Below are 72,089 nucleotides of genomic sequence, written 5' to 3'. Positions count from 1 at the left end.
ACATTGTTTTATTGTAGTTGAGTCCCTTCAGGTCTTTATAGATATTGGATATTAACCCTTTATCAGTTATATAGAGTACATCTATATTCTTCTGTTCTGTACGTTCAATTTGCTGCTGAGTGTTTTCTTTGCAACACAAAAGCTTTTTTGCTTTTGCCTCTTTCTTCTTTCATTGCCTGTGCTTCTGGGGTCTTTTCCAAGACATCTTTGCCTATGCCAATATCTTGCAGAGTTTCCCCAATGTTTTCCTCTAGTAATTTGATAGTATCAGGTCATAGATGTAGATCCTTGATCAATTGTGAGTTGATTTTGTAAATGGGTGTTAATATAGGTCTTATTTCACACTTCTGAATGCAGAGGTCCAAATTCTCCAGCACCATTTGTTAAAGAGACAGTCCTTTCTTCAGGGATTGATTTTCAGCTTGTTAATTTATTGTGGATGTATAGATTAACTTCTGTGGTTCATATTTTGTTCCTTTGGTGTACATGTCTATTTTTGTGCCACTTCTAGGCTGTTTTGTTTATAACCACCCTGTAGTACATCTTGAAATCTAGTATTGTGATGACTTTGACTTTATTTTTGTTGTTTAAAATTGCTTTAGCTATTTGGTTTCTCTAGTGTTTCCATACAAATCTAAGAACAATGTCCTTGGTATGTTGACTGGGATCTCATTGAATCTATAAATTGCTTTGGCTAGTTTGAACATTTTGATGATATTAATTCTTCCAATCCAGAAACATGGAAGATTTTTCCATTTTTTTGTGTTATACTTTTTTTTTCTTTAATGTTTTTTAATTTCACATCTTTAGTTAAATTTTTCCAAGGTATTTAATTTTTTGGTAAACATGTTTTTATCATCAACTTCGCAAGGGTTTCAAGGATTAATTTTTTGATACATTGAAATTATAAAAAGCATTGTTAAATACCCATCCCAGATAATTTCTGTCAAATCATGTGTAAGTAGATATAATTATAGATGTGTACTTTAATTAGAAATGTAGATATTGATGAATCCCTCAAAATTTACTATGGTTTTTTTATTTATATTTTGAATCATTCCTGAATATAAACTCATGAGTATCATAAAATTTGTGGCAGTGAAGAGTGTTCATAACTTACATTCCTATTTTCTCTGCATTCTGAATGATTCAAAACTAGACATGGAAGGAAACGTGAGCTTTATAGCCTACAGAGTTATTAGTCTTGGTGCTTAGCAAAAAAGACTCTCTTCTGTTGCTGCAGTACCTTATATCCTTACCCAGTCACTTGCAGTGCACAGATTATGTTCTAAATTTACAGTATAAATGAGGGCAGACAAGAACTCATGTTCATTTGTAGGCATCCTAAAAACATCCTAAGTACAACACAAGGAAGTATGGTAGCTCATTTACTCCTTCCCATATCTCTAATCATGTAAGTCATTAATAAATCCCATATAGAGGAACAACTGAGGAGAGGTCAGGAGCAATGCTCTAATATTTAGGCATTTTTCTTTGTGGAGTGGACTGAATCCTTGTCAGTCTAAATTCAAGCACTCTGCCCCCCCAAAACAAGAAGGCTAGAAAAGTGATCATACCCAAATTGCTTCTTTTAATTGTAGAAAATCACTTGTGTGGGGCCAGCATTGTGGCGCAGCAGGTAAAGCTGTTGCCTGCAGTGCTGGCATCCCACATGGGTGGTGGTTTGAGACCTGGCTGCTCCCCTTCCAATCCAACTCTCTGCTATGGCCTGGGAAAGCAGTAGAAAATGGCCCAAATCCTTGGGCCCCTGCACCCATGTGGGAGACCAGGAAGAAACTCCTGGCTACTGGCTTCAGGTGAGTGCATCTCCCGCCATTGCAGCCACCTGGGGAGTGTACCAGCAGATAGAAGACCTCTCCCCCACCACTTCCACCTCTGCCTCTCTGTAACTCTGCCTTTCAAATAAGTCAATAAATCATAAAAAAGAGAATTTCTTGTGTCCAGCTACAGTCACTGTATTAAAGTGAATGATGAGAAGAATGTGAAAATTTTGAATTTGAGCAAAGAATTCCTCTCATATGACATGGGTATGAATCTATTGTAAGAACAATATGTATGAGTACATGTTTATAGAATATTTCTGCTGTGGCTTTAGAGTTCTTACGGACTTTAATTTTGTAATTTTTTTAAAATGATGCCAAGTTATTTTATTCACTTGTTTCCTCAAGAGATATAATCAATTATTTTTATTTGAAGTGAAGAAATAAATTGTAAGTGGTTGGGAAGTAATTAATTCTGGTAGGTGGTAATTTGCAATAACCAGTAAGGATGGAAGAAAATATTTATATATAGATCATGTTGCAATTTTAAAATGCAAAGAAGTGAAAAGTGTGTTTCAAAATGAACATTATAAATGGTTCAAAAATGAACATTATAAAGTCTCTCCTTAAAATGTATTTCACTTTATATACTCTCATTATTCTGAAAACATTAAACTGTGACACATTTTTACTGGGGAGGAAAGAATAATGTTCTATTTCAGAATATGAAAAACATACAATTTTAAGTTTTGTTTAACAGTTTGTAATAGTTTAACTTGTATTTTTAGGCAAAAATATATTTTCTTCATGATGTACTATTACATGTATTATTATTTAAAGGTAGTGGACTATATGGAGTAAATGATCAAACAGATTTGTTGCCATTAAAGCTATGCGTGGTAAATCTCTCTCTTTTTATTTATTTATTTATTTTATTTATTCAGGGGGTAAGTCCAACATATTTATACCAAAGATCATACCATCTATCACAGAAGTAAAATACGCATGTCTGGGGGATGATGTTCTCATACAGTGGATTAAGCCACAAATGGCTTAATCAAACATCGTGATGCCTGGTAGAAGTACAATCTATTCTGCATTACTCTTCCAGCTTTCTGCTAATGTACTTTGGAGGCATAAGATTATGGCATAAATAATCCTTTTCTTGCCATCCACATCAAAGCCTCAGATGGAGGTTCTGGCTCCTCGCTTAGGCCTGGCTCAGTCCCAGTTTCTGTGGCAATTAGATGGGTGCACAAATACATGAAATTTCCCACCCCCACCATGCTTCTTTTCCACACTGCCCTTAAAATAAATCTTTGAAAAAACTAAAATCCTTGACTATATAGGAGTATGTCATTTTCAAAAATAAAAGGTACATTTAGATCCCCCAAAATATCAACAAAATTTTCAAAATGTTACCTATAAAGAGTTAATAGCCAGGTATTGCATTACATTTATCTGAAAAATGTGTACATAAAGTTGTGAGGTAAAGTTAAACTTTCAAAGGGTTGATAACATCTCAATGAACAAGATAACATGGAAGGCTCTGGCTTCAAGATACTGTGGACACACAAAGGTGACAGGTACAATGCAAAGGCAGAAACACAAAATACTATGGGGATGAAAATGCAATAAAATACATATTGTGATCATTGTGAGAAAAATAAACAATTTGTTAAGTAACAGTTGGGGCTGAACTTATGGATTAATAGGTCAAGACACTACCTGTGATGTCAGCATCCAATATGGGCACTGGATGCTCCACATCTGATTTAACTCTCTGCTAATGACTTGAGAAAAGCAATGGAAGGTGGCCTAAGGGTTTAGAACCTTGACACCCTTGTGGGAGAACCATATGAAATTCATAGCCTTCAGCCTGGATCAGACTCAGTTGTTGCAGCCATCTGAGAAATAAAACAGCAGATAGAAGAGCTCTTTCTTTCTCTCTCTCCCTTTTTTTTTTTTTTTGACAGGTAGAGTTATAGACAGTGAGAGAGAAAGACAGAAAGAAAGTTCTTCCTTCTATTGGTTCACTCCCCAAATGGCCGCTACAGCCGGCACTGCACCAATCTGAAGCCAGGAGCCAGGTGCTTCCTCCTGGTCTCCCATGTGGGTGCAGGATCCCAAGCACTTGGGCCATCCTCTGCTGCCTTCCTGGACCACAGCAGAGAGCTGGACTGGAAGAGGAGCAACCAAGACTAGAACAGTGCCTGCCCCCTTCCTCCCTCTCTTTCTTTTCTTTTCTTTTACTTTCTTTTCCTTTCATTTTTCTTTTCCTTTCTTTCTCTCCCTCTCTCTCTTTCTACCTTTCTCCCTCTCCTCTTTCTCCCTCCTTCCTTCCCTTCCTCCCTCCCATCTGTGATGCTCTGATTTTCAAATAAATACAACATTAAAAAAAGGAATGAGGTATGAAAACCAATGTCAGATAAGGTGCTAAAAATAGTCCATCACAATTGCAATAAAAGGGGAAAACAAATTAAATCTTTTCCAAGAAACATTAATCAATGATATATGTCACCATTTATCTGAATAACAATAAAGAAAATGTGACATGAATACTCTATTGTAACTCTTAGAAAACAAAGGAAAAATCTCATAAATATTGAGACCAAGCAAAAATATATTACTGAAAAGAATGAATTATCAGGAGGCTTAAAATTATTCTGAAAATATGTGTGCATGTAAACTTAAGAATCGGGGGCAAGATGGCAGAGTAGGGAGGGAGCACACCAATGGTCCGGGAAGGGAAGGTTCAAGGAGGGGTGAGAATCTGTAGTTTCAGGAAAGGGTAGAGAGAATATACTCCAGAGAAAACTCTTCTGAAACTGGGGAGACAGGGTGGACCTTTGAGGAGGACGTGGATGCCTGAAGTGCAGAACACCAGCAGGGGAGTCTACGCAACAGCGCTGGAAGCCGAGGTGAGACAGGGCACCTGGCACCACTGCAGCAGCTGCAGCCACCCCTCCCCCAACCCACCCTGGGATGGACAGTGAGACACGCACAACTGAGTGGGGGAGGAAATAAAAAACAGAACAGAGTGAGTAGTGCCTGTGGAAGGAGTGCATGATCCAAGGGGATGAACTGAGGCACTGAACACGCCAGGATCCCTTGGTGCCTCCGCCCTCCCCCAAATTAGAGCTGCAGTGGGTGGAAAGCAGCCATCTTGTTTGTTTACATTTGGGCTTAAAGATGAACAGCCTCTGCCTGCGCACTATGAAGAAGGAGGAAACTTCAGAGGTGGAGTCCAAAGGTGGAGTGGAGTGACTCAACACTACTTGTGCAGGGGTGCAATGAGGGAGGGCAGCTGACCAACAACTCAAGCCAAACAAAGGATAGGGAAACTGGCCCTGAGGGGTGGAGCTTGACATCTCAAAGCCCTGACACCAGCCTACTCAAGTTACCAGACAAAAAAAAAATGAATAGCACCCAAGGGAAGAGGGCACAATACAAGGGGCAAACTGAGGGATTAAAAATGCTAGGATCCTTCGGAGCCTCTGTTGGGCACCAAAAAATATGTTGTGCCCAGATCATTAGATCCCCACAGAGACCCCCAGAGAGTCGATCACACTGAAATGCAAAAGCAAGATTTATTAGGGAGTACAAGCCACGACAGGGACCCCATCCAACCAACCAGCACAGCGGAGGAAGGAGTGAGGCCCCGGTCTTTGTGTGGGAGAGTTTTTAAAGGAAAAAAGGGCTACATCAGCAGGAAAAAAAGAGTTACATACAGCATGGAAGCTTTGGGTACAGGGAGTTACAGCGGGGGCTTACAGCACGGAAGCTTTGGGTACAGGGAGTTACTTTGTTTAGCAATCTCTACTGTGCTGTCCTTGGTCTACTGAGCTAGCTATCCCTGGTAAGCTTTGATACCTCCAGGATGCCTGAATGCCTGCTTTTACAAGGACTTGGGTCTGCTATGGGAAATGGAGGCTGCTTTTTTTATTGTCTTAAAATAGAGTCACTTTGGTTCTTCACCTCTGCACTCCCCACAATCAGAGCTGCAGTGGGCAGAGAGCAGCCATCCTGTTTGTTTACATTTGGGCTTAAAGGAGGCTGGCCTCTGCTCTGAAGGAGGAAGCAGCAGGGGCAGAGTCCAAAGGTGGTCTGGAGCTACTCAACACTCCTCATGCAGGAGGCACAGCGAGGGAGAGTGGCTGACCAACAAACCCTAGGCACAGACACGTAAGGGCGAACAAAGGAACAGAGAAACCGGCCCCCAAGGGGTGGAGATTGGCACCTCAAAGCCCTGACACCAGCCCACTCAACTTATAAATAAATAAACAAACTCTAGAAAGTAGAGCAGCCTGCTTATGCTTACACTGGATATTGGTAAAGACCCACAGCAGCCTATAGCAGAGGGAAATCGACCTGAAAAACAAGGCAGACGGAATGCTGAAAAACAAAGGAAAAACCCAGAATAAGAATATAGAAGAACATATAAACTCGCCAATGGAGCAGGCTAAACCAACCATAACAGAGGCTGAAGAAGAAGAATTTGAAACCATGCCAGAAAAAGAATTCAGAAAATTAATAATCAGATTACTTAGAAATAATGAGAAACAGATTCGAGAGCTGAACAAAAAACAAGCCCAAGGATTAGAGATCCTAAAGAGAAGCCAGAATGAAATACTGGAAATGAAAAACTCAATTGACCATATAAAAAACACCGTGGAATCCCTCGGAAATTGAACAGATGAAATAGAAGAGCAAATATCAGAATTCGAAGACAAACTTCCAGAAATAATACAGTCAGTTCAAACGCAGGAAGAAGAAAATAAAAAATTAAAAAATACAGTCAGAGACCTACAGGATTCACTCAATCCAAACTTCTATAACCAACTCATATTCAACAAAGGACCTAAAACCAACCCCTGGAACAAGGGCAGCCTCTTCAACAAATGGTGCTGGGAAAACTGGATGTCCACATGTTGAAGTATGAAGCAAGACTCCTACCTTACACCTTATACAAAAATCCACTCAACATGGATCAAAGAACTAGAGATACGCCACGACACCATGAAACTAATTGAGAGCATAGGGGAAACCCTTCAAGACATTGGAACAGGTGAAGAAGTCCTGGAGAAGACCTCAGAGGCATAGGTAATCAAAGATAAACAAATGGGATTACCTCAAATTGAAAGTTTCGTTACAGCAAAGGAAACAGTCAGTAAAGTGAAGAGGCAACCAATAGAATGGGAGATGTTATTCACAAACTACACAACACATAAAGGATTAACAACTAGAATCTATAAAATGAACAAGAAACACCACAGAAACAAAACAAACAACCCAATGAAAAGATGGGCCAAGGACCTTAACAGACATTTTTCAAAAGAGGAAATACAAATGGCCAACACACATGAAAAAATGCTCAGGTTCCCTAGCCATCAGGGACATGCAGATCAAAACCACAATGAGGTTTCTCCTCACCTGTGGGGAGCAGCTCGGACTAGACTAAGTTACTGGAATTAAGACTTATTCTATGCATCTGCTCTCCTCTGTGGGGAGCAGCTCGGACTAGACTAAGTTACTGGAATTAAGACTTATTCTATGCATCTGCTCTCCTCTGTGGGGAGCAGCTCGGACTAGACTAAGTTACTGGAATTAAGACTTATTCTATGCATCTGCTCTCCTACAATATGGCGCTGGGAGAGGAGAAAACAGCTTCTACCCAGCTGCCTCCAGTTCAACCAATAAACTGTAGGACTTGCTCCTGATTGGAGAGCAGCGTACTCGGCGTGTGGGCAGCCGAGTTAGGATTGGCGGAGGAGGACTATAAAGGAGGAGAGAGACGGCATGCACCAGGAACATCTATGGGGAACATCTAAGGGAACCCGTGCAGCCCCCGAGAGAGCCGGCCGGCGGTGTGCCGCTCCCCTGCGGAAGTGGGGAATGTGGCCAGGGGGAACTGCCCTTCCACGGAGATGGAAGGGATAGTAGCCAACCCGGGAAGAACCAGCAGCAAACCCGGGGAGGGCCGAGCAGACGAAAGAACAGCGCAGGGTCCTGTGTTGCTCCTCCATGAAGACGGGGAGCGACATAATGGGGCCGTGACTCGGATATGAAGCCTAGGCAGGGTCCTGTGTCGTTCCTCCGCGAAGAGGGGGAGCGACATAATGGTGCCGTGACTCGGATATGAAGCCTAGGCAGGGCTTAGTGTTGCTCCTCCACGAAGAGGGGGAGCGACACTCACCCTGGTTAGATTGCCTTACATATAGAAATCAACCAACGACAGATGCTGGTGAGGATGTGGGGAAAAAGGGACACTAATCCACTGTTGGTGGGAATGCAAACTGGTAAAGCCACTATGGAAGACAGTTTGGAGAGTCCTCAGAAACCTGAATATAGCCCTACCACAGGACCAAGCCATCCCATTCCTTGGAATTTATCCAAATGGAATTAAAGGGGAGAAAAAAAGAGCCACTTGCACCTCAATATTTGTTGCAGCTCAATTCACAATAGCAAAGACATGGAATCCACCTAAATGCCCATCAACAGAAGACTGGATAAAGAAATTATGGGATATGTACTCTATGGAACACTATACAGCAGTAAAAATCAATGAAATCTGGTCATTTACAACAAAATGGAGGAATCTGGAAAATATGTTGAGTGAAATAAGCCAGTCCCAAAGGGACAAATATCATATGTTCTACCTGATCGATGGCAACTAAATGAGCATCTAAAAGGAAACCCATTGAAGTGAAATGGACACTATGAGAGACAGTGACATGATCAGCCCTTGTCTAGACTGTTGAGGAACAACTTACTATTTTATTCCTTTCAGTATTTGTTGTTGTTGTTGCTTTGTTCTACTTAATACCACTGGTTGCACTTTGTAATCAATACACAATCATTCTTACACATTTAAAATTAATAGAAAAGTGATCTCTGTTAAATATAGGAGTGAGAATAAGAGAGGGAGGAGATATATAGGTCAGCACATGCTCATTCGGACTTCCCTCCAATGGTAGAGCTAGAAATGTGCCAGGGGATTTCAACTCAATCTTATCAAGGAGGCATGTACCAATGCCAGCTCACTTGGTAAAGTGATAAATATAAGTACATAACTGATCAAAAAGATAGGGTAAGTTTTGAAGAGATTTCACAAATAAGACCAGTGTAGGCAAATAATGAAGGATAGAATTAAAAGGGAGAGAATGATCCTGTGGGGGAAGCAGGAAACACAGCAGACTTATAGAATGGCAAATACCCCAAACAGCACTCCTGCCTCAGAATCAACCCTTGGGACATTTGGATCTGGCTAAAAGGCCCATGAGAGCCTCACAGGCATGGAAAGCCATGACACGGTGGCAAAAACAACCTAAAGGAAAGATCCTGATGAACAAGACCCCAGCAGAAGGAACAGGCCATCAAGGAGGGAGGCACCTTTCTCTGAAGGGAGGAAGGAACCTCCACTGTGATATGGCCTTGACTAAACAAGTTCAGAGTTGGTGAACTCAAGGGGCTTCCATAGCCTAGATAGCTCATGGCAAGAGCCTCGGGTGATTGCTGACATCATAAATAAGAGTGCCAATTGTTAAATCAAGAACAGGAGTCCCTGGGTACATGCTCCCTGTCGCTCCCTGTCTTCGTGGGGGAAACGACACAGGACCCTGTGCTGTTCTTTTGTCTGCTCGGCCCTCCCCAGGTTTGCTGCTGGTTCTTCCCGGGTTGGCTACCGTCCCTTCCACCTCCGTGGAAGGGCGGTTCCCCCTAGCTACTTTCCCCACTTCTGCGGGGGAGTGGCACACCGCCGGCCGGCTCTCTCGGGGGCTGCACAGGTGTTCCTTCAGATAGATGTTCCCCTTAGATGTTCCTGGTGCATGTTGTCTCTCTCCTCCTTTATAGTCCTCTTCCACCAATCCCAACTCTGCTACCCACACGCCGAGTACGCTGCTCTCCTCCAATCAGGAGCAGGTCCTGCTGCTTATTGGTTGAACTGGAGGCAGCTGTGTAGAAGCTATTTTTACTCCTCTCCCAGGGCCATATTGTGGGAGAGCAGATGCATAGAATAAGTCTTAATTCCAGTAACTTAGTCTAGTCCGAGTTGCTCCCCACAGCTCCCCACATAGGATCTCTGTCCTTAATGTGTTTTACTATGGAACTTAAAGACAACACTACTAGTCGAACAATACCCTATACCTTGTGCGGTTGTGTGAGTGCAGCCTATTGAAATCCTTGCTTAGCATATACTAAGTTGATCTTCTGTATATGAAGGTAATTGAAAATGAAACTTGATGAAGGGTGGGATGGGAGAGGGAGTGGGAGAGGGGAGGGCCACGGGAGGGAGGGAGGTTGGCGGGGGAAGCCACAACAATACAAAAGTTGCACTTTGTAAATTCACATTTATTAAATTAAAAATAAAGAAAACAGAACTCTTAAGAATCATTACTTTGTGAAGAAATGACTAATCTGGTAAGATTAATAATAGAAAGACAAACAATTGTAAAGGCAGTTGCTAAAAATAAATCAAAATTATATTTAAAATGGGAAAATAGGGCCGGCGCCGCGGCTCACTAGGCTAATCCTCCGCCTAGCGGCGCCGGCACACCGGGTTCTAGTCCCGGTCGGGGCGCCGGATTCTGTCCCGGTTGCCCCTCTTCCAGGCCAGCCCTCTGCTGTGGCCCGGGAGTGCAGTGGAGGATGGCCCAGGTGCTTGGGCCCTGCACCCCATGGGAGACCAGGAAAAGCACCTGGCTCCTGGCTCCTGCCATCGGATCAGCGCGGTGCGCCGGCCGCAGCGCGCCGGCCGCGGCGGCCATTGGAGGGTGAACCAACGGCAAAAGGAAGACCTTTCTCTCTGTCTCTCTCTCTCACTGTCCACTCTGCCTGTCAAAAAAAAAATAAATAAATAAAATGGGAAAATAAAGTGATGGTAAAAAATTCCCATGTCCATGAGAATAATCATAAATGAAAGATGATGGTACATGGAACTACTCGATTGGGTATTTTAAAAATAACAAGAAAATTCAAAGTTAACCCAATAATTGAGAAAAGATTTTCAAAAATTGTCATCAAGAAAAGGCGAATAACTGGTGGGACCTAAGATGGCTCTAAGATTTGTGTAAATGAAGATTGCAGGGACAACTTACAGTTTTGATGTAAATGATGACCTCATATTGAAAAAGGATAATAGTTATATATAGATAAAACAAATAATGTCAAAGACAAAACTAAAGAATTAGAAATATTATGAGGTGGCAGTGCTGTGGCACAGCACGCCACCTTCAGTGTTGGTATCCATATGGGTGCTGGTTTGAGTCCCAGGTGCTCCACTTCCAATCCAGCTCTCTGCAATGACCTGGGAAAGCAGCGGAAAATGGCCCAAGTCCTTGGGCCCCTACACCCATGTTGGAGACATGGAAGAATCTCATTGGCACAGCTCCAGCAATTGTGGCCATCTAGGGAATGAAGCAGTGGATGGAAGACTTCTCTCTCTCTCTGCCTCTGCCTCTTTGTAATTCTGCCTTTCAAATAAATAAATATTTTTTTTTTGACAGGCAAAGTGGACAGTGATAGAGATAGAGAAAGGTCTTCCTTTTGCCATTGGTTCACCCTCCAATGGCCGCCACGGCTGGTGCACTGCAGCCGGCACACCATGCTGATCCAAAGGCAGGAGCCAGGTGCTTCTCCTGGTCTCCCATGGGGTGCAGGGCCCAAGCACTTGGGCCATCCTCCACTGCCTTCCTGGGCCACAGCAGAGAGCTGGCATGGAAGAGGGGCAACCAGGAAAGAATCTGGCACCCTGACTGGGACTAGAACCTGGTGTACCAGCACCGCAAGGCAGAGGATTAGCCTAGTGAGCCGCAGCACCGGCCATAAATAAATAAATCTTTAAGAAAAAGAAATAGTATTAAATAAAATATGGGATATATACACAATGGAATACTACTCAGTCATAAAAAAAGAATGTAACCCCATCATTTACAACAAACTAGATGCAACTAGAGTCCATTATGCTTAGTGAAATAAGCCAGTGACAAAAATGGTAATATGTGTTTTAGGCTATTGGTCTCAAGTGCTATAAATCCTCACATTTCTAGCCAAGTTGTATTTCAGATTTAGGATACTGAAACCTGTGGCATTTATCCAATTACAGAATTCAAATTTAAACAAATTAATATCCATAAAACTTGCTGTGATTTAGTATTAGTTGACTATTCTGCTTTAAAAGAAACCATCCTAAAATAAAATTTATATAGCATATTGAGATTATCAAATTAACAAAGTAAACTTTCAACTCCATCTAGAAGAAAAGATTGGGAGCATTTTCCATTTTCAGTTGGGCTCAGAAAGTTGCTTGGGACACCCTTAGGAACCAGAAGTTAAAACAAATGTTTTAAGGTTTGCAGTACTCTTAGAACCTCATTTCTTAAATGAAAAATATTTGAAAGATTAACCAGATTAACCAATTCAGTTATGTGCCATAATCATACTTTTTTCAGGAATCACTCAGGAAAGCTTTATAGAACTTAATGTTTAAGAGGTTTTTTTTTTTTTTTTTTTTTTTTTTTTTTTTTTTTTTTTAGTTTTTGGTTGGTTGGTTTGTTTCCTATTCATACTGTTACTTTTCTCAGTCTGCCGTAACAAAATACCATAGAAACATAGAATGGTGGTTAAATTATTTTCTTATACTCCTGTGCAGACTATAGACTAAACAGAAAGCAAAATATTTTGTGATTTTAGAAGTTTTGTACTGTTCTAGTCACAACGGTACATATTAAGAGACCATGAGTTGATCAGCCAAAAACTGTCTCTCTAATATAATAAAAGAAAAAGAAGATTCTGAGTTGTTGTTTTTTGGCTTTTGATAGCACATTACATTTATCTAGTACTATATACAAGTCTTTTAAAAACTCATTTTAGATACTTACAAGAGGATTTCAAAAAGTTCATGGAAAATAGAATTAAGAGATAAAATTATTCTGGAGCAAAACAGTTAAGCCCATGCCTAGTTATAAAATGTATTTTCCTTGAACTTTTTTTTTAAGATTTATTTATTGATTTGGAAGGCAGAATTGTAAAGAGAGAGAGAGGCAGAGGCAAAAAGAGAGAAGTCTTCCATCAGCTGGTTCACTCCCCAGGTGGCTGGGCCAGATGGAAGCCGAGCCAGGAGGTTCCTCCAGGTCTCCTGCATGGGTACAGGGGCCCAAGCACATGAAACATCTCCTACCGCTTTCCCAGGCACATTGGCAGGGAGCTGGATCGGAAGTAGAACAGCCCAGACACGAACCAGTCCCCATTTACTCTTTTTGCTGTCTCCTTTGTTTTGCCTTATCCAGAATGTAATATAGTTGGAACCATGTAACTGAGTCAGAAAAACAAACCATGTTTCCCTCTGCTCTCAGATCACAACAGTCAACATAGAAGAATTCTATGACCTCAAAAGGTGTAAGGATTTCTCTCCACCAGTAAGCAAGCAATCAGTTTTGCAGTGGACATCAATTGGGCATCCTCTTCCCCAGTTCAGTTCCAGCACTATCTGCCTGAGATAGTGTCAAATCCCATGTGTCGAGGGCTCAGTCCCCAAGGTTTCCCTCCCTTTTAGATGCCATTTACAAGCCCCGGTTTGTTTTACCTGTGCTTCCGACCAATAGACTACAAATCACGGTTCCTACAGCTGCCTGTTTGGTTTTAATTTGCTCAAGTGGTTTGTGAAGTCAGCAAAATTCCTACACTTAGTGGTTTTCTATAAAAGACATTAAGAAGGGGCTGGCACTGTGGCGCAGTGGGTTGATCCCCTGCCTGTGGCACCAGCATCCCATATGGGTGCTGGTTCTAGTCTCGGCTGTTCCTCTTCCAGTCCAGCTCTCTGCTGTGGTCTGGGAGAGCAGTAGAAGATGGCCCAGGTCCTTGGGCCCCTGCACCCACGTGGGAGACCCAGAGGAAGAGTCTGGTTCCTGGCTCCTGGATTTGGAGTTCTGGCCATTGTGGCCATTTGCGGAATGAGCCAGCAGATGATAGACACCTCTCTCTCTCTGTCTCTGTCTCTGTCTTTATCTCTCTGTCTCTCTGTCTCTGTCTCCCTCTCATTGTAACTCTACCTCTCAAATAAATAAATAAAACCTTTAAAAATAAGACATTGAAAGGATCAGATGCAGAGATCCACAGATCTTACAAGCCCTGTCCAGGTCCACCACCCTTCAGGAACCTTCATGTGCTCAGATTATCTAGAAGCTTCCTGAACTTCATGCTTTCAGGTTTTTTTGAAGTTTTCAGTATAATGTGCATAACTGATTAAATCTTAAGTCATTAGTGATCAACTTAAACTTCAGTTCCTTCCCCTTCCTCTTAGGATGGTGGATAGGACTAAAAGTCCCAGCACTCTAAGCACACCTTGGTCCTTGCCCCTATCCTGAAGCTACCAAGAGGCTGCCAGCCAAAGGTCAACTCATTGCCATCCAAAAACATAATTATCACTTTAGAGATTCCAGTGATTTTAAGAGTTACAGGTAGGGAAGTGGAGGTGAAGACCAAATACATATTTCACAATGTCACAGTAACTTTTCAGACTGGCTTCTTTTTTTAAGTTTCATCCATGTCTTCTCATGGTTTGATAGCTCATTTGTTATTACAGCATTATCCGTTGTCTGGATGTACCATAGTTTATCCATTCACCTACTGAAAGGTATCTTGGTAGGTTCCTATAGCTGCCTCCAAGGGTCCACATGAGCAGGAAGCCCAAGTCAGGAGAGGGAGCCAGATATCAACCCCTGGTATTCCAAACATGGGCATAGGAGCCCTAACTGGCTTCTTTTTTTTAAGATTTGTTTATTTCTTTGAAAGGCAAAGTTGTTACAGAGAGGCAGAGGCAGAAAGAGAGAGATAGAGAGGTCTTCCATCCACTGGTTCACTCCCCAGATGGCCACAATGGCTGGAGGTGTGCCAATCCAAAGCCAGGAACCAGGAGCTTCTTCCAGATCTCCCACGTAGGTGCAGGGGCCCAAGGATTTGGGCTGTCTTCTACTACTTTCTCAGGCCATAGCAGAGAGCTGGATGGGACGTGGAGCAGCTGGGACTTGAACTACTACCGCCCATATGGGAAGCCGGCACTGCAAGCGGTAACTTTATCCACTATGCCATAGCACCGGTCCTCCAACTGGCTTCTTAACCATTAAACTAAACACCCCAGCCCAGTAGTATTTTGCTTTTAATTTTAAATTCTACTTTTTCATTGCTGATACATAGGAAAAAGATTGATTTTTTGCATATTAACTTGGCATCCTGCAATCTTGGTATAATTGCTTGGTAGGTCCAGAAGGGTATTTTTGTTGATTCTTTCAGGTTTTCTGCATAGACAATTATGTCACCTGTGAACAAGAACAGTTTCTTCTCTGTATTTATTTATTTTACTTATTTATTTGAAAGTCAGAGTTACACAGAGAGAGAAGGAGAGGCAGAGAGAGAGAGAGAGAGAGGTCTTCCATCTGCTAGTTCACTCCCCAGTTAGCCGCAATGACTGAAGCTTCGCCAATCAGTAGCCAGGAGCCAGAAGCCTTATTCGGGTCTCCCACATGGGTGCAGGGGCCCAAGGAGTTGGGCCATCTTCACTGCTTTCCCAGGCCACAGCAGAGAGCTGGATCGAAAGTGAAGCAGCCAGGACTTGATCCAGCACCCAAAGGGATGCTGGCACTTCAGGCAGCAGCTTTACCTGCTATGTCACAGCGTGGCCCCAACAGTTTCTTCTTAAATAGTATGACTTTTATTTCCTTTTCTTGTTTTACAGCATTAGCTAGGACTTCCAGTATGATGCTGGAAATCAATAATGAGAGGGAACATTCTTACCTTGTTCTTGATCTTAGAAAGCTTTAACTCTTACCATTAAGTATAATGCTAGCTGAAGGCATTTTGTAACTATTCTTTATTAAGCAGAAGTTCCTAGTTTTCTGAGAGTTTTTATGAGAAATGTGTATTGAATTTGTCAGATGCTTTTCCTGCATCTATTGATACAATTCTGAGTTTTCAGGGCCAGCGCTATGGCCCAGTGGGTTAACACCCTGGCCTGAAGTGCAGCCATCCCATATAGGTGCAGGTTTGAGACCCGGCTGCTCCACTTCTGATCCAGCTCTCTGCTATGGCCTGGGATAGCAGTGGAGGATGGCCCAAGTCCTTGGGCCCCTGCACCCATGTGAGAGACCCGGATAAGCTCCTGGCTTCTGGCTTTGGATCGGTGCAGCTCTGGCTGTTGCAGCCATCTGGGGAGTGAACCATAGGATGGAAGACCTCTCTCTCTCTCTGGCTCTCCTCTCTCTGTGTAAATCTGACTTTCAAATAAATAAATATATCTTTAAAAAAAAACAATTCTGAGTTTTCTTTTTTAGCCTGGTGATATGATTTTTAAAATTTGAACTCTCTTGTCTACTCAGATAAAACCTGCTTGGTCATGTTGTATCATCCTTTTTATACACTGTTAGTATTTTTCCACTTTTTAATTTTGATTCCCTATTTTACAAATGAGGAAACAGTGGCTCAGGATTTCCCCAACATTGCAGAACTGGTAGAAGCAATAGTCAAACCTTAATTTTCTAACTAAATTCAGTGTTTTATCCATTATACAGGATATTACCTTACAATTCTATTTGAATAGGTGTCATTGTCCTCTTTTGTCAAGTGGACATGATACTAATTTATTTGGAAAATTAATTAAGGTTATAGCAATCCCAGTGGGACAAATGAAAGTTATGACTGTATTTGGACCTACTTCTAGAGACATTTGCTTAGTCACACATTAATCCACAGTGAGGTTAGCAGGGACTGATACACTGTTTGCCTTAGGGCACATCCTCTTGATCATTTGTGTTTCTTCCTCAGTCGGTGGTTGGTGCAGTGGAGATGCCATTTCCAGTGTTGAAAGATACGATCCACAGACAAATGAATGGCGCATGGTAGTTTCAATGAGCAAAAGGCGATGTGGAGTTGGGGTCAGTGTCCTTGATGACCTGTTATATGCAGTGGGAGGCCATGATGGATCCTCTTATCTCAATAGTGTTGAAAGGTGAGTAAAGAGAGCTTGAAATGTTTTCTCTATTGTACGTGCAGTGTCATTTGAGATACTAATTAGGAAACAGATGTGACTTGAGTCTGTGGCACTGGTTGGCAGCCTAATCCTTGTAGCATGATGTACAAGTCCTCTATGATCTGTTCTCCACCTGTTTTTCCACTTTGCATTGGATTCCACCATTCCCTAAACATGCAACTACGGACCCAACAAATTGCTCACAGTTCCTGGCACAACTGTCTTTTTTTTTTAAGATTTGATTTATTTATTTGAAAGTGAGAATTACATAGAAAGAGGAGAGGCAGAGAGGATACCGCCGGTTCACTCCCCATACGGCTGCAACAGCCGGAGTTGCGCTGATCGGAAGCCGGGAGCCAGGTGCTTCTTACTGGTCTCCCACATGGATACGGGGCCCAAGGACTTGGGCCATCCTCCACTGCTTTCCCAGGCCATAGCAGAGAGCTGGATCAGAAGCGGAGCAGCCGGGACTTGAACCAGTGCTCAAATGGGAAGCCGGCACTGCAGGCGGCGGCTTTACCTGCTGCGCCACAGTGCCAGCCCCAATACACCATCGTCTTTTATGTCTGTTTCCCTATGTGTATGCTTGCTTCTCTTTCTTCCCTGGAATATTTGCCCTTTTAAGACTTACATATCCTTCAAGAATCAAATGTTAATCATTACATAAAATTCTCTGATGGTCATGCAAATAAATTAGTTTCTCACGCCTTTATTCTTTATGTATCTTTAACAAGCTTGTTCCTAATCCATTGTACTATAATTGTTTGTTGAGCTGCCTTTACCCATAATATCTATCACACAGGGCACAATGGAAACGTTACGGTAACTGATGTTTTAAAAGCTTCTTGCTCTCATGCACCCTTTTCCTTTCCACGATGTTGATTTAAGGTGATCCTTGGTATTTCCACAACACGCCTCTGAAACCATGCAGCAACTCAGTTCCCAGTGTGGCTGGAAAAACACCGAGGAATCAGTTCCATTAAAGGGGAGTGGTTGGGGGAGTGCACTTAAATATACCAAGGGAATGCTAACTGTATTTTATAAAATAAAGTATTGTCAATTCTAGAATCATGAAATAAAACTAAGATATTTTTTAAAATAAATAAGTAAACAAATATAAGCAAAATAATTAAATATCTATATCTCAGTTACATTGAAGCCTGTAGATATCAAAATATAGATTTTGGGAGCCAGCACTGTGGCATAGTGGGTAAAGCCATCACCTACAGTGCCAGCATCCCACATGGGCACCAGTTCGAGTCCCAGCTGCTCCACTTCAATCCAGCTCTCTTCCTGGGAAAGCCCTTGGGCCCCTGCACATACATCCGAGGCCTAGAAGAAGCTGCAGGCTCCAGCCATCCCACTGTTGTGGCCATTTTTGAAGTGAACCAATGGATGGCAGCCCTTTCTCTGTGTCTCTCCCTCTCCCTGTAACTCATCTTCTCAAATAAATAAATTAAATCTTAAAAAATAAAAGTAAAAATGAATATATTCTTTGCCCCAACGATTCTAGTCTTTATCCATTTTCTAGTCTTTATCCATTTGCACAGGCAGAAAGATACAAGAATAATCACTGTTTTTAATAGCAAAATATTGGAAATAGTCAAAGGATATATGGATAGGAATATGAGTAAGTGACGTGGCATATACAGTGTTTTAAAATAGTTCAAAAGGAATCTCTTGTGCTGTATTTCTATAAATAGATCTCAAATATCTTGAAGAGAAAAACAGTGCCTAATGTGGACATATTTATGTAAACAAACAAGTTCACAGATGAATATGCATATGGATACATGTATACTTATTTGAAAACATTTTACTGAAAAGTATTAAAGCGTATATGCCAATCATAATGGGAAGAGACCAGAGTTCAAGTGGAACTCAAAGGGAAAATTAGTTTTGTTGATACTGTTTTTATTTTTTATTTTTTGACAGACAGAGTGGATAGTGAGAGAGAGAGACAGAGAGAAAGGTCTTCCTTTGCCGTTGGTTCACCCTCCAATGGCTGCCGCGGCTAGCGCACTGTGGCCAGCGCACCACGCTGATCCAATGGCAGGAGCCAGGTACTTATCCTGGTCTCCCATGGGGTGCAGGGCCCAAGTACTTGGGCCATCCTCCACTGCACTCCCTGGCCACAGCAGAGAGCTGGCCTGGAAGAGGGGCAACCGGGACAGAATCCGGCCCCCCGACCAGGACTAGAACCCGGTGTGCCGGCGCCGCAAGGTGGAGGATTAGCCTATTGAGCCGCGGCGCCGGCCGCTGTTTTGATTTTTTAAAATATATATTCATATACAGCTTGTTATATACAAATGAATTTCAAAGATCAAAATAGGTTTCCATGTATTTTAGTTATTAATCTGCCCTTATTTAAGGGAGATAACATATATCAATCATTTGATTTGTGGAATAACAACTCTGCTCTTGATGTGTTCTTTACAGGTATGACCCCAAAACAAACCAGTGGAGCAGTGATGTGGCCCCTACAAGCACCTGCAGGATGAGTGTTGGTGTGGCAGTACTTGGAGGCTTTCTGTATGCCATGGGTGGGCAGGATGGTGTGTCTTGCTTCAACATTGTTGAGAGGTGATTTTTTTTTAAATACTTTTCAGTTTTTTTAAGGACACCTAGGACAGTTTTAAGGAAACAGTTACAGCCGTCTTAGAGCATTAGAGGATTCACAATTCAGTGAGTTTACCATAGGCTTTCTGGAAAAAGTTTTCAGTTTCACTAGGCTAATCCTCTGCCTTGCAGCGCCCGCACACCAGGTTCTAGTCCTGGTCAGGGTGCCAGATTCTGTCCCGTTGCCCCTCTTCCAGGCCAGCTCTCTGCTGTGGCCAGGGAGTGCAGTGGAGGATGGCCCAAATAATTGGGCCCTGCACCCCATGGGAGACCAGGAGAAGCACCTGGCTCCTGCCATCAGATCAGCGCGGTGCGCCGGCCACAGCACACCGGCCACGGCAGCCATTGGAGGGTGAACCAACGGCAAAGGAAGACCTTTTTCTCTGTCTCTCTCTCTCACTGTCTACTCTGCCTGTCAAAAAATTAAAAAAAAAAATTTAAGCATTTTTAAATTGATTTTTAATCGAATGCAAATACTTATTGATGGTGAACAGCATGTTTTGCAGTAGGCACACATCGTAGGATGACTGGATCAAGCTAACTAACAGGCTTTTCATTTTTTTGTGATGAGGACACCAAAAATATACTCCGACACTTTTCAAGTATACAATACACTTACAGTCATGGTGTTGTACATTATATCTTCGAACTTATTCCTCCTGTATAAAGTCAGAGTTACTCAGAGAGAAGGAGAGGCAGAGAGAGAGAGAGAGAGAGAGAGAGAGAGAGGTCTTCCATCCACTGGTTCACTCCCCAGTTGGCCACAACAGCTGGACTGGAGCTGCGCTGATGCAGAGCTGTGCCAAACTGAAACCAGGAGCCAGGAGCTTCTTCTGGGTCTCCCATGCAGGTGGAGAGGCCCAAGGATTTGGGTCTTTTTTTTTTTCAAGATTTTATTTTTATTTACTTGAGAGAGAGAGTTACGGACAGTGAGAGGGAGAGACAGAGAAAAAGGTCTTCCTTCCGTTGGTTCACTCCCCAAATGGCTGCAATGGCCAGAGCTGCACTGATCCGAAGCCAGGAGCCAGGAGCCTTATCCTGGTCTCTCATGTGGGTGCAGGGGCCCAAGGTCTTGGTCCATCTTCTGCTGCTTTCCCTGACCATAGCAGAGAACTGGATCAGAAGAAGAGCAGCCAGGACTAGAACTGGCACCCATATGGGATGTGCCACTGCGGGCAGCAGCTTTGTCCACTACACCGCAGCGCCGGTCCCTCTCATCATCTTTTTAAGACTTTATGTGTGCATGTTATCAGGCAGTCCTTGGCTTTCTGTGCTTAGCTTATTTTGTTTAATGTAATGACTTCTAGTTCCATCTATGTTGTTGCAAACGACAACCTTTCATCCTTTTATGGCAAAGCAGTATTCCTTTGTGTACTTGTACCACACTTTCTTCATTTATTAGTTGATATTAAACATTTAGGTTGTTTCCATTTCTTAGCTCTTGCGAACAATACAGCATTAAACATGGGAGTGCAGATGCCTCCTCAGCAGCTTGATTTCATTTCCCTTGGATATATACCTAGTACAATTCCTAGATCATTCGGTAGGTAGTTCTGTTTTTAGTTTTTTCAGGGGCCTGCATACTGTTTGCCACAATATTTATACTAATTTGCATTCCTACCAACAGCATATAAGGGTTCCCTCTTCTCCACATCCTCACCAGTATTTGTTTTTTTTTTAACTTTTATTTAATGAATATAAATTTCCAAAGTATGATTTATGGATTACAATGGCTTCCCCCACATACCGTCCCTCCCACCCACTACCCTCCCCTTTCCCACTCCCTCTCCCCTTCCATTCACATCAAGATTCATTTTCGATTATCTTAATATACAGAAGATCAGCTTAGTATACATTAAGTAAGGATTTCAACAGTTTGCTCCCACACCGAAACATAAAGTAAAAATAATAGATGATTTTTTTTAAATGATGATGAAATCAGATCAGACCTATTGTCATGTTTAATCCCAGTGAGAGTCAAGTTGGGAGTTGATAATTTTTTTTTAACAGAGGATCTGTTTAGTATACATTAAGTAAAGATTTCAACAGTTTGCACCCCCATAGAAACACAAAGTGAAATATATTGTTTGAGTACTCGTTATAGCATTAAATCTCAATACACAGCACATTAAGGACAGAGATCCTACATGAGGAGTAAGTGCACAGTGACTCCTGTTGTCGACTTTACCAATTGACACTCCTGTCTATGGCATCAGTAGTCTCCCTATGCTCCAGTCATGAGTTTCCAAGGCTATGGAAGCCCCTTGAGTTCTCCGACTCTTATCTTGTTTAGACATGGTCATAGTCAAAGTGGAGGTTCTCTCCTCCCTTCAGAGAAAGGCACCTCCCTCTTTGAAGACCTGTTCTTTCCACTGGGATCTCACTCACAGAGATCTTCTTGCCAGAGTGTCTTGGCTTTCCATGCCTGAAATACTCTCATGGGCTTTTCAGCCAGATCCGAATGCCTTTAGGGCTGATTCTGAGGCCAGAGTGCTATTTAGGACATCTGCCATTCTATGAGTCTGCTGAGTATCTCACTTCCTATGTTGGATCACTCTCCCCTTTATTTATTCTATCGGTTAGTGTTAGCAGGTACTAGACTTGTTTATGTGCTCCCTTTGACTCTTAGTCCTTTCATTATGATCAATTGTGAACTGAAATTGATCACTTGGAATAGCCTCACCCGTATTTGTTATCCTTGCGTTTTTTTTATGGTGGCCACCTCACTCTAAGTGAAGCAATATCATTGCATTTTCCTGATGATTAACCATATTGAGCATTTTTTTTGCGTGTACCTGATAGCCATTTGTGCATCTTTCTTTGAGAAAGGTCTGTTTAGATTTACTCCCATTTTTTAATGGGATTTTCTATGCAATTTGTTTGGATCCTTATTATTCGGGAGACTGAGCCTTTGTCAGAAGTATAACTTGGAACTGTTTTCTTCCATTCTGTCTCTTCACTGTGCTGATCGTTTCCTTTGGTGCACAGAAGCTCTTCAGTTGGATGAAGTCCCATTGGTCAATTTTGCTTCTGGGGTCTGATCCAAAAGAGTCCTTTCCAACCCAACTTTCTGAAGTGTTTCCCCTGTATTTTCTTAAAAAAAAAAAGATTTATTCATTTATTTGAAAGAGTTACACAGAGAAGGAGAGGCAGAGAGAGAGAGAGGTCTTCCATCCCATGGTTCACTACCCAAATGGCTGAAATGGCCAGAGCTGGGCTGATCTGAAGCCAGGAGCCAGGAGCTTCTTCCAGGTCTCTCATGTGGGTGCAGGGGCCCAAGGTCTTGGGCCATCATCTACTGCTTTCCCAGGCCACAGCAGAGAGCTGGATCAGAAGTGGAGCAGCTGGATCTTGAACTGGCACCCATATGGGATGCTGGTGCTTCAGGAACAGGGCATTAACCTGCTTTACCACAGCACGGGCCCCACCATATTTTCTTTTTTAATAGTTTCAAGGTTTCAGTTCTTGTGTATAGGTCTTTAATTTGCTTTGAGTCTGTTTTTGTACATAATAAGAGACAGGGATCTGGTGTCACTCTTCCTCATGTGGATATCATTTTCCTAGTACCATTCATTGAAAAGACTGTTTATTTTCTTTTTTTAATTTAAGATTTATTTATGGGGCCGGCGCTGTGGCACAGTAGGTTAAAGCCCTTGGCCTGAAGCACCGGCATCCCATACGGGTGCCGGCCAGTACTAATCCTGGCTGCTCCACTTCTGATCCAGCTCTCTGCTATGGCCTGGGAAAGCAGTAGAAGATGGTCCAAGTCCTTGGGCCCCTGCTTCCATGTGGGAGACCCAGAAGAGGATTCTGGCTCCTGCCTTCAGATCGGTGCAGCTCCAGCCATTGCAGCCATCTGGGGAGTGAACCAGCAGATAGAAGACCTCTCTCTCTGTCTCTACCTCTCTCTGTAACTCTATCTTTTAAAAGATAGATATCTTTTAAAAAGATATCTTTTTAAAGATTTATTTTATTTATTTGAAAAGGAGAATTAGAGAAAGTCAGGTGGTATAAGGCTTCTACATTTTTCTTTTTACTTAAGGTTGCTTTGGCTATTCCAGGTCTTTTTTTGTCTCCATACAAATTCTTTATAGTCTACTTCTGAGAAAAATGTCATTTGTGTTTTGTTAGGGATCATATTGAATCTGTAAATAGCTTTAGGTAGTATGGACATTTTAACAATATTTATTCTCCCAATTCATTAACACATAATGTGTTTCCATTTCTCATGTCATCAATTTCTTTCATAAATGTTTTATAGTTTTTGTTATAGCGATCTTTCACTTCTTTGATTAAATTTATTTTTAGATTTTTTTCCCCAAAGAAACCTTTTATTTAAGGAATACAAAATTCATGCATTTCATAAATAAAACTTTAGGAACATAGTGATTGTTTCCACCATATCCACCTTCCCACCCACACTCCCACCCCTCTTCCTCCTCCCTCTCTTATTCCCAGTTTTATTTTTAAATAAGATCTATTTTGGATCAACTATATGCACAGAAGATTAACTCTATACTAAGTAAAGAGTTCAACAAATAGTATGGGGGAAAAAAAAAACTGTTCCTCAACAGCTGAGACAAGGGCTGTTCAAAATCATTGCATATTGAAGTTAATTTCACTTCCTTTTTTTTAAGCATTCTTCTTTTTTAGAAACTTAATTAACTTTAATGAGGAACCCAAGAATGATACATCTTTTGCAAGCACTTAGACATAACTATAACTTATGAGACATAAAAATATCCTCCATTTAATACATTAAAACAAAGTAAATCTTTGAGAACAAGTTTTACTATTAACTCTCATAATGCAACTCTTTGAGGACAGAGGTCCTGCATGGGAAGTTAGTGCACAGTGACTCCTGTTAATTTAACAGTTAACACTCTTATGTCTGACATCAGTGATCATCTGAGGCTCTTCACATGAGCTTCCTAGGCTATAGAAACCTTTGGAATCCACAAACTCCTTCAGTATTTAGCCAAGGCCATAAGCAAAGTAGAAGCTCTCTCCTCCCTTCAGGGAAAAGTACATCCTTCTTTGATGACCACTTCTTTCCACGGGGATCTCACCCACAGAGGTGCTTCATGTAGGACACTTTTTGCCACAGTGTCTTGGCAGAAATATTATCTTTAAGATTTTTTAAAAGATTTATTTATTTATTGGAAAGACAGAGACAGAGAGACCTTCCATCCTCTGGTTCATTCCCCAAATGGCCACAACAGCCAGGGCTTAGCTAGGCTGATGCTAGAAGCCAGGAATCCATCCTGGTCTCCTCCATGGGTAGCAATGGCCCAAGTACTTGGACCATCATCTAACTGCCTCCCAAGGTGCATCATCAGGAAGGTGGATTGGAAGCAGAGCAGCTGGGACTTGAACTAGCACTCTAGTATGGGATGCCAGCTTGCAAGGAGCAGAAGTTCCAAGAACCAGGAACTCAGTCAAGGTCTCCCATGAGGGTAGCACGAACCCAGTTACTTGAGCCATTACCACTGCTTCCCAGGGTGCACATTAGCAATGGAGTCAGGTACTCTGATGTGGGATGATGAATGTTTTAGCTAATGTCTTCATCTCCCCCCTCTAGGCCAGATGCCTATCCCTGTTCTGCTTTTTTGATGTTGGCATTGATTGCTATAAAATTCCTTCTTAGTACTTCTTTTGCTTTACACAATTTTGTTATGTTACGTTTCCATTTTCATTTGTTTCAAGACTCTTTTTTTAAAGATTTATTTTATTGATTTGAAAGAGTTACAGAGAAAGGTAGAGACAAAGATCTTCCATCCGCTGGTTCACTCCCCAGATGGCCACAACGGCCAGAGCTGCGCTGATCCAAAGTTAGGAGCCAGGAGCTTCCTCCGGGTCTCCACACGGGTGCAAGGGCCCAAGCACTTGGGCCATCCTCTACTGCTATCCCAGGCCATAACAGAGAGCTGGATCAGAAGAGCAGCAGCTGGAACTAGAACCGGCGCCCATATGGGATGCAGGCACTCAGGCCAGGGCTTTAACCCACTGCGCCATAGCGCCAGCCCCTCAAGACTCTTTAATTTCTTCCTTGACCCATTGTTTGTTCAGCAGTAACTAGTTTCCATGTGTTTATGTAGTTTCCAAAGTTCTTTTGTTAGTGACTACTAGTTTTACTTCATTCAGATCAGGATAGACATTTGCAAGTTGGACATCTGACCTAGCAGTTGAGACTGCTGAAGATGACCATATCACATATCAGTACCAGGGTCTGAGTCCCAGCTCTGCTCCTGATTCTGACTTCTTGCTATCTTGAAATTGGGGCAGCTGCAGGTGGATGGCTCAAGTGCTTAGGTCTCTGCCACCCACATGGGAGACCATGATTTCCTGGCTTCCAGTTTTGGCCTAGCCCATCCCTGGTCATTTTAGGTATTTGGAGTTCTGTCTCTCTTTTTGCTCTTCTAAGTGTAAAATATAAATAAATTGAAAAGGAAAAGATACTCAATATGATTTCAATCTTTTTAAATTTTTTGAGATTTGCTTTTTGACCAACCATATGATCTGTTCTGAAGACTGTTCCATGTCCTATTGAGAACACTGTGTATTCTGTAGTCGTAGTATGCAGTGTTCTGTGGATGTCTATGATATCCAGCTGATCTAGGGTATAGTTTAATTTCGCTGTTTCTTTGCTAATTTTCTGTTTGGATGATTTGTCTATTTCTCAAAGTGAGGTGTGAAATTTCCTTACTATTCTTGTATTAGAATATATATTTTCCTTTAACTCGTTAATATTTGCTTTATGTATTTGGGTGCTCTGATGTTGGGTATAACTATATATATTATAAATATATAATATATAATAACAGCTCTCTCTTTATATATATATATATATATAGAGAGAGAGAGAGAGAGAGAGAGAGAGAGAGAAAGCTGTTATTTCCTCTTGCTAGATGGAACCATTTGTCATTATATAATGACTTTTCTTATCTCTTTTTAGTACTTTTGATTTAAAATCTATTTTATCTGTTATAAAAATGGCTACTCTGGCTTTCTTTTGGGTTCCATTTGCATGGACTGTCTTATTCCATCATTTCACTTTCAATTTTTTGCATCCTTAGAGGTGAAGTAAGTCTTGTAAGCAGCATTTGGTTGTGTGGTTTGCTTCTCTCCATTCAATTACTATATAACTTTAAAAAAAAAAAAAAGATTGGTTGATTGATTTGAAAAAGCAGAGTGATAGAGAAATCTTCCATCTACCAACACACTCCCCAAATGACTGTGATAGCCAGATCTAAGACAGGCTGAAGCCATTAACCAGGAACTGCATAATGGTCTCTCACAAAGGTGGCAGGGGCCTAAGTTCGTGGGCCATCTTCTACTGCCTTGCCAGGCACATTAGCAGGAAGCTAGATCATAAGTAGACTAGCCAGGACTTAAACCAGCACTCTGATGTGAAATGGCAGTGTCACCAGTGACAGCTTAAACCACTACCACATAATTCTGACCCTACTCTATGTTGTTTACACTGGAGAATTTAATCCACTTACATTTAAGGTAATTAGTTATAAGTAAGGTCTTACTACTGCCATTTTGCTTCTTGTTTTCTAGTTCTATTATAGTTCTTTTCTTTTTCCTCCCTTACGATCTTCCTTTGTTAAGTCTTTTATTCTTGTAAGTATGATTTGATTCCTTGCTTATGTATTTTTTCCGGAATAGCCTTCTTTTATTTTGTGCTTAGAGAAACAGAGGAAGATAGTTGGTGTCAACTAGCCCAATGCTATTTTTTTGAAATGGAGGCTATGTGCATAAGGGAGAAGTGCAGAACCTGACAATTTGCATTTCTCATCAGGGATGGATCAGTGTATAAAGTATGCAGATCATCAGTAGGCTGACATGAGGTATTGGGTGGAAAGATAACTTTTTAAAGATTAGAAAGGCAGGAGCCAGAGTTGTGACACATGGGCTTGGGCCACCAGCTTCTCATGTGAGCACAGGTTCAAGTCCTGGCTGCTCTGCTTCTGATCTGGCTCCCTGCTGATGCACCTGGGAAAGGAATGGAGGATGCCCAGGTGCTTAGACCCCTGCACCCGGGCTGGAGACCTGGAAGGAGTTCCAGGCTCCTGGTTTCAATCTGGCCCAGCCTGGCTGTTGGCAGTCATTTGCGAAGTGAACAGAGGATGGAAGATATCTCTCTCAGCTGTTGCAGCCATTTGCGAAGTGAACCAGTGGATGGAAGATTCTCATTCTCATTCTCTCTCTCTCTCTCTCTCTCTCTCTCTATCTTTGTAACTGCCTTTCAAGTAAAATAGATGAATCTTAAAATAAAAAAGTAAGTGAGGCCGGCACCGTAATGCATTAGGTTAATCCTCCGCCTGCAGCACCAGCATCCCATATGGATGCCTGTTCTAGTCCCGGTTGCTCCTCTTCAGTCTGGCTTTCTGCTATGGCCAGGGAAAGCAGTAGAGGATGGCCCAAGTGTTTGGGTCCCTGCACTCACATGGGAGACGGGGAGGAACACCTGGCTCCTGGCTTCGGATCAGCGTAGCTCCGGCCATTGCAGCCACTTGGGGAGTGAACCAACGGAAGGAAGACCTTTCTCTCTCTCTCTCTCACTGTCTGTAGCTCTGCCTGTCTTAAATAAAAATCTTTAAAAAAAAAAAGTGAGACTAGAAAGGGACATTTTGCAGGGCTTTCAGAGTGGCAAAGTTCCTTCCTCAACTTAGGTGGTAGCTATAAGTGAGTTTACCTTATAACAATTTTAAACTATGCATTTGTTTTTAGTGCCTTTTTGTTTTTCTTAATTTTTATCTGTAACAGCCGGGGCTGAGCTGAGCCAAAGCTCAGAGCTGGGAATGCCATCCATATCTCCCACAAAGGAGGCCAGAACCCGGTTACTTGAGCCGTCACTGCTGTCTCCCTGGGTGTGCATTACCAGAAAGCTGGGGTCAGGAGCTACAGCCCGGAACTGGACCCATGCACTCCACTGTGAGACAGGGCTTCCTAACTGGAGACCCAACTGCTAGGCCAACCCCTGTGTGACTTTGTTTGTCTGTGTTTTATTGTACACTGGAAGAGTTTATTTTAAAAAAAAAAACTATGCAAAAAATCTACTTTCAGGTAGGATGTAGTAGATAGCAACAGCCATCACTCTCAATCCAACAACTAGGAAAGAAAGACAAATTACAAAATACATTGAAGAGATCAGAGATGTGTGGAAGTAGTGAGATGTAGATGAACTACAGTGAAAGTCCACTGAGAAGAGAACCCCTGTCATGTGACCTGGGATCATAGGCTATTTTCTTCCCTGGAGACAATTTCCAAGTCTGAACATGGGTTGAATAGTGGGCGGGGTCTATGCAGAGGGCTTCTGTTGGAGGAAGCATGAATCAGGGAAGCCATTGCTAGTCATGTAAGTTGGTGCAACAGGCGGAATCTAGAACAGTTGCAAATGTACAACTTTCTCCCTACAGGGACATTGGCTGATTGGCAGCAGGATGGGGAGGGGTGTGCAGAGAAGGCTGAAGACCAGGTGGAAAGGCAGAGTGAAAGCTCATGCGGTCTCTGCTTAGAAGACCAAGACCTGCCATGGCAGGAGGCCTGCATTTGAGATATGTGAGCCTGACTAAAGCCCAATCCCTCAGTGAATGGAGGTAATGCACCTTTCATCCTGTCTGTCTAATCCTCAAAAGAACAGGAGGGCGGGGGAGATATATCAGCTTCAGTTTCTAGGATCCTGTTCTTTTATAATAATGTCACGCATACCTAAGAAGCACGAGCCATCTGAAGAAACGGAAAATGTGGCCAGTAATTGAGAGGAAAAGTAGACAGTAGAAGCAGTCTTAGAACTGCTCCACATTTGGAGTTAAGACTTTAAAATAAGTGTAATAGATATATTAAATAAAAATAGAGGAAAAGATCAACAAATGGAAAAATAAGAAGCAGGTATACATTGTAAAAATGAACTGTCTACAACCAAGAACTTGCTGGATAAGATTAAGGAAGAACTGGGGGCAGGCATTTAGCCTGGCAGTTCAGATGCCTGTGTCCTACGTACAGCACAGCTACTGATTCCAGCTTTCTGTGAGTCCAGACCCTAATGAGGCAGCAGTGATGGCTCAAGTACCTAGGCCCCTGCCACCCACGTGGGAGACCTGGATAGTGTTCTAGCTCCCTGCTTTGGCCCGGCGTAGCCCAACCCTTGTGGGCATTTGGGGAGTGAACCAATAGATGGGAGCTCACCTGCGCATGCATGCATACTCTCTCTCTCTCTCTCTCTCTCTCTCTCCCCTCCCTCTGTCTCTCTCTCTCTCTAATAAATACTAATTTTTTTAAGTGTACTAGACACAGGGGAGACAGAGTTAGTGAACTCAAAGATCAATAGAAGACTTCAATTTTTTTGAAGTTTATTTAATATATTTAGTGAACTTTATTTACAAGTTTTCAAAATAATGAATTCTTTACACATGATCTTCCAAAGACAACCAGTTAGGGTTCTTAGGGGAGCTGAGGGTGACTTGCTGCACAACAGCAGACAACTAAACTCTGGTACTGTTACCCCAGGAACTCAGAGGATTTGCCCCACACAACTGTGACTAAGATCTCCAAGAGGCACAAGCATAGCAATTGAAATTAGCTGGCCTGGGCTTTGCAGACGCGGTTGTCACCCACAGCTGCTCACCATCAGCTGTGTTCTTCGACACGACATTGCCATTGACAGCCAGCCTTTGGGCTGCATCTCCTTTGGGCTCTTTGCAGACAGAGTTCCAAAGACAGCAGAAAACTTCTGTGCTCTGAGTTCCGGAGAGAAAGGATTTGGTTACAAGGGTTCCTGCTTTCAGAGAATTATTCCAGGGTTTATGTGACAGGGTGGCAACTTAACATGCTACAATGGCATGGGAGCAACTCCATCTATGGAGAGAAGCTTGATGAGGAAAACTTCCCTCTGGGGGCTGGCGCTGTGGCATAGCGGGTAAAACCGTCGCTTGCAGAGCCAGCATCCCATCTGGGCACCAGTTCAAGTCCCAGCTGCTCCACTTCCAGTCCAGCTCTCTGCTATGGCCTGGGAAAGCAGTGGAAGATGGCCCAAGTCCTTGGGCCCCTGCATCCATGTGGGAGCCCCAGAAGAAGCTCCTGGCTGTGGCCTTTGCAGCCATTTGGGGGAGGGGAGTGAACGAGTGGATGGAAGACCTTTCTCTTTCTCTCTGTCTCTGCCTCTGCCTCTATAACCAAGCCTTTCAAATAAATAAACAAATCTTTTAAAAAAGAAAACTTCTAAAGCATATAAGTCTTGGCACCTTGTCCATGGCAAATGCCGAACACAACACAAATGGTTCCCAGCTTTTTCATCTGCACTGCCAAGACTGAGTGGTTGGATGGCAGGTGTGTGGTCTTTGGCAGAGTGAAAGAAGGCATGAATATTGTGGAAGCCACGAAGCACCTTGGGTCTGAGAATGGCAAGACCAGCAGGAAGATCACCATTGCCAGCTGTGGACAACTCTGATCTTAGAATTTTTTTTTTTTTTTTGACAGGCGGAGTGGACAGTGAGAGAGACAGAGAGAAAGGTCTTCCTTTTGCCGTTGGTTCACCCTCCAATGGCCGCCGCGGCCAGTGCACTGTGGCTGGCGCACCGCGCTGATCCGATGGCAGGAGCCAGGTACTTATCCTGGTCTCCCATGGGGTGCAGGGCCCAAGCACTTGGGCCATCCTCCACTGCACTCCCTGGCCACAGCAGAGAGCTGGCCTGGAAGAGGGGCAACCGGGACAGGATCCAGCGCCCCGACCGGGACTAGAACCCGGTGTGCCGGCGTCGCAAGGCAGAGGATTAGCCTAGTGAGCCGTGGCGCCGGCCAGACAACTCTGATCTTAACCAGCAGAGTACTGCTGTAGCTCAGGAGGGCACCCTGCATCCCATCTGCTCGTGATGCCCGTCACTGTGCTCTCCCTACAGTTCTTTGGGTTCCATGTTTTCCTTACTTCCCCTCCAAGTCTAACGGGATTGCAGAGCTAAAAGTTATGATTGACAAAATAAAAACAAGAAATTAACTGGCATGGTCAGAGTGAAGGGCTATTGCTGAAACAGTGCTGACTGGGTCGGCAGGGGAACAAGAAGGAGCATGACCTTTTCCCTCTCTAGACTCCCAGGGTCTCTAGTCCTGCCCTTTGGCACCGTCTAACAGAGACAGCAGGCAAAAGAGAAATACAGCGTTCAGAGTTCCAGCTCTAACATCGTAGCTCTGAGTGCAGAAAGTAACTTAGCAACTGAAGCAGGCATAAATTCTAAGGCCTTTTCCTCCCTCATAACTAAGTAAAATACCTTAGAGTCTCACTGTGCATTTGACGATAGCGAGTGGATTATCCAGTGTATCTTTAGAGTGATTTAAGATCTTAGGAAAAAGGCTTCATTTAATAAGAACACGTCCACAGTCCAGTTTCTCTCGCTGCAGGTATGATCCAAAGGAGAACAAGTGGACTCGTGTGGCTTCCATGAGCACCAGGAGACTAGGCGTGGCCGTGGCTGTGTTGGGAGGGTTATTATATGCAGTAGGTGGCTCTGATGGGACATCTCCACTCAACACAGGTTAGTCCCTCCCAGAACTTTGTGGTTTCCCAGAAGCAGCAGGTTCTGAGGAGAGTCCACCTTCAAAAGGTATAAAAAGTTCAGGTCATGCTGTAATTTATTAGAAAAAGGTTTTTTTCCCTCTAAGAAAGTGTAACTCATCTCTCTCTGCAGCCATACTCTTTTAGTACAGTCCCAAAATATTTATTTTTTCTTCTACTATGTAAGCGTCTAGAAATTTTTAATGAAAATAGAACTGTTTTCTGAACATGATTACTTCCCTTCCCATCACTACCTCCCCATGACAAAAAGTACTTTATATTATGATCTAAAATAGAAACTTGGAACTAGAAGCTGGCATGTTTGTTCATTCTTTCTGTTTAGAGAGAATGGGTATTTTAGCCTAAAGATAGTGTATGACTCATTGCTACCTATCTTGTCCTCTCTAGTGGTTTGAACTGCACGAGGTCATGGGCAGGGGACTCTAGGAGTACAGAAAATATCTCTTGTGATAGCGTTATCTGTCCTGAATGGTGCTTGGGGATCAGACAGTCCAGTCTCCCCACTTAAAGACAGAAAGAGTAAGGATGGTCACATCTCTGTGCTCCAATACCTGCCCTTTCCACCACACCATACCTAAGAGAAACTAGTCCTGATGACAGTGTAATCTAGGATTGCCCAGAGATACACAAGTCCTCTCAGAAGCAGAATTCATATTGCTGACTGTAAGTACGTGTCATCACGAGTTTCGATGACTTTGACGAACCTGGGAGAGGAAGTGGCTGACTGCTCAGGTACTTGCTTTTCTTCTCCCTGCAGTGGAGCGCTACAGTCCTCAGGAGAACAGATGGCACACCATAGCCCCCACGGGGACCCGGAGGAAGCACCTCAGCTGTGCAGTGTACCAGGACATGATCTACGCTGTTGGTGGTAGAGATGACACCACAGAGCTTAGCAGTGCTGAGAGATACAACCCTAGAATGAACCAGTGGTCTCCAGTGGTGGCCATGACATCCCGCCAGAGTGGAGTGAGTGCCCAACTACTGAGAGCTTTGAAAACAATCCCTCTCTGCCTCTCAAATAAATAAATAAATCTTAAAAAAAATGGGTGTGGGCAGTAAAGAGACTGCCAGAGACAGCCACAGTAAATAAGCTCAGGCGTGAAGGCAGACAGAAGACACTAGCCAGGGAACAGTGTGCAGAAGCACAGAGGTGTGAGGAGAGGTGGTCAGCCCAGCACTACTGAATTACAGGTGCATTAGCAGGGAAAAGAGAAAAGCCAGGAGGTGAGGCTAAACGGTGGGCTACAGGCTCCTGAAGGGCCTGAGAACATATTAAGGACTTTAAATTTCCCCATAGGTAGTAGGGAGGCCTAGAAGGCTTTTAAAGGGGAAAGTGACATGATTAGATTTGTTTTTTTTTTTTTTTGAAGATTTATTTTGAAAGTTTTCTCTCTCTCTGTGTGTGTCTAACTCTGCCTATCCAAAAAAAAAAATTATTTTGAAAGTTAGAATTAGAGATCTTCTATCCACTGGCTGACCCCCCCCCCCCCAGATGTCCACAACAGCCAGGGCTGGGCCAGGCTGAAGCCAGGGTAGCAGAGGCCCAAGCATGTGGGCATCTCTGCCACTTTTCCCAAGCCATTAGCAGGGGACTGGATAAGCAGTGGAAATGGGACATGAACTGGTGCCCACGTGGGATACCAGTGTTGCAGATGGCGGCTTAACCTGGACACCACATGCCCATCCCACAGATTTGTATTTTTTAAAGAGATTTTTAGTGGCAACTTAGAAAGTGAATTCAAGCAGGCAAAACCCAGAGAAAGTGAGAGCAGTTTGGAAGTTCTTTCTCATTTTTGGTGAATGCTTTTTCTTAAGTTTAAGAACTCTATGTTTTGGACTCTAAGTATTCTCATTGATGGGCTGATGATGTGGTGCAGCAGGTTAAGCCACTACCTGCGTGGGTACCAGTTCATGTTCTGGCTGCTCCACTTCTGATCTACCTCTCTGCTAGTGCACATGGAAAAGCAGTTAAAGATGACCCAAGTACATGGGCCCCTGAACACACATGGGAGACTTAGATGGAGTTCCATACTCAGCTTTGGCCTGGCCCAGCCATGGCTTTTGCAATCATTTGGGGAGTGAACCAGTAGATGGCAGATCTCTCTTCCTCTCCTTCTCTGTAACTCTGCCTTTCATATAGATAAATATTTTTTTAAGATTTTATTTATTTATTTGAGAGGTAGAGTTACAGACAGTAAGAGGAAGAGGCAGAGAGAAAGGTTTTCCTTCCATTGATTCACTCCCCAAATGACCGCAATGGCCGGAGCTGCACCGATCTGAAGCCAGGAGCCAGGAGCCAGGAGCCAGGAGCCTCTTCCAGGTCTTCCACATGGATACAGGGGCCCAATCACTTGGGCCATCTTCTACTGCTTTCTCAGGCCACAGCAGAGAGCTGGATTGGAAGAGGAGCAGCCAGGACTAGAACTGGTGCCCATATGGGATGCTGGTGCCACAGATAGAGGGTTAACCTACTGCACCACTGCACCAGCCCCAATAAATAAACCTTTTAAAAATATATATTCTCATTGAACTATAAAATTTTATAGTTCCCATAATTTCATATTTTTATATTACTTTTTCCCTCTGTGTTCAAGTAAATTGGAATGTAAGACTTTAAGTTTTATTATCTTTTATTAGATGTATCTAGAAACCAGTCTAAAATTCCCCATAATTGTCCAGTCTCTTCAGCAATACCTGTGCTTTGGTCCTCTAGGTTGGCCTGGCAGTGGTCAATGGACAGCTCATGGCAGTAGGATGTTTTGACGGCACAACATACTTGAAGACCATTGAAGTTTTCGATCCTGATGCAAACACATGGAGGTAACCTCTAAGCTGTGCTGCAGATCACCTCACCACTGACTGGGAAACCATGGGCTGAGATGGCCCACGACCATCAACACGAAGATGGTCCACACACTAGTGTGCTTTAAAGAGAGCTGTCACGCCATATTCAGTGGTTCCCTTTGGCTTGATTGCTTGGAAGGGGCTGGTGTCTTGGAAAAGTCTTCTCTTTGCTAACTGTCTAGTTTTGTAACTAGAAACCAGAAAAGCAGGAGGAAAAAAAATAAATCTCCTTTCTAGCCCCATTCTGTTCAACTGAGGAAAGTAAGGTACCAAGAAATACAGTGACTTCCTAAGCAAAGTAGTGATGGAGTCAGAATTAAAATCTAGGTCTTTGGCTCCAAATCTGTCAGCACAGTTTTGCAGTGTTTTTGTGGGAAATGCTATGCCCATAAAAACAAATTACAGTTATTTTTTAAAAAAAATGATATTTTATCTCAGTTTAAAACCTATTTTGGGGGCAGGCATTTGGCACAGTGGCTAAGAAGCCACTTGGGGTGGGGGGAGGAGGGTGCGGCCTTGCAGCACAGTGGAATAAACCACTACCTGCAACGCCAACATCACATATTGGAGCACTGCATCAAGTCCCAGCTGCTCTGCTTTTTTTTTAAAGATATATTTATTTTTTATTGAAAGTCAGAGATACACAGAGAGAGGAGAGGGAGGGAGAGAGAGAGAGAGGTCTTCCATCCACTGGTTCACTCCCCAGTTGACTGCAATGACCAGAGCTGCGCCCATCCAAAGCCAGGAGCCAGGAGCCTCTTCTGGGTCTCCCACGTGGGTGCAGGGGCCCAAGGACCTGGGCCATCTTCCACTGCTTTCCCAGGCCATAGTAGAGAGCCAGATCGGAAATGGAGCAGCCCGGTCTTGAACCAGCACCCACATGGGATGCCAGCACTGCAGGCCAGGGCATCAACCCACTGCACCACAGCGCCAGCCTCAATGCTCTGTCTTTCAAATAAACAAAATGTTTAAAAGATAAATTCAGATATAAAGTACAACAAACTCACAATAGTTTTTATTAAATTTGAAAATGAACTATATATTTGGCATTTTAGAGCATCTATCAAATTAGTCCTGGGAGTCTGTTATAACTGAGTAAAGATTTAGACTTGATGATTTTAACTTTAAAGATTTAAGAGGGGGCCTGCACTGTGGCTCATTTGATAATCCTCCATCTGCGGCACCGGCATCCCACATGGGCGCCGGGTTCTAGTCCCGGTTGCTCCTCTTCCAGTCCAGCTCTCTGCTGTGGCCCAGGAAGGCAGTGGAGGATGGCCCAGGTGCTTGGGCCCCTGCACCTGCATGGGAGACCAGGAAGAAGCACCTGGCTCCTGGCTTTGGATCAGCACAGCACCGGCCATTGTGGCCTTTTAGGGAGTGAACCAATGGAAGGAAGACCTTTCTCTCTGTCTCTGTCTCTCTCACTGTCTGTAACTCTACTTGTCAAATAAATAAATAAATAAAAATTTTTTAAAAAGAATTATATTTTTTTTATTTGAAAGGCAGAGTGACAAAGAGGGAGAGAAAGAGAATAGGATCTTCTACCTGCTGGTTCACTCCACAAATGGCCACAACAGCCAGGGGTGGGGCCAGGCCAAAGCCAGAAGTCAGGAGCTCCATCCAGGTCTCCACATGGGTGATGCAGGGGACCAAGGACTTGGGCCATCTTCTGTTCCCTTCCCAAGGCACATTAGCAGGGGACTGGATTGAAGCCAAGCGCCTGGAGCTCAAACCCGTGCTCCAGTATGAGATGCCAGCCTCATAGGCAGCAGCTGAACCCACTGTGCTACAATGCTGGCTCCTCCTGCTATATTCTAGTAGAACAATTCCTAATTTTCAGCTGCAGCTACCCTCCCAGACTTTTTTGTCACCTTGTTAGATTCACCTTGTGAATTTATTGAGTCCTCTGTATATTCATCCATGAGAAAGCCACAGCACTTACATTTTTATCGATGACTGGATTGTGCATGGCTCGGTATTGCTCAGCAGTTGTCACAACACTAAAGTCAGGCTCATGGGCTGGTGCTGTGGTGTATCTGGTTAAGCAACTGCTTACAGTGCCAGTATCCCATGTGGACACCGGTTTGAGTCCCAGCTGCTCTACTTCCAATCCAGCTCCCTGCTAATGTGCCTGGGAAAGCAGCAGAGGATGGCCCAAGTTCTTGGGCCCCTGCTCCTACATGGAGACCCAAAAGAAGCTCCTGGCTCCTAGCTTCAGGTTGGCCCAGCTCTGGCCACTGCAGCCATTTAGGGAGTGAACCAACAGATGGAAGACCTCTCTCTGTGTCTCTCCTCTCTGTAACTCTGACTTTCAAATAAGTAAGTCCTTAAAAATAAACAAATACAAATAAAAAATAAAGTCAGGCTCAGGAAAACATACTAGTTTTTTTAAAGGTTGATTTTATCTGTTTGAAAGAGTGAGACAGGGAGAGACAGAGAGAGAGATCTCCTGTCTTCTGGCTCACTCCCCTAATAGCCATAAAGACTGGTGCTAGCCAGGCCAAAGCCAGGAGCGAGAAACTCCATCCTGGTCTCCCATGCAGATTTCAGAGACCCAAGTCCTTGGACCAACTTGTGCTGACTTCCAAGCGCATTAGCAGGAAGCTGGATCAAAAGCAGGGCAGCTGTGGCTCCAACTGGCACTGTGATAATGGGATGCCAGTATCACAAGCAGTGGCTTAACCCACTGCACCACACAGTCTGCCCCAACATATACTTCTTGCTCCTACATCTCATCTTGACTGAGTGTTCTAGGCTCTGAAGATACAGAGGTGAATAAAACAAAACTTCCCTGCCCTACTGTAGTTGGCATTGTAGGGAAGAAGGCACAGGTTTCTATACCAAAGAGGTGTAAGTGCTATAGCAAATAGCAAAGCAGCCCAGGGGGTTAGTGAGGAAGGGAAGGAGCGTCTGCTGAAGGCAGTCAAGGAAGGTCTCACTGAAAACCGAATAGAGGGAAATGACAGATTACGGCAGGTTTTGATTAATAGGAGCCTCCCACTTGTGGGATATTTTCTCCCATATACAGCTATTTTTGGTGGGAATTTGAGTCAGCATCATTTGGGAAGACAGCTAAATTTATTGCTGCCATTTCATTATTATAATCCTATGTATGGACTTGTTTCTCAGTAACTGTCACTAAATAGGATTAGCAGTGGTGCCGGCACTGTGGCATAGCTGGTAAAGCTACCACCTGCAACACAGGCATCCCATATGGGCTCCTGTTCTTGTCCCAGCTACTCCACTTCTGATTCAGCTCTCTGCTTATGGCCTGGGAAAAGCAGCAGAAGATGGCCGAAGTGCTTGGGCTTTTAATTTCTTCATTAAAGAGGAAGAGAAGGGAGTTTTCTTCCATGAGTTCACTCCCCAAATACCCACAGCAACCAGGGGTGAGCCAGGCTGAAACCAGGAGCCAGAAACACGGGAGGGCAGGTAGAGTGGGAACAGTCACTGTGTTCCTAAAGTTATATTTATGGAAGGAATGAAGGCAGGGTTGGTGGGAGGGAGGGAGGGAAGAAGGGAGGGGGTGAGGGAGGGAGACATTCTAGGCCTTCCACATGAGTGGCAGGGACTCAGTTACTAGAACCATCCATCACCTACTACCTTCCAGGGTATACATTAACACTAGGAATCTAGACTCGGGAACAGAGCTGGGGCTTGAATCCAGGAACTTCAGTATGGGATGTGCTTGTCCCAACCATCTTAACCACTAGGCCAAATACATGCCCATTCATGAAATTCTTGAGAATCATCTATTGAGAGATTAATATGCACATTCTTGTAGTTACTTATCCCAAACGTAAGCCCAGTTTTACCTCACACCTGGCTGAAGATCTAGTATTCTCTTGCATGGAAGTCCTTAGTTTTGAATGTGCTTTTGTTCAGGTACCACCAACTAGATGCTCACTTTATTTACTCATGTCTGATTTTGTTCCATAAAGATTTGAGGAGGCTCACATGGCTACATACAAGAAAAGGGGGCAAATGTAAATAAGTGAAGGGGGTTAGCAAAAGGAAAGTGTGGATGAGAAAATAATTGGAGCAAAATTAGACACAAAAACGTTGAACATACGATTTGCCTAATTGTTAGAAGCCAGTGTAGACATCAAGTTGTCAAATTCTGCGATGGAAAAGTGATTACTCTCTATAAGAGAGGGCTTTTCAGTTGTTATCTGAAATAATTCTGCTGCCGACCCTGCTCAAGTCCAGCTTCTGTTCTTTGGAAGAGATGTATGAAACTGAAAATATCACTTGTGTTATAAAACATACAAACATGTCTGATTAACATCTAGTTATAGAAGAAACAGTGTTTTCTCTGAGTGAGAAAATCTGATTTCGTTTTTTTCTTTGCAGGTTATATGGCGGGATGAACTACCGTCGGCTAGGGGGTGGTGTAGGAGTGATTAAAATGACACATTGTGAATCCCATATATGGTGAACATGTAGAAGACAGCCTTGTATATGCTCTGTATTCTGGAGAGCTTTGACTTTGGAGCTTTGTACAGCTTGAGAAGACATTAGAACAAATTTTATTCTTTGCTGGTGCCTCAACATATGGAAATACAAATCCAATGAAAATACTTCACCTGCAAGACGTCATCTTTGCACAATAATTTTCAGTTCTGTGCAGAATATTTATTTGGGGTTTTAATTTATCTTTTTTTGTTGTTTTTGATCAGTCTGTAAGTTTGTATTTTTTTTTACTATGCTTCCTCCCACAAAAAAAAAAAAAAAAAGAAAGAAAGAAAAATTCCCAGCAGCAAAACTTAATTTGTTTTTGAGGTATTGATTTAAGTATGGTTGGGGCAGAAGGGCTTTGTACGGTCTGGTGGTTATTCCTGGGCGCTCCATCCACATGACTCTACTGCTCCCGAGGATTACCAGTGACAAAGATAGGCATGCACAGTGCATTAGCTAGCCATCACTCTTGCACTAAGCATCGGGAGACTTGAAAATCTTAAAAAAATGAAATAAAAATAAGTATCTTATTTCAAATAGCACAATTCAGAAGGAATAAAACCAGGACTCAGCTGTTAGAGCTGTCATCTGTGGACATTCACATCTCGTTTCCTTCTACGTTGTTTTCTACTACATTGCAAGTCTTCTAGATCTGCAGCCCTGCTGACTGCCTCTTGGGAGAAGTCTGAGAGTCTCACTTGCTGCTTCCCAGTAGTCATGTATGACTCTCACAAGAGTTTTTGCTTAAAAATGATCATGACTGAAGCAGCCTTCCCTCCTGTTTCCTTATCGTTACCAAAGGCCTGGAGCAGTGACCTCCCCCAGGCATTGCATTGTTACGCAGTCTGCACCCATACTCAGGCCTAGGGAAGATGAGGAAGGTGCTCTCTCCTTTACTAACAGCGTCCAAGGCAATGATTCTCCAGTCCCTGTGATGATCGTACATGTTAATGAGCGTGAAACCAACTGAGGCATTTTATTAATATTTTGGTTCTTTTATACAAACTGTATCATTTGCATTCTATAAGGCCACTGTTACTGTTTCTTTCAAATTGCACTTACTGATAAAAGTTCAAAATGTTAAGGAAATAAATAATTTCAGTGGTTAAGGTTTTTTTTTCCTCATTGTATTCATAGGCCAGTTTTTTCAACATATTTTGCAGGAAGATCTTTGAATAAGACTTTAACCACAACCAAAAGGAATAACCTTCACCTTCTCCCTCTCCCCTCCCACAGAAATGTTTGGCAAGTTTTGTGTTTACATTTAATGATCATTTGCACCTTTTTCAAAGAAAAAAAATAAGTATTTAGTAAACAGTTGTTTACATGTATCATTTATGCTTTTTTCTAGCATGTATAACTTTTTTAAATAAAGGTAGTATTTACCATAAAAAAATTTTTGGTTAATGCTTTTTAATGCTTGTATCCTTTGATATTTAATTGAGATTTTCTGTTTCTGTATCATTTAAATGGCCTTTACGTAAATTGTAAATGCTTTCAACCTGAGGGAATAAAGGGATTGCCAGCTAGAACTAGGAATTTTTGTTATATATTTTATATATTATCTAACCTATAAACTTATTTTCTGTTGTAGAGCTTAAAAGTAATACAGTTTAGGGCCAGCACCGTGGCTCACTTGGTTAATTCTCTGCCTGCGGTGCCGGCATCCCATATGGGTGCCGGGTTCTAGTCCCGGTTGCTCCTCTTCCAGTCCAGCTCTCTGCTGTGGCCCAGGAGGGCAGTGGAGGATGGCCCAGGTGTTTGGACTCCTGCACCTGCATGGGAGACCAGGAAGAAGCACCTGGCTCCTGGCTTCAGATCGGCGCAGCGCCAGCCATAGCGGCCATTTGTGGGGTTGAACCAATGGAAGGAAGACCTTTCTCTCTGTCTCTCTCTCACTGTCTATATCTCTTCCTGTCAAATAAATAATAAAAAAAGTAATACAGTTTAAATTTTATTTGAAAGGCAGACTTACAGAGAGGGAGAGAGAGAGATCCTCCATCCACTGATGCGCTCCCTAAATGGCTGCAACGGCTGGAGCTGGGCCCATCCAAAGCTGAGAGCCTGGAACCTCCTGGTCTCCCACATGGGTATCCAGGGCCCAAGTACTTGGGCCATCTTCCCCTTCCCTCCCAGGCCACTAGCATGCAGCTGCATTGGAAGTGGAGCAGCCGAGATTTGAACTGGTGCCCATATGGGATGCCAGTATCTCAGGCAGCAGCTTTACCCACTATTCCTTGACAGTGGCCCCAGAATCACAGTTTTGATCTGGAGGGACTCTTAACAGTTCTTCAGATCCAAACCCATTTATTACACTGATTTAAGTATAAAAACAAGGAAATTGCCTAAGACATACTAGGCAATGAATGATGGCACTGCCATTAGAAATCAGTTTCGGGGCCCGGCGCTGTGGTGTAGTAGGTTAATCCTCCACCTGCGGCGCCAGCATCCCATATGGGCACCAGTTCTTGTCCCAGCTGCTCCTCTTCCAGTCCAGCTCTCTGCTACGGCCTGGGAAAGCAGTAGAAGATGGCCCAAGTGCTTGGGCCGCTGTACCCACATGAGACCAGAAAGACGCACCTGACTCCTGGCTTCGGATCGGTGCAGCTCCAGCCGTTGCAGCCATCTGGGGAGTGAACCAGCAGACAGAAGGCCTTTCTGTCTCTCCCTCTTACTGTCTGTAACTCTACCTCTCAAATAAATAAAATCTTAAAAAAAAAAAAGAAAAGAAAAGAAAAAGAAATCAGTTTCCCAAACTCCCACTAGCTCGTAGTGGAACACGGCTTAAAACCAAACATAACAACAGACCATAAATGCTAATGAAGAAAGCCTAGCTTGAACATTTAAAAAGCATTCAGATTTTTGTGAGCTCCTTGGGTTATTCAGCATGAACAGTCTTCAAGGTAAAATCACAAATTTCCCGAGATCTCCTGCATATATTTGAGGAAAAGGATAGGCATGACAACAGGAACAAGTTCTGGGGATTATTCTCCCGTAGGCAGTTCCCAGTGGGGGAAATTCATGTGACGGTGACTAATGAGGACACAAACACACCAGCCCACATTTTCACCAGAACCTGGAACAGCTGTTCTCCGCCTCCACCAAAGGCATTCCAGTTTTGTCATGGAGAAAATGTGTTCTGTAAAAGGCATGGCCGTATAACACAATCTGTATTAACTTACCTGCCTACTGATTCCCACAACTATGCTCACTATAAATACAGCCACTCAAGCTTAAATGAGTTACAATGACATGGCAGCAGATGAAGATTTCTCTCACTCCGTCACTCCACTCTTTGTTGCTGGCCTTTCAAGTAAATGTCTTTTTTTGACATGGCAGAAGTCGAACCTCAGATCACATACCCAGATTCAAAATCCTTGTGCTCTCTCTCCACATTCCTGTGTGTGATTTCCAAAATGAGTATTTCTGAGTTTTTAGTCCATAATATTTTGCCCCCTAAATATCCATTTGGCAGATAATACCTTTTTCTTTTTTAATTTGAAAGAAAAACAGAGAGCTCCCACCCACTGCTTCACTCCCCCAAATACCTGCCATGTCCAGGGCTGGGCCATGCTGAAGCCAGGAGTGGGGAACTCAATGAAGCCTTCTGTATGCATGGCAGGGACCCAATTCCTTAAGCCATCAGCAGGAAGCTGGCATTGGGAGCAGAGCCACAACTCCAACCTGAGCACTCTGAAAGGGAATACAGGTATCCCTTGTGCCGTCTTACCTGACAGGCCAAATACTTATGGAAAAGAAGGTCCCTCCTGAACAAGATAGGAGTGAGCATAGGGAAAAAGCCTATCAAGCTTAATAAGTTTCTTAACCTAGGATGCAGACAGGAAAAGAAAAAGTGGGATGAGGGCAGAAGTACAGGAGAGGAGAGGAGCAAGAAGCAAAACTGGCCCAGTCCATCTCAGCATTGGTGCCTGACTGTATAACAAGTGTGTGACAGCTGGATCTGTAAATTGCTTTGGGGCTGTATTCTGGAAATGACAGATAAGAATCATTCCTAGAAATGACAAAACTCTCAGCTGTCTCATAGCTCCTTAATAATGCTCTTTGAATTCCACAACCACTTAAGAACTTAGATTTCTTTAAATGTAAAAAAAGAAAAAAGAAAAAAGATAGTATTCATTGTACAAACATTAAATTTTTGGAGCGAATCCAACAACAGTTGTTAGCTAATAATACCCCTTCCCTAGAAAGAAGAGTTATTTAAATCTGAACTCCTAGGAAAAGAGGACACGTATCTAGCGTCAATTTAGATCAATGAACATTCAGATGCATACTGAGACAGGAGCGGTCCCTACCTTTAAAAACATTTAAGCCTCTGGATTGGTGGTTCTCAGAGTGGTGTCTTAGAATCCTGAAGTCCCTAAGATTCTTCCAGAGTATCCATACACAAAAACTGTTCTCTTAGTATAATTAAGAAGTCTTGCCTTTTCTACTATCATGACATTTTCGCTGATGAAACAGAAGCAATATGGATAAAACTGCCAGTGCCTTGGCACAAATCAAGACAGTGAGGGGCGGCGCTATGGTGTAGCAGGTAAAACTGCCGCCTGCAGTGCTGGCATCCCATAGGGGCGCCGGTTCGAGTCCCGGCTGCTCTACTTCTGATCCAGTTCTCTATGGCCTGCAAAAGCAGTAGAAGATGGCCCAAGTCCTTGGGCCCCTGCACCCGTGTGGGAGACTCAGAAGAAACTCCTGGCTCCTGGCTTTGGATCAGCCCAGCTCTGGCTATTGTAGCCATTTGGGGAGTGAACCAGCAGATGGAAGACCTCTCTCTCTCTGCCTCTGCCTCTCTGTAACTCTTTCAAATAAATAAATCTTAAAAAAAAAAAAATCAAGGAAGTGGCACCGAACTATGACTAGTAACATTCTTCATCACTACTGACTTGAAATTTTAAAAATCTTTGTTAAGAATGTCCTCGAAGGGGCTGGTATTGTGGTGTAGCAGTAAAAGCAGCTGCCTGGGGCCGGCACTGTGGAAGAATGCATCTGTCCCTCTGTAACTCTTTTAAATAAATAAGTTTTTTAAAAAAACTATGCAAGGGGATATGAGTAGAATAGTAGCAAACTGTAATATGATAAATATTACTAGACATAATCCATATAAGGAAAAGTTCTTTGGAATCTGATAGTTTCTGAGAATGTAAAGGGATGCCAAGTGAAAAAAGCTTGACAATCCCTGCTCTAAATCTTCTAGTATACAGGAAATATGTAGGAGTACAGGAAGGTGGTAACTTCATAGGGACTGGTGCTTTTATTATTTTCACCTAATTTGAAAGGCAAAGTGGGAGATAGAGAGATCTCATCTGCTGGTTCATCCCCCAAATGCCCTCGCTCAGCATTATGCTAGGCCAAAGCCAGGAAGGGGCTTGTATCTCAATCCAGGTTTCCCACATGGGTGTCAGGGACCAAAGCAGATGAGCCACACCTGCCGCCTCCCCGGGTGACACTGGCAACAGGCTAGAATCAGGAGTTGAGGCAGGACTCAAACTGAGACACTGAAACAGGACGTAGGCATCCCACGTGACGTAATATGCCCCACACCAAACACCCACTCCCTTTGTAGGCATTTGATGAGTAAAATCCAGAATGTGAGAAACTTTATAAGACAAAATAACTCTGTTTTCCCCAAAAGTTGAATTGCAAGAATGAAGAAAAAAAGGACCTGACAGATAAGAAATGTAAGATTTGTTGTGAGCTTGCTTCCACCCTTCACCTGCCAGCTTTCAGAACCAACTCTATAATGGTATGGCTGGAATATGGTTCATCTTCAATACTCACATTGGAACTTGGTCCCCAGTGTAAGTGAGAAGTGGTGGGATGATTAGGAAACCAAGCAGGATTAAAGCAGTTCTCTTGCTATAGCGGATTAATTATCACAAGAGTGGGTTGTTGTAGTAGGCTTGGCCCCTTGCTTTCTCTTCTACACACACCCACTTGCCCTTCTAACTCTAGCCAGCAGGAGGCCCCCTCCACTGCAGCTGCCCAGTCTTGGACGCTGCCTCCAGAACCATGGGCCAAAATGAACCTCCTTCTTTTCTCCAAGGCAACCTATGAGTTTCTAAAATGTCTAAATCAAAAAACCCAATCAATCTTCAGTAACAGTAAGAGCTCTTAAATTCTTATATATTCAATCAATTGTAATTTTGGCTTTTGACATTCATATTATCTGACCTTTGCCAAATACCCCATGGTCACCCCACAGTGACTCTTTTTGACACAATTTGTGAACCTTTCTTGTTTTCTGATATATGAAAGATGTTCTTAAAAAATTTTTTAAATATATTTACTCATTTGAAAGGCACAGTTAGCGAGAGAGAAGGAGAGACAGAGAGATCTTCCATCTGCTAGTTCACTCCCCAGATGGCCATATCAGCCAGGGCTAGACCAGGCAGAAGCCAGGAGCTTCTGGTCTCCCACATGGGTACAGGGGCCCAAGGACTTGGCCCATCTTCTGCTGCTTTCCCAAGACTATTAGCAGAAAGTTAGATCAGAAGTAGAGCAGCAAGGACTTGAACCAGTGTCCATAAACGATGCTGGCACTGCAGATAGTAGTTTAACCTACTACATCCCAATGCAGCCCCCTCCCAGTGAAATCAGGAACAAAGAGAAAATAAATATACACTCTCATCATTTCTGTTCAGTGTTGCACCTGCAACTCTAGCCAGTTTGGCAACAAAAACAAATACAAGATTGAAAATCAAGAAGTAAAACTGTCTTTATTTACAAATATTAATATTATATATAGAAAATCCTAAGAAATTCTGTGAAAAAAACTGCTAAAATAGACATATTCTGCAAGGTAGCGGGATACAAAAGCAATATGCAAAATCAGTTGTATTTTTATAAACTAGCATCAATCTGAAAATGAAATTAAGAAAACAATTCCATTCTCAATAGCATCAAGAATAAAAAAAACCTTAGAAATAAATTTAACAAAAAAGTAGAGCTTGTACACTAAAATCTGTAAAATACTATTCAAAGATTTAAATAAATGGAAAGACATCCCATGATCAGAGATTGGAAGACTTAATGTCATTATCATAACATTCCCCAAATTGGTCTACAAATTCAACACAATCACCATCAAAATCTCAGCTAATTTTTTTGACAAGCTAATCCTAAAATTCTTATGGAAATGCAATATACCCAGAACAACCAATCTTTGAAAAAAAAATTCATCCTATTTCCAATTAAAATTTAATACTACCAAATCCTTACTTACTCAATTTTATATCTATTTTACACTAAAAATCTTGGTTCCTATCACTGACATAAAATACATGTGTTTTATCTTATAAATAGTGGCAAAATACCAAAACCAATATAATGAATAACAAAATGACTTCATGTGATTTGTTTTTAAGATTTCTTTCCTGCTTCTCCTTTTTTGATATACAGACCATTAGGATGTACAATCAAAATATGATGACTTAGGGGTGGGAACTTTGCCTTGTAGTTGTCAGTTACGATGCCTGCATTCCCTGTGAGAGGGCCTGGTTTCAGCTCCCAGTTCCAGCTTCCTACCACTGCAGAGCCTGGAAGACAGCAGGCAGTGGCTCTCATAGTTGGGTCCCTGTCTGGAAGATCCAGATTGAGTTCTCAACTCCTGGCTCAGGCTCAGCCCAGTACTGGCCACTGCAGGCACTGCAGAGTAAGCCAGTAGAGGGGTCTCTAAATCTCTCTGCCTTTCTCTGAATAAAAAATGAATTTTAAAAAATTTTTATAAAACATGATTTAAAGATATTGAAAACTGATTTCTCCGTGGTTGTCCCATGAACGCAGGTTCATTTATTTTTAATGTTTAAGTATTGCTTTGCTTTTTCCTTAAAAAAAAAAAAATCAGTTTATTTGTTTGAAAGAGAGAGAGGGAGCTCTTCCATCCCTAATGGCCACAACAGCCCAGGCTGAACCAGACTGAAGCTAGGAGACATGAACCCCATCCGGCCTCCCGCAGTGGTGTGGCCGGGGCTCAGTTACTTCAGTCATCATCTGCTGGTTCCCAGGTGTGGGGAGCAACTGAGACTAGACTAAATTACTGGAACTAGGACTAATTCTATGCATCTGCTCTCCCACAATATGGCGCTGGGGAGGAGTAAACTTCTACGCAGCTGCCTCTCGCCAATTTGACTGATGAGCTGCAGGAGCTGATCCTGCTCCTGATTGGAGGAGAGCAGCATGCTCGGCCTGTGGGTAGCAGAGTTGGGATTGGTGGAAGAGGACTATGAAGGAGGAGAGAGACAACATACACCAGGAACATCTGAAGGAACACCTGAGCAGCCCCCGAGAGAGCCGGCTGGCGGTGTGCCGCTCCTCCGCGGAAGCGGGGAAAGTGGCAGGGGGAGCCGCCCCTCCACGGAGGTGGAGGGGTAGGCAGCCAACCCGGGAAGGACCAGCAGCAAACCCAGGAAGGGCCGAGCAGACAAAAGAACAGCGCAGGGTCTAGTGTCGTTCCTCCGCGAATGGGGGAGTGACACCCAGGCACACTAGAAGGGAGCTGGACCAGAAGCGGAGCAGCCAGAACTTGAATCAGCACTCCGGCACAGATGGGGGCGGCTTAACCCACTCCACCAAAACACACCCATTTTTCCCTTTTGATCTTTTTTTTCAATTATATAAAATGCAATTCTAAATTATAAACAAGGAACACGGGTAATTCTTAACTTCTATTCCTAACCTCTCTATCCAGTTAGTACTTCCCCCCAAAAGTAAACAAACATTACTTTTGGAAGTTTCTTTCCATTGCTTTTTGAAAGCATAAGGAAATATAGGCACACACATAATTTCCTTCATTCCCTACATTACCAGTAGTACCACAGCACCCTGTCCACACCTTGCTCTTTCATGTACGAGTATATCCTGGAGATTACTCCAGGGGAGCATACAGATCCTTCTCCATGTTTTTATAGCTGTAGTAATAGTAATCCATTTTGCAGGTACACCATAGTTTATGCGACCAGGCCCCTCTGATGAGCATTTGAATTGCTTTTAGTTTTGCCATTATAAATACTGCTGTAATAAGTAAACTTCTGTGTGCTTTTATATTTTTTGCCAATGATTTCTCAGGATAGAATCCTAGAAGTGGGACTGCTGATCAAAGGGTAAATACACACATCATTTTGCTATATTGCTCCCTTCTCCATAGGGGTTGTATCATTTGTACCTTTTCACTAATTTGTCTCTTCCATTCTTGTCCACCTACAATTCATTCTCCCTATCTTATAAAAGGAGTCATATGATCCTGTTTAATCCTTCAGTGGCTTCCTATTGCATTTAGAATAAAATCCAATCTCTTCATAGTACCTGTGAAAACTTAAATGACTACTGCCTCTGTAGCAAGTTAAAATTAGATTTGGGCAACAGAGACCCAAAATAATAATAGCTTAAACTAGAGAGTTTACCTCTCAGACAAATCAGTCTGGAGGCCATCCAAGGCTTGCGCTGGCATTCAGCTTTAAGTCCTCAGGGCACACACTCATCTCAGCCATGCTCTGTGACCCCTAGGACCTGACCCTCACCCATGTGACCTAAGAGAGTAGCTAGAGTACCAACCATTACATCAATGTTTCAGGCAGCAAACTGGGAAGAGAGAATAGAAGGCACAGGGCATCCATGCCTAGAAGCTCTCTGTGAACTTTCATGTTTATCCCAAGGGTCAGAACGTATTCATAGGACTATACCTACCCATAAGAAAGGCTGGAAAATATCATCCCTATTCTGGACAGCTAGGTGCCCCCTGGCCAAAAACTGGGAGATAACAATGCAAGGGGAGAAGTCTCTGCTGCACAACCTCCCAATGTCATCTGTATTAGTCTACGCACTCTCATTCACCATACTCCAACCACGGACTTCCTTGGTTCTGCAAATAAGCCAAATTCTTACCTATCTCAAGGCCTTTGTTCCTGGACCCCCATTGTGGCATAGCAGGTAAAGCCATCATCTGCAATGTCAGCATCCCATATGGGTGCCAGTTTGTGTCCCAGCTATTCCTTTTCCAATCCAGCTCCCTGCTCATGGCCCAGTAAAAGCAACAGAGGATGTTCCAAGTGCCCCCTGCCCTCATGTGAGACCCTAATGAGGTTCCTGGCTCCTGGCTTCAGGCTAGCCCAGCCCTGGCTGGTGCAGCCATCTGGAGAGTGAATCAGCAGATAAAAAAAAAAGACACAAGAAAAAGAAAATCAAAGACAATGACACTTACCATAACAGTCTTCAACTACTTTAGTTTTCCCAATTAAAGGGAAATTTACAGTCCCACAAACATCCATAAAATATACACGATATATTACCTGGAAGTGGTGGATGATTACCCCATCCTAAGGTGTCTCTGAGTACTTGAAAGTTGCCAAGACAACTTACAGAACTTTGAAGAAGCTGATGACCTCACAATGTAAACCCTAGCAAGATGGCCTCCATTTCACCAGGAAAATACTGACTTAAACTAGGATATTAAAGATATATGCAGATGGAATGCAGAAAGTCAAGGATCAAAAGAATTCTAAAGTGCTGCAAATATTATGAAGTGAAAAGCAATATGCTGGCATTTTTGTGACAAGGAATGAGTATTTTGTTTGAAACAATGCTAATGTGACAGGAGAAAAGAGAAATTACCTAAAAATATAACATTCAAATTACATTAAATCTGTATTTGTGGTAGTTATATATTCAGAGACAGCAACAAAACAAAAAGATTTTAGGTGTTTTAAAATAAAAATATGGTAATTATCATGAGAAGCAATGATTATTTTGTGGAGCATCTGATTTAAAATGAAAAAAAGATTACATTTTTCTGTCCTCCCAGAATTTCACTTTTATAGTAATTATTATTCATTTTATTTTATTTTACAAAATATCAGTTTACCATGGGATGGGAAAATCTTGGTCCTTTCCTACAGATGGTTTGAAAAGCCCTGCTCAAGCAACAAGCTAGAATGCATCATTAAAAATGTATTGACATTATACAGAGTACAAATATTTAATTAATTGAATAATAAACTCCTTCTTAAGAGTAGGCTTTTTTTTATTTTTTGACAGGCAGAGTGGACAGTGAGAGAGAGACAGACAGAGAGAGAGGTTTTCCTTTTCTGTTGGTTCACCTCTCAATGGCCACTGTAGCCAGTGCACCACGCTGATCCGAAGCTGGGTGCCAGGTGCTTCTCCTGGTCTCCCACGTGGGTGCAGGGACCAAGCACTTGGGCCATCAAGAGTAGGCTTTCTAATTATACCCATAAGCTTTCAGTTTTTTAAGATTTATTTATTTACATGAAAGTCGAGTTACACAGAGGAAAGAGAGAGAGAGAGGTCTTCCATCCACTAGTTCACTCCCCAATTGACTGCAACTTCTGGATTCGTTCCCATCTAAAACCAGGAGCCAGGAGCTTCTTCCAGGTCTTCTACACAGGTGCAGGGGCCCAAGGACTTGGGCCATCTTCTACTGCTTTCCCAGGCCATAGCAGAGAGCTGGATCAGAAGTGGAGCAGCTGGTTCTTGAACCAGTGCCCATATGGGATGCCAACACTTCAGGCCAGAGCGTTAACCTGCTGTGCCACAGCACCAGCCTCCCCCATAAGCTTTCTAATTATACTCACATTCCGTTTCTCAGGATGCAAGTAGATATGCATATTACTAATTTGACTTTATATTTTCTTGTCTGTATTTGCTTACTGTATCAGTCTGGGTTCTTATAGAGGAATTTGCATATATATACACATATACATATATATACATATATATATATAATCTCCTTTATTTAGATGATGGTAGATGTTAATCACATCTACAATATGTCTACCCAGCAACATCAATAACAGTGTTTGGCCAAACAGCACAACAGCCCAACTCATTTGACTGAGTTAATATTTACAATAGGATCCTTATCAATCCTGAATTCAAAACATCTCCTTAAAACAAATGTATATCCCAGATAAATAACTGTCCTACTTCCATGTCAAATAACACAAAAATACTTAGAACCAAAAATGCACAATCTCCCTAGAAGAGAATGCACATTCCTTGCATAAACAGTCACCCTTCTTGATATCTTGTAGCTAAATTTTTTAGGATTTAAAGTTAAAAAGTCTGAGGCAAACTGTAATATGATAACATAATAAAAGAGAGCAGTATTTGAAGCACAGAAATATTTACATAAACATTCATAACAATAATGAAGAAATATTCAAAGAACACCACCCTAGGATCCAGCTCCCACTACCATGGCTGGAAGCCAGATGACCCTATGGCCCAACCACTGGTGTCAGCTTCACCCCCATCCTAATGGGATTTGCCGCTCAATACTTCCCTGCCCACCCCCAAGTAAGGTTTTAAGTGGTTGAATATGCATTGTCACACTTAATTTTCACAACAACCATAAGAGTCTGTTTTCATCTACATTTTATATATGTGGACTTCAGGCTTAAAGACATTGCAATGGTGGCCAATGTCATACAACTCAAAGCCTAGAACTCTCACAGCCTGGATTCAGTCAGTCCATTTGTTCGCATAGCTCACACACATCATCATCCACTCTTTCCTTAAATGCAGACATCAACACAGGATTGCTCATTTCCTTGTGTTGTTATGGCATCACATTCTGAAATATTTATTTGTCTGGTAGGTGAAGCAGGGAACAATGACAAAACAGAATATTTCTTTTTTTTTTTTTTTTTTTTTTTGACAGGCAGAGTGGACAGTGAGAGAGAGAGACAGAGAGAAAGGTCTTCCTTTGCCGTTGGTTCACCCTCCAATGGCCGCCGCGGCTGGCGCGCTGCAGCCGGTGCACCATGCTGATCCGATGGCAGGAGCCAGGTACTTATCCTGGTCTCCCATGGGGTGCAGGGCCCAAGGACTTGGGCCATTCAACTTTGCACACTGTTTCAACCAAAACTAACTGCTTCTGAGCAATAAAATCTTGGTTAAAATATAAAGTCCTGGGTCCCTGACCCAGGAAACACTGGGGGAAGGGAAAGTATTTCTGTTCTCATGGTCACTACCCAGTGGACATGCAAATCCTATGCTCAATCTGATACCAATTGTTTTTATTAAGTTATTTAAACATATGATACCTACTATTTTACACAAACAAAAGTCCACATACAAACATACCCTAAATATAAAATTGTCACTACAGAAAAAATGACCACTCTCAGAGCTAAACCTTTAAGGACAAAATGAACAGATTTTGGTTTAATACAAGTTTATGATGAAGGTAAAAAAGACTGCACAGAGGCATAAGGAAAGTTAGCCAACTTTGGACAACAGTTAACCCTCTGCCCTCTGTAGCTTTCCTTTCCTTTACCTTTTAGTCACTGTGAACTGCCAGCCATGAATACCTCACACAGTTGTCATGGATTAGAGATGTGTAAGTCCTCAGAAAACCATAAGGCATTGTATAAGCATTTATCAAATAGTGCTCTAGTCAATACTGAGATCTCAAAGACTGTGATAGGTGTCCTGCAGGGGAAATAATAGGTTCCACATGCTGGCCCTTATCTGAGCTTTACAAGCTTCACTATGTATTAAAGGTGTTCAGGACTTTGTAAACTGATGATTCTGAGCCCTTTTTTTTTTTAATGAATATTACCTCATATTATTTTGGTGCGTTTAGTATTCTCCAGAATATGACTTTGGGAAAAATGAACTATGCAAATAAACACTACTACTGAACCCAGGCTACCTGAAAGTGACATAAGCCTAGCCACCAATGGTCTTCTTGTCTCACATATTATCACTGTCTCTACCGCATGAAGGGACAGGATTAGTACTATACCTTCTACCTCACTATGTGTACCAATTAATAATTAAATAATTAATAATAATTAAAACTGGACTGTGACAGTTTCTGCCTGGATCCTGCCCAGTTAGAGGCACATCTCTGGGGATGCTGGGACCAGCAAGTAACACCACAGTTACCAAGTGGCTATACACTATTGACCACATCTGAAGCAGAGGCAAATTGGACATCTACATGCCAAAAACTGAAATATAATATCTTTATATTATGTCAGGCATGAAAGTCAACTCAAAATGAATTGAAGGCTTACATGAAAGGTCTGAGAATATAAACCCCTTACAAATGGAAGAAGATTCATTGATATTAGTCTCACAATGATTGTTTAGATATGACACTAAAAGCACAAGTGAAAAAGCAAAGGCTGCAAGAAATCTAAGAAATATTCTTCATACGCTAGGAAAAACAGAACAGATAAAGCAAGGAATGGAAGAAAGTATTGGAAAGCCTGAGTTTGAACACAGACAATTCAAAAGCAAATATTGTAATAAAAATCACACAAAGGATTGATCAGTTTTCAATTGAATATACAAAAGTAGCCAACAGGTAACTGAGAGGGGGCTCAAAAACTGCTAACGAAGACTACAATGCTAATCAAGACCACAATGGTTACCATCTCATATATGTTAAAATGATTATTATCCAAAAATAAAAAGATAACATTGGACCAGGGATGAAAAAAAGGAATATAAAAATTGTTGGATAGAAAGTAAATTGATACATCCAATATAGAAAACACTGTGTAGGTCTTCAATCAAAATTAAACATAGAACATATGACAAAGCAATCCCACTATTGCCTATGTATACAAAGGAGATAAAATCAGTACCTCAAAGAGACACATATCTCCACATTAATGGCAGCATTATTTACAAGAAAAATATATGGAAACAACCCCATTGTCAACAGATGAGTAAAGAAAATGTGATACACACACACACACACACACAGGAATTACAGTCAACCTTAAAAAGGAAATTCTTCCATTTTGTCAGAACAAGGATCCAAAAATATGAATGTGGACATTAGGCTATTTGAAATAATGCACAGAAAAATAAATGCCACACAATGTCACTCATATGTGTCATCTAAGAAAGTCACACTTAATCACAAAACAGAATGGTGGTTATCATGGGCTGAAAGTGAGGACATGGGAAAATGTTAGCAGAACACACATTTGAAGCTATGAGATAAATTAACACCTCAAGACCTTAATATTCAACACAGTAACTAGATGATTATATCACAGATTCACAACTTGCTAATATCTTACATATGCTTTAATAACATAGGGGTGTAAGGTGATCGATATGTTAGATTGTCCTAATCATTTCATAATATATATGCACAAAAGGATTCCAGAAAGCTTATGAAAAACGTAATCAAACGATAATGTGAATTGTCCATAATTTTTAAGGTCCCCTCATATAGCAAAACATACCTTGAATTCGCACAAATTGTGTCAATCATACTCTGACAATCTTGAAAAAACAAAACAAGCAAAAAAACCTCCAATATTAAAATAAAAATTCAAAATAACTTGGTAAACTAGACATATATTCAGGATTAGGAAGGCTTTCATGGAACAGAAATCATTTTTAAATACACACAAATTTGAGTAGCCAAATTTTCTATTTTGAAAGTGCAAATATAGATGGCATCTGTTAGGAGGAAGTGTAAGGGCTAAGATGACACCCAAGTACCGAATTACAGGGGCCTCCTGCCCCTCTAAAACCTGGGTAAAAACTCTGAGCCAAATAAAACTTCGGTTTCTACCTTACTCAATCTATGTTACTGTGTTACTGCAAACAGAAAACAGAGTGAGACATCCCAGAAACAGCTACGTGAAGAAGTCAGTGCCCTGGAAGAGACCCTGCGGCCCACATATTTAGAAATCTAGGGGGACCAAGTGCCCGCGGGGAAGGGAGGAGGAATCCACAGCGCCTGTCCCGCGGGGAAGGGAGGAGGAACCCACAGCGCCTATGCATGAACCGCACACACAGCGCCCGCGTTCTCCCTAGTGAACACCCCGTCCCCGCTGCACAATCGGGGAGACGCGGAGCTGCCGCCACACAGCTGCCCGCTATGGCTCCGGGGCCAAGAAGTCTCTGAGGGCAGAGAAGCGGCAAGACCTCGGGGGTCCTGGGTGCCGGCAGAGCCCCCACCCCACGGGTCTGGGGGACCGAGGGAAGGCCTGTGCCAGCGCCAACATGGAGTCCACGGTGGCAGGGCCCGAGTCCTCCCGCCCTGCGGCTCCGTGTTCCCCTTTCGGGACCCCCAGGCCCACACACTCACCGTGTCGCGGTGTCCGGCTCCCCAGGTGCCCAGCGTCCCCGGGGAGCGAAGGTGGAGAGAGGCAGAGCCCGACTTCACTTGGCCGACTCACGGCAGCTGAGCTGCCTCCCCAGACCTCACTCGCGGGAACGCTAAGACGACTGTGACGTCAAGGCCCCGAGTGCTGACGCAGCGTGGACGGCACCGTGCCTGATTGGGCAGTTTGCCGGCCTGGCATGCACGCAACGTCACAGAGGACAGAGCCAATCAGCATCCCCCACAGCAGGACCCCTGACTTCAGGTTGTCTTGGATGGGAACAGGAGGGTCAGGCCTGGGTTCAGGTCTGAAGTGGCCGCACCTGGGCGCGCACCTCTGAGCTCCTGCCACCCGTGGCCTCGCCCTGGGTCCCCGTCCTTCTCCCTGGGGATCCTGCCTGGCGCTGGCCGACCCGCTTCAGTGAGTACACCTGCTCATAGTGCTACTTATAATGCATTGTCTTAAAAACTTGAGAAACACAGTGAGAAACATCGCTAATTCCTAAATCTGTATATATGAAATACATGGAATTTGGTTACCTTAAATATAATAAAAAATGTATAAAGAAAGGGAGATCATTTTATCTTGAGAAACCATGAATGAAAAGCTAGGAGGAGCAGGTGTGTGTGTGTGTGTGTGTGTGTGTGCATGTACACATATGTAAGTCCTAGGAGATCTATGCCTTCTTTTCAAGCTTTAGGTCCTCCCTCTTAATCAGATTTGAGTGTCACTTCCAAAAGTTCTGCACATATATTTCTTCACCCCCATCCTATTTAAAAAGTTAAGTCAGGCTTATCAAGAAAGAAGAATGGTAAATCAGTGACAGTGTTGGCCTGAGCCAGCTATGCTAGTAATGGGGCAGGTCTACCATGATTCCATGGCCCTCACTAGTCCTTTATTTTCCAAAATAGAAAGGATTTCAAGTTAAATTACTCCGGATGCTGGAAGAAATAACGTCCTATAATTTCAAAGGTCTGGGTCAGATGTCTATGTCTGTTCTTCTACCACCAGGCAGGTGCTTCCAGTAGAAACAGATGTGAGGTGTAATTATAAATTTTCTAGTAGTCATATTAAAAAAGAAAAAATAAGGAGGTAAAGTTACTCTAATGCCATTTTCTTCAGCCAAATAAAATATAAAAATGTATTTCAACTTATTATAAAAATTATTTGCGAGGAATTTTAAATTATTATTTCCACTCTGTTGTGAGCCTCACATTGACAGCACTTCTTGGTTAATGTTAGCTGCATTTTAGGCACTGGGTAGCAATAAGTGCACTCAACATTGCAACTCTAAATCATCCAAGACAGTTTTGTCAGAGGAAATCCACGTGTTTATTTTTTTCTTTTATGATTTTGTAAGGACATTTATATAAGATACATACTTATCATTCTTATTGTTTCAAAACATTTTTATAAGGCAGTGTTCTCATTTTGTGTATATCATTTGCTTCTAGTGTGAGTACACTCTTTCATAAGTGGTGTTCAATCTGTAACACTCCAGATACCTTTACCTTTTCATGTATGACCCTTACAAGGACTCTCAGAGAACTATAGCAAGGAGTCATATCTATATCTATATCTGTACATATATTTATATATATCTATATATATATCTTGCTGAGTGAATCTCTACTATAATCTGCTATAATGTAAATAAATCTTTTTATATAAATGTATATATGTACTTCTTAGTACTACCAAGGACAGATGAAATGTTATTTTCATTAAGCAGTGAAAGAGTTATTTTATATGCTATTTGGTTTGGAATTTCAAGGTAGATGTGTACAGAGGCAGCATAAAAGTGTTCCCAGATAAGAAGAGTGGAATTGAGCAAGCATAATGTCATAAATGGAAAATACAGAACAAAATATATGAAGTTTATTAAGAGAAATTAAACGTAAACTTAAATCCCTACAAGAATGCCCAGTTGCTAGTGAATTTGAGCTCTATTTTATAAATTGAGGAATTCTCTCAGTAGTTTAAGCAAGGCAGAAGGAGAGTTATAGCTGTTTGTTGAAGAATTAAATTTATACCACTATAAATCAAATAAGGAGGTTTAAGAGTTCTGAGAAGACTGCATGCCTTATAGATTAGGCACACTGTCCAAAGTGTAATAAGTAATTTTGCAGTTGATACAATGAAGAAAAACCAGAAAAATAAGAACAGAGACCTGCATTCTCTGGGGTAAACCAGGTTATACTAAATAAAAGATTCAAATGTGTGATAGCTCAATGTAGGAAGTTTGTTTCTCACCCATATAAAATGGACCAAGAATATTCTAGGGGGTTAGGTGGTGTATTGGGGCCATTTAAAAATATTCAGTCTTCTGTAGTAATGCCTTTCCAGTAGGCTCCCAAAATCATCCCAGAGGCTCTTCTCCAGTCAGCCAGTACTGAAGAAATCATGTATAACTATTTAATGCCTCAAAGCTGGAACTTTGCTAATATTCCTTGATTAGAATTTTGTCTAACAATATAACAATTATAAGGGAACCTGGGAAATAGGATCTAACTGTGTCTCAGAAGAAGAAAAAATATTTTGACAAATGTTTAAAAGTCTTGGCCACAAAGGTCATGGAGAGAAACTTGAGTAATTCCAACTCTTTGGATAAGGAGAAAGGAGGAAAACCATCATAATAAAACTATAATGAACACTGACTAACTTCTCATCTCATGCAAAGAATTGTGCTTTTTGCATTTCACATTTAAATATCATTGTCATTTTTGAGGGAGGTAAACCTATTTTTATAATTTTTATTTATGATTTTTGAGCATATGAGAGAGGCCCTAATATGAATGTATTTTAAGACATAGATTCTAAGGCTCATTATTAACATGCAAGAAACATGAAGAAAAGCAATATTTATCATTCATTTATCTACTTCATCTACTATTTATCTACTTCATCTACTATTCATTTATCTACTTCATGCTTCTCTAGTACCACTTGGGTTAGGTGCATTCATGTAGACTTCAGGACGCACAAGACTACCCTCACTTCTAGCATCAACTACAAGTTTAGGAATATCCAGGATTACACTCAGGTTCAATAATATACCAGCAAGACTCATAGAACTTACTGAAAGTTGTTGTACTCACATTTGTGGTCTATCACACTCCTCTCCCAGTGGAGTGGTAGAGGGCAAACTAATTTCCCCAGAAATCATATGTGGCCATTCACATGGTATGCTGCCAACCAGGGAAGCTCATCTGTGCCTCAGTGTCCAGGGTTTTATCTGGGGGCAGGTCATATCACAGAGCTGACTGCCTACATGGTTGCTCTTAGCCTCTCACTATTCTGGAGATAAAGCTGATATCCTGTAGCCCAAGGCTACCAAGTAAAGAAAATATTGTTATCATGCAGGAAATTCCAAGTACCTAGAAAGTGCTTTCTTGGAGCTCAAGGCAATGGCTGGACCTCTCCATAGGTTATTTTACTTCTTTACTTGGTTTTTTTGAACATCAGACAAGGCAGGCGTGCCAGACATGCATGTGTTGGGGGGTAAATGTAGTCTAGCAAAAGGTTATGCTTCATCTTTTCCTTGCATGCATCTTTAAAGACTGCATTTCTTCCTAATTTTAAAAGACTACCACATATTTATTAGGCTCCCACATTTCTCAGGGTTTATTCCTTTGTACTTGTTGGACTAGGGGATATCGTGATGTTCAATCGTTCATTTATTTAGTGGTTTTTATTCTTCCATATTTTAGTTCCCCAAATTTGTTCATCATCTGCTATTTGCAAAGGAACTAAATTAGGTAGGTGCTGGACATTTGTTTATCTAATGGATATTAGGATCTAGTATAAAGGGAAAATAACCATGCCAATGTATGAATAACTGCCAACTTGGATAAATGATGAGAAGTGTATATGATATTGTGGGAGAAACCAGCAAATAAATTGATGTAGATTTCTGGCTTAGTGTGTACTTCTTAGAGAAAGTGACACTTGACTTGGTGATCAAATGTGAATAAAAATGAACCATTTAGAGATAGATTGGAGTTATATCGAGTTGGGGTAAGGACATAATAATAATATTCAGTGAACCATCTTTAATGTGGGGACATTTGAACAGGCCTGAATGAAGTTAGGATTGCACAATGTTGGTATCCAGTGGAAGTAAGGTTTAGGCAAAGGACTGGTAAGTACAGTGGAATTGGAGCAATAGCTTCCTTAGGCTGATTGAGAAGTGTCAAAGAGACCAGGTCAACTGTAAGGTAATTAATGAGTGTAACAGAAGATGAGGGAAAGGAGATGGGACATGACTTAGAAAAAGAACTTAGAGATACACTCAGTGACTAAATAAATAAGGATTTAAGATTCTCCCAATGGCCTGAAAGCCACTGAAGAATTTTGAGGAGAGTGACTTGACTATATCTACACTTTAATGTAATTACTTTGGTTACTATTTGGAAAATGGATCATAGGTTGTCAAGAATGTAGCAGGGGCACAAGTTGGGAGAATATGATGATATTAGAAGCCATACAGAATGGGGAAAGTAGAGGTGATGAGAACTAATTGGGTTTCATAAGCATTTTGAATCTGGAATAAATCCGATTAGGTGACACATAGGTATGATAAAGAGAATGGCTTGTCTGTGTGTCTAGAATTACTTCAATGTCTTTATGCATTAAGAAAGGAAAACCATTCGCTGAAAATTAAGAAAGAAGATTAGAGTAGGAGTAAATCTAGGGAGGAAATGCAGAGTTCAGTTTTAAGATGATTATTAGATATTCCAGGGCAAATGTTGAGAGAACAGATTTTATTACTTGCTTTTTAATGATATAATTTATTTGAGAAGGAAGCTTCCATCTACTGGTTCACTTCCCAAATGACTGCAAAGGCTCAGGTCAGGTCAGGCAAATCTAGAAGCTTAGATCTCAAAATGGCTCTAATGTGTGAATATAGTGACCCAAGCACTAGGGCCATTTTCTGCTTTTCCAGCACATTAGCAAGGATCTGGATCAGGAGTAAAGTATCTAAGGCTTGAACCAGTGCCCAGATTTTGGCCCTGAGAGGACATTTTTGTGACTCTGGTGTTCAAAGAATAGTTTCATATTGTATAAATAATTTATGGGCAATATGTAATGGATTCAAAAGACATGAGAACCAAATGCAATGCCCTAAGGACACAATGCAAATGGAGGTAAAGATCTGAGTATTCAGCTATGAAACATTCTAATACCTAGAGTTTGGTACAGAATGTCCTACAAAGCAAAGAGCTGCAGTTGAGGTTTAAGAAAGCAAGGAAATTATAGTGTTTCTGGGACCAGGGAAGAGAGTATTCCTAGAAGTGCTCATCATCTGTCGAAACTGCTCATATACTCTGTGAGTAAGATCCCAGCGGAAAGAACAGGCCATCAAAGAAGGAGGTACCTTTCTCTGAAGGGAGGCGAGAACTTCCACTTTGAGTATGGCCATGTCTAAATAAGGTTGCAGTTTGTGAACTCAAAAGGCTTTCATAGCCTTGGCAGCTCATGACAAGAGCCTTGGGTGATTAGTGATGTCATAAATAAGAGTGTCAATTGTTAAGTCAACAACAGGAGTCACTGTGCACTTACTCCCCATGTAGGATCTCCGTCCTTAATGTGTTGTACTATGTGAATTAATGGTAAAACTACTACTAAAACAGTACTTTATACTTTGTGTTTCTGTGTGGATGCAAACTGTTGAAATCTTTACTTAGTAAATACTAAGTTGATCTTCTGTATATAAAGATAATTGAAAATGAATCTTGATGAAGAATGGGATGGGAGAGGGAGTGGGAGATGGGTTGCTTGCAGGTCAGAGGTAGGTTATGGGGGGAAAAGCTGCTATAATCCAAATGTTGTACTTCCAAAATTTGTATTTATTAAAAAATGTTTAAAGGAACTGCTCATATGGAAACTGAGATGGAGAACCTTTTGTTGAAATTAAGATGCTACTTTGGACACAAACATTCCATATCATTGTGCCTGGGTTTGGGTCCTCAGTCTGCTTCTAATTCTAGCTTCCTGCTGAGGTTCACATTGGGAGGCAGAAGATGATTGTTGAAATACTAGGGTCCCTGATAACCCACATGGGAGACATTGATAGCTTCAGCATGGTCTTTTATGGGCATTTGGGAAGGAAGATTCTCTCTCTCCCTCTCTCTCTCTCTCTCTCTCTCTCTGTGTGTATATATATATATATTTCAAATAATAATTTTAAAAAAGTGATGGAGACTGAGAATTTGCCATTTTATTTAGTCCTGTGTCATCACTGGTGATCTATTAAAAGTGGTTATAATAGAATGTGGAGGATGAAAATCTGACAGAATTAGGTTCAAGAAATAATGGAGTGGAAAGGAAGTAAAGTTCCTTATTCTGCTGAATTGTGATGGCACTATAAAGTCAACTTTGGGTTTTTCTTCTATTCACTTGAGTTTACCTTATACAGTTTTCTGTATGCCCACTGTCCATATGTGTACTTTGATGACTTTTTAATATTCCATTTCTGTATTGTACTATTTTTAAATTTTATTTAAATTATACAAGTTTCATATATTTCATATACACAGAATTTGGGAACATAGTGATATTTTCCACCCTACTCTTCCTCAGACTCAAACTCCAACACTTCTTCCTCCTCCCTCTCCTAGTCCCACTCTTAATTTTTTTAAAAAACATTTTTATTTATTTGAAGGAAGAGTTACAAAGAGGCAGAGAGAGAGAAAAATGGAGAGGGAGAGAGGGAGAGAGAGAGGGAGAGAATGTTCCATCTGCTGGTTCACTCATCAAATGTCCACAACAGCTGGGGCAGGGCCGAATTGAAGCTAGAAACCTGGGGCTTCTGCTTGGTCTCCCACACAGGTTCAGGAGCCCAAGGATTTGGACCATCTTCCACTATTTTCCCAAGGCCATTGCAGAGAGCGGGTCAGAAGTGGAGCATCTGTATCTTGAACCAGCACCCATAGGGGATGCTGACACTGCAGACAGTGGCTTTATCAACTACTCCACAGCACAGCCCCCCCCACTATTGATATTTACAAAGCTTTATTTTCAATTACTTAATACTGATAAGGTTAACCATACATTAAGTAAAGAGTGCAACAAATAGTATGAAGGAAAAAACACTATTCCTAAACAGAAGAGACAACGGCTGTATAATCATTGAATCTCAAAATGTATTACACTTTTTAAAAAAATTATTTATTTGAAAATCGGAGAGAGATTTCCAATATACTGTCCACTCCTTAACTGATCATGGTGGCTACACCAGGTCAGATTGAAATTGGGAGCTCAGAACTCAATCTATGTCTCCAGTGTGGGTGATGGGAACCCCAACAGGCCATCACCTGCTGCATCCCAGAGTGTGCATTAGCAAACAAATAGAATCTGAAGTGGAACCAAGACTTAAACCCTGGCACTCTGATATGGGATGAGGCATTCCAAGCAAGGATTTAACTGCTTACCAAATGCCCATCCTTGTCCTGGGGTTTGTAACTACTCTTGTCCATTAGACTTTTCCTGTTGTTTCCAGTTTATTGATTGTGAGATGGATGATAGATGTAAGGATTTTTTTTTCATTTTTTAAAAATTTTATTTGAGGAATACAAAATTCTTGAATTTCATATATTCAAATTTATGAACATAGTGATTCTTCCCACCCTATCCTTCCTACCTGCTCTCTCACCTTCTTCTTCCTCCTTCTCCATTCCAATTCTACTTTTTACAAAGATCTATTTTCCATTAACTGTGTACTCATAAAATTAACCCTACACAAAGAATTCAGAAAATAATTTGAAGAAAATAACTGTTCAAAAGTCAAGGTAAGGACTGTTTGAAATTGTTGCATCTCAAAGTGTGAATTTCACTCCTACAGATAGTTTTTTTTTTTGGTACTCTATTAATTCCTACAGATCAGGGAGAACATATTGGGATTGGCTTATTTCACAAAGTAAAATATTTTCCAGCTGCTTCCATTTTTTGTAAATGACAGGATTTCTTTTTTAACTACTGTGTAGTGATCAGTAGGGTTTATATCCCATAATGTCTTTATTTAGTCTTCAACTTATGGACATCTGGATTGATTCCATATATTAGCTATTGTGAATTGTGTTGCAGTGAATATGGAGATACAGATAACTGGGTAAATTCTCAAGAGTGGGATGGCTGAGTCAAACGGTAGGTCTATATCCAAACTTCTGAGTTATCTCCATAGAGTTTTCCACAGTGACTGCACCAGTTTACATCCCCACCAACAGTGGATTAGGGTACTTGTTTCCTCACATCCCTACCAGCATTTGTTGTTTGTTGATTTTTGTATGAGAATCATTTTAACTGGGGTTAGGAGAAACCTCTTTTGGATTTGATTTGCATTTCCCTAATGACTAGTGATCATGAGTATTTTTTCAAGGGTCTGTTGACCATTTGAATTTCCTCTCTTGAAAAATGCCTGTTTAACTCATTGCCCATTTCTTAACTAGGTTGTTTGTTTTGTTGTTGAATTTCTTGAGCTCTTTATAGATTCTATTAATCCTTTATCAGTTTTACAGTTTGCAAATATTTTCTCTCATTCTGTTGGTTGCCTCACTGACTTTCTTACTGTTTCTTTTGCAGTGCAGAACCTTCTCAGTTTTATGTAATGCCATTTGTCAATTTTAGTTTTGCTTGTGCTCTGGGATATTTTCCAAGAAGTCTTTGCCTATGTAAATGTTTTATAGGATTCCCCCAATGTTCAGTTTGATGGTATCGGGTTATATATTAAGGGCTTTGATCACTTTGAGTGGACTTTTGTGTAAGGTGTTAGGTAGGGGACTTGTTTCATACTTCTGCATGTATAGATCCAGTTTTATTAGGAATAAGTTTCTAAAGTGTAGGTAGTTAGTCTAGTGTCCCAGATGATTGTTTAGATATCTGTATCATACACTGGAGGACCTGGATTTGATTCTTGGCTCCAACTCACGATTTCATAATCCTGCTAATGTAGACTCAGAGAGATAGTAGCTTGGCTCAATTAATTGGGTTCCCAAAACTCACAGGATACACATAGATTATGCTTTTTCTTCCAACTTCAATTCCATCCCAGCAATAGTCACTGACAGTATTTGGGAGTGAATCAGTCAATAGAGATCTGTTTTTTTTCCTTTATATCTGGCTTTAACCTCTCTTTCTCTCCACCTCTCTGGCTTTCTGCCCTTTATTATTTACTTAATTAAAAAAAGAAAAAGACCTATTAATGCAGTTTCTACCTCCATTAAAAGTATTCCTTTGGCTTCATTCCCAGATATGAAGCTAGTAGTTTATGTGCTCTAACATTTTATTTCAACATATTGCTTCTTTAAATTCTTCTGCTGAGTTTCTTTACTTTTTCATTATCCTCAATATCTATATTTGAGCCTATTCATGGTGTGCAAGGGTATTTTAAAAATTTCATGGAAAAACAAAATGAAATTTGTTTAATTTGGTGCAAAAATAATTTTATGCTTGTCACTTGCCAACTCCTAACTCTCTGGGTCTTTCCTGCTCCTGCCTGCTCCTGCTGGCTTTGCCTGACCTCCTGGCACTTAAATCTGGCCTACCTAGATTGATGACTGTTTTCTGGGTTTATCAATGGAAAACCTATAAACTTCACTTTCTAAAGCAGTGGGCAAAATTTTTGCTGTAGTTGGATTTCCCTAGTAGTTACTGCTGCTACTGTATGTTTAAATTCCTTCTCTCCTGGAAGATTGTACTCCATGGATGATATCTTAGTGCCTATTACCAATCCAGTGATAAGTAATGTTTGTCAAATGTATTAAAGAAAAATAAAATGAAAGGCAACTTTATGTAAATGGCTACCAGTAAAAATTGGATAATTTTCCAATAGTAGATTATTTTAGGCTGTGTGTAAAATTTCTTCAAGTTACCTTGGGAATAAGTGCCTTTCTGTTGTAACTATTGCTTCATTGAACACTATCTGTAAACTTTATGGTCCAAAACTGCAATTATTTTCCTCTTTCCTCCATTATCACACAAGACTGTGAGGTAAAGCCCATTGTCCCCTTGTCTTCCTTGAAAAATAATTGAATATGCCTCACCACAGTGAATCTGAAGAAACACATGTATTTTATAAGATGAATAAAGCTTAGTAGATTTTCCTAGAAATGTCATTTGGTGTATACATCTGCTTCACTGTGCAAAACCATGGATGTAGGATTCAGAAGGCAACCATTTGGACACATCTGTACTGAGTGGTTCTCATGGAAGATGGACTTCTGATTTGCCTGCCTATTCTCCTTATTGAATTTATCCCCTATATTTGTCTGGTCAGGTTGTAATAACAAAATATCACAGACTGGGTTGCTCTAGAGACATTTATCTCTTACAGTTTACAGGATATTTTAACGTTTACAGAATAAGTTTATTGAGTTCACAAGAACTCAATAAATAAGTCAGTTGGAATCATTTTGGGATTTGCTTACACAGGCCACACCTTATATAATGATGCCAAGGGAGGTTTTGTGTGTATTTCTGTTGACACTGAATGTGTAAGAGGGAACCTCTGCTTAATGAAGACAGCCTGTGCATGGAGGAAGGAGGTGCTGTGGGAGGGATAATCTATTTTGCAGGGGGTAGCTGTGATAGGCAATACCTGGGGTAAAGACACCTGTGCTGGGAATGGTGGTGGGCATGGGCTCACAAATAATCTCAGTCCTGGATATAAACTAACAGCAATCAGGTAAATTTGGAATCTTTCCTTTTTAACCTTTACTTTGTGATTGTATTTACAATAATCAGCTTATGTTCTATGAATAAGACATGGTTGTCAAGCAGTAAGTTACAAAGGAAATATCTAACCTAGGTCTGTAATTGTTTAAATTTCTCATAACTTTGTTCTAAATTCAATTGATTCAAATAACAGCATTTCAAATTTATGTGTATGTATTTTTTTTTAACAGGCAGAGTGGACAGTGAGAGAGAGAGAGACAGAGAGAAAAGTCTTCCTTTGCCGTTGGTTCACCCTCCAATGGCCGCCGTGGCCAGCGCGCTGTGGCTGGCACACCATGCTGATCCAATGGCAGGAGCCAGGTACTTCTCCTGGTCTCCCATGGGGTGTAGGGCCCAAGCACTTGGGCCATCCTCCACTGCACTCCCGAGCCACAGCAGAGAGCTAGCCTGGAAGAGGGGCAACCAGGACAGAATCCGGTGCCCCAACCAGGACTAGAACCCAGTGTGCTGGTGCCACAAGATGGAGAATTAGCCTAGTGAGCCACGGTGCCGGCCTGTGTATGTATTTTAATTAAAGTATAATTGGGTATAATTTAATTAAATTAGCTAAGTCCAGCTGTTTGGACTAAAATGTTCTAAAAATGAATTAATCTTTGAGTCTAAGTTAATTGCATGAACACTGGTCTTGGGATATCAGATAATTTAAAAAGAAAACATGTCACCGCTGCTTGCACATATATTTTTTAACAGTTGTTTTAATCATGTTGCTAGTGGATGGACTATGATTTCTTACAGAGTTCTGCCTTATCTCCAGATTTCCCCCTTGACCTATTTCTGGCACTTTTTGGAGTTAACAATACATTTACTTCTCTTGGAAAATATGTGAACAAACAAAACTTATATCAGTTGTATCAGTAAGTACCACTATTACCCACTAACTCCTTGTTAGTTGGTCACTCTTGCTTGTAGGACAAACAAAATAGAATAAAGGGAATTTTGGAAACCGAGCTGGGAAAACTTTCAGTGTCTTTCTGAATATTCCTGATAATTTCATCCCAGGAACTTTTTCTGTGAACACGTTTGATAGAGGGTCTGGAAATTAAAAAGCTTTTGTCCAAAACATCCCAATTGAGCAACGACTAAAGCAATGAGGAAGCTGAAGACCTGACTGTGTTTCTTTATTCAAAGTTCCTTCAGGCTTAGCTTCTTCACCTGTAAAGTGGTGTTAGCCTGTGTTGAGGATTTGATAAGGTGATACATAGAAAGGGCTTACTTGGCACAGTGACCAACATAATAAATTAATGGAAGCAAAATAAAGCCAAACCACAAACAACAGAGATAATTCACAAAAGAGCTAGCAATCCATGTGTGTGTAGGTGTGAAAAATATAAACAAAACCCAAATTAAAAGGGCCATGAGTTAATACCATGTGCCTGTTAAATTAGCAGATATTTATGAATTGAAAGTTCTTGCTGCTGGATACTTTAGGCTAAATGGGCCTTCTCATAATCAGTTGAGAGGAGTGTTAATTGACATGCTTCACAAAATTGCCAGTGTGCAGTAAAGGCATTGAAAATCTTCCTGCTCTTGGTCGGTGCCACTGCTCACTATGCTAATCCTCTGCCTGCAGTGCTAGCACCCTGGGTTCTAGTCCCAGTTGGGGCGCCGGATTCTATCTTGGTTTCTCCTCTTCCAGTCCAGCTCTCTGCTGTGGCCCAGGAGTACAGTGGAGGATGGCCCAAGCCCTTGGGCCTTGTGCCCACATGGACGACCAGAGGAAAACACCTGGCTTCTGGCTTCAGATCGGCACAGTGTGCCAGCCATGGCAGCCATTTGGGGGGTGAACCAACTGAAGGAAGACCTTTCTCGCTCTCTCTCTCTCACTAACTCTGCCTGTCAAAAAAAAAAAAATCTTCCTGCTCTCTTGCCCCAGATCTCATCACAAGGAATGTCATCTTTAGACATGGTATTTTGGGAGAGACATTGGCAAGCAGGACAGGACCCAGAAAAGTGTGCCTAAGGTGGTTCTAGTTATGGATTCTTGTTAGGGAAAGAGGTGAATCAGGTGGGTTACAGCCAAGTATTAAGTAGGAGAGGTAGGGAGATAGCTTCCAGTATTCAAACAGCTGCTATGGAGAAAATAGAAGAAGCCTGCTTACTGTGGTTAGGAAGTTGGAACTGAGTTATCTCTAGAGAACCTCCTGATGCCCTTAATGTCTCTTACCCTCAGCTACAGATTAGCCTCCTCTGGGAATCCTGTGCGCAATGCAAACTATGGTTTCCTGCTTTGTTCCAAATGCTGACTCAGTGTTCCTGGAGTAGGGTTTAGGAATCTGTGCCTATAGCAAGCCCCCCAGATAATTCTATTGCAAATGGCCCACAGTCAGCACTTTGAGAAATCTGAATAAAAAATAACTGTATTTTAAAAAAATATTGACTTCTTCATTTGAAAGGCAGAGTGACAAAGAAGGAGAAACAGAGGAAGAGATCTTTCATCTGCTGGTTCACTCCCCAAAAGGCTATAATGTCTCATGATAGGCCAGACCAAAGCTTGAAGCCTGGCATTCCAAGTAGATCTCCAACATGGGTGGCAGGGCCCATCCAATTGGGTTACCATATACTACTTTCCCAGGTACAAAAATGAGGAACTGAACTGGAAGTGGATCAGTTGGAACCTAAAGTGATGCTCTGATAGGTGAAGCAGGCATCATAAGTAGTAGCTGAACCTGTTGTGCCTCAATATTTGCCCCAAGCAAAGATTGTAACAGTCACTGTTGCCCATCAAAGGAAAATGGTTCCAGAGATATGAATGCAGAAGAAGAGTTCTTGGAAAACTTGAATGAGCATCTCTCAGGGACGCTGAAAATGAGGATGCACACCTTCTTTAGACAAGAGTTCAGATAAGAAAGTCTCCATGGGAGTCTTCAGTTAAAATATTCTATTAGCAACTTTAATAGAATTGAATAGCTGTATAGGAATTAGCAGAATGCATGTTTTTCTATTTAAAATAATTTATTTAATTTGAAATAGTTGTAAATAAGGAGGGTCAGGGATAAAGGTCTTCCGTCTTCTGGGTCACTCCCCAAATGGATGAACCCAGTGCTGGGCTAAGCTGAAGCCAAGAGCCAGGAGCTTTTTCCAGATCTCTCACATGTGTGGCATGGGGTTGAGCACTCAGAATATCTACTGTTTTTCCCAGGCCATTAGCATGGAGATGAATCAGAATTGGACAGGGGTTGGCACTGTGGTATAGGTTAAGCCTCTGCATGCAGCCCTGGCATCCAATCCAGACACCCCACTTCCAATCCAGATCCTTGCTAATGGCCTGATAAAGCAATGGAAGATGGCCCAAGTGTTTGGGCCTCAGAATCCATGTTTGAGACTGGAGAGAATCTCCTGGCTACAGGTTTTGTCTAGGCCAGCTCTGGCCATCGTGGACATTTTGTGAGCAAACCAGCTGATGGAAGACCTCTCTCTCTCTCTCTCTCTCTCTCTCACACACACACACACACAAAAAAAATAAATGAATATTTAAAAAAGGAGTGGAGCAGCCAGAACCTATATGTGCACACATATGGTATGCTACATCAGAGGCAGTCCCTTAACCTAATTAGTGTGACTAGGCATGCATAAGTTAGAACAAAATCATTCTAACATTTCTGTGTGCTGCCGGGTTAGATAGCCATTGTTACATTTCACAGATATGTTTAAGGCAAAGTAAATGGCATGGCCATCATACCTGACACACAGCAGTTGTTAGGTGTTAAATTGTGTACTCTGAAGAGATATCAGAAGCTTGGGGAAAGACATGGAATAGATTCTCCCTCAGAGGCCTCAGAAGGGTGTTCAGACTTTGATTTTGCACTGCTGGCATTCACAGCTATCAGATTATACATTCCTGTGGTTTAAAGCAACTCAGTATGTGATAAATCTTTTTTTTAACTTTTATTTAATAAATATAAATTTCCAAAGTACAATTTTTGGATTATAGCAGATTCCCCCCCCCGTAACCTACCTCCCACCTGCAACTCCATTCTTCATCAAAATTCATTTTCAATTATCTTTAAATACAGTAGATCTACTTAGTATTTACTAAGTAAAGATTTCAACAGTTTGAACCCACACAGACACACAAAATATAGAATACTGTTTGAGTAGTAGTTTTACTGTTAATTCACATAGTACAACACATTAAGGACAGAGATACTACATGGGGAGTAAGTGCACAGTGACTCCTGTTGTTCTCTCTGAAGGGAGGAGAGAACTTCCACGTTGACTATGGCCTTGTCTAAATAAGATCTTAGTTGGTGAACTCAAGAGGCTTCCATAGCCTTGGCAGCTCATGACAAGAGGCTCAGGTGATTACTGATGTCATAAATAAGAGTGCCAATTGTTAAATCCACAACAGGAGTCACTGTGGTACTTCTTTAGGGAAGCACTAGAAAACTAATATAGTAGCCATTCTGTTAAGCACGTTACCTTATCTGGCCATACAATAACTCCCTAAATTACCCAGGCTCACAGCAGCCCCCACACAAAGAGGTATATTTAAATCAATCTCCAGGAGTTATATTAACTACATGATTTCTGGTTAAGGAAGCATGCAAGCAGATAGGTGTTAGAAAAACAGGGAAGCGAATAAGTAGATGCTTGAGTGAGAAATTGGTTGCCCAAAATGGAAAAAAGAAGGGTCAGATTCAGAATGTCATTTCCAGATTTTTTTCTTTATTTTTAAATGGGCGTATATCAGTTCATTGTGGGTAGGCTAATAGGTACTGGTTTGCTTTTGCTGTTGTTTTGCTCATGTGTTTTGCCTTTATCTTTTTCTTGTGTATATAGTTTGGGAAAATGCATAACCACACCTGTAATACCTGCCTATAATTCTAAAGTGTCTTCCTCTCTTGCTTGAAGTTTTAATAAATAAATTAACTGCAGTAGGAGGGTAGGTAATTAGGAGGTCAGCAGAGGGAGAGTGAGAAGCTGTGCAAGTCAGAGGCAAAAGAGCTGAGCCAAAGTCCAAGCTGTGTCCTGCATCTCTGAGCCTCAGACTATTCTGCAAAAGAGCAACAATCAGATCAGATCTAGCTCCCAGAATCAGTAGAAGGATCAACTTTATTATAGTCTACATGTTGTCTCTCTTGTGGTTTCTGTTTATAGTGCAATGGTGTTAAGTTGAAAAAGACAATTTTTTGGCTGTGCTTCAGTTTTATCAAGTTCTTATATTTGGCATGATTCTTTCTAACCCCATGATTCTATCTAACTAGGATTCTTACACCTTCACCTTTCATTTTGCTGCTGTTCTCTGTGTTCCCCTCCTCACTAGATTGTGGTGGTGGTGCTGCTGCAACTGAGAGTGATAAATCAAAGTAACTACTGAACTCTCAAAGACTATTACTAGTGGATGAGAAACCTTGTTATTGTCTGTAATGTGGTATTATAACATATCCTCTTGGTGGTACTGCTGTGTTCTGGGTTCTGGGAAAAATATGTAAGAAACACCCAGACACATTAGCTCCCTGCCCTGTTTCAAAGATGCTGTGGTGCAGTAGGTTAATCTTCCACCTTTGGTGCCGGCATCCTATATGGGCACTGGTTCTAGTTGCAGCTACACCTCTTCAGATCCAGCTCTCTGATGTGGCCTGGGAAAGCAGTAGAAGATGGCTCAAGTGTTTCTGTCTTTCCCTCTCATTATCTGTAATTCTACCTCTCAAATAAATAAATAAAATCTTTTTTAAAAATAAAAGAAGCTTTCAGCTTTCTGCCATTTTAAATTAAAAATGAATGTGTTCACACCCTGTCTGTTTATATTAGGAAGGTTAGGGAACAGGCAGCAGCATATACAAATACCAGTTCACATGCAACTGTGTGTTGTGGGTAGGAAGAGGACAAAACCAGAACTCTGCATGCACTGCTGGAGACTGTCTGCCCATCTGTGTATTAGGTCTGGCAAATGTGTACTACAAAACACCAACATTGAGTCAGAACACAAGGTCTTCCTGTATATTACT

At 41.8% G+C, this 72,089-nt stretch overlaps 1 protein-coding gene and 1 long non-coding RNA gene across 4 annotated transcripts; one reads left to right on the top strand and one right to left on the bottom strand.

Annotated features, from left to right (window-relative positions):
• Nucleotides 1-29,802: 29,802 nt before the first annotated feature.
• Nucleotides 29,803-55,834, bottom strand: LOC127488438 (uncharacterized). Of its 3 annotated transcripts, XR_016230137.1 has the most exons (4): nt 55,395-55,834; nt 42,850-42,994; nt 31,695-32,018; nt 29,803-30,170 (listed from the first exon to the last, which is right to left on the bottom strand). It is a non-coding gene; the product is annotated as an uncharacterized LOC127488438 (long non-coding RNA). The 3 variants fall into 3 exon arrangements; XR_016230138.1 differs by lacking the exon at nt 42,850-42,994 and having other exon boundaries at nt 55,395-55,831; XR_016230139.1 differs by lacking the exons at nt 29,803-30,170; nt 31,695-32,018 and adding an exon at nt 42,499-42,699.
• On the top strand, nt 31,832-40,697 carry LOC103345638 (uncharacterized). Its single transcript, XM_070068655.2, has 4 exons — nt 31,832-31,958; nt 32,757-32,965; nt 34,713-34,819; nt 39,197-40,697. The coding sequence occupies exons 1-4, from the start codon at nt 31,865-31,867 to the stop codon at nt 39,279-39,281; spliced, it is 495 nt and encodes a 164-aa protein (XP_069924756.2). The 5' UTR covers nt 31,832-31,864; the 3' UTR covers nt 39,282-40,697.
• Nucleotides 55,835-72,089: the final 16,255 nt, after the last annotated feature.

The sequence above is a fragment of the Oryctolagus cuniculus genome, chromosome 2 (assembly GCF_051225735.1).
Source record: "Oryctolagus cuniculus isolate XC-2025 breed Fujian yellow rabbit chromosome 2, ASM5122573v1, whole genome shotgun sequence".
Taxonomy (NCBI): Eukaryota; Metazoa; Chordata; class Mammalia; order Lagomorpha; family Leporidae; genus Oryctolagus; species Oryctolagus cuniculus.
This window is presented reverse-complemented; position numbering and strand designations above follow the sequence as displayed.

Coding starts and splice junctions, on each gene's coding strand:
- LOC103345638 (XM_070068655.2), top strand. CDS start 31,865: ATGAGCACCAGGAGACTAGGCGTGGCCGTGGCTGTGTTGGGAGGGTTA. Junction 31,959..32,756: donor GACATCTCCACTCAACACAG/GTTAGTCCCTCC, acceptor TTCTCCCTGCAG/TGGAGCGCTACAGTCCTCAG. Junction 34,820..39,196: donor CCTGATGCAAACACATGGAG/GTAACCTCTAAG, acceptor TTTTCTTTGCAG/GTTATATGGCGGGATGAACT.